Source organism: Adiantum capillus-veneris, chromosome 25 (assembly GCF_014529385.1).
Source record: "Adiantum capillus-veneris isolate H3 chromosome 25, ASM1452938v2, whole genome shotgun sequence".
NCBI classification, from domain to species: domain Eukaryota; kingdom Viridiplantae; phylum Streptophyta; class Polypodiopsida; order Polypodiales; family Pteridaceae; genus Adiantum; species Adiantum capillus-veneris.
This window is the reverse complement of record NC_140955.1, coordinates 88,941,080-89,013,168: the sequence shown is the minus strand read 5'-3', so window position 1 is coordinate 89,013,168 and position 72,089 is coordinate 88,941,080. Positions and strand designations below refer to the sequence as shown.

The 72,089-nt window shown below is 45.4% G+C and overlaps 2 protein-coding genes across 2 annotated transcripts; both read right to left on the bottom strand.

Annotated features, from left to right (window-relative positions):
• Positions 1-34,264: 34,264 nt before the first annotated feature.
• Positions 34,265-39,226, bottom strand: LOC147425247 (uncharacterized). Its single transcript, XM_086499791.1, has one exon. It carries the CDS (start codon positions 35,486-35,488, stop codon positions 35,030-35,032), a length of 459 nt encoding a protein of 152 aa, XP_086355917.1. The 5' UTR covers positions 35,489-39,226; the 3' UTR covers positions 34,265-35,029.
• A 38-nt stretch (positions 39,227-39,264) lies between these two features.
• Positions 39,265-44,878, bottom strand: LOC147425246 (uncharacterized). The gene has a single exon (XM_086499790.1). It carries the CDS (start codon positions 40,917-40,919, stop codon positions 39,267-39,269), a length of 1,653 nt encoding a protein of 550 aa, XP_086355916.1. The 5' UTR covers positions 40,920-44,878; the 3' UTR covers positions 39,265-39,266.
• Between the last annotated feature and the right edge of the window lie 27,211 nt (positions 44,879-72,089).

The following is a 72,089-nucleotide window of genomic DNA, read 5'->3' as shown; positions in this document are numbered from 1 at the left end:
AATATAATCAAAAGACAATTTAATTATTGCAAGAGAAAGGGTGTCTTCTAAACCAAAGTCTACTAGCTCATAAACGTATGAGCATGAGCCAATAACAATAAAACCTATCATTAAAGAGAAAAAGAAAACTGAGATGAATTTAGTAGATCTCACAAGGCTATTAAAGAAAGCCTTAGAGATAATTGTGCTCCACAAAAAAATGTATGCATCCAAGAAGATGGCAACAATGGTGCTCATTTTACTTGGGTCCACATAGCACTAGTGAATGCCCTACCTTTAGAGTAAAGCTTAACATGTATTGCAATATATGTGGTAGGTAAGGTCATTAAGCTAAGGATTTCTTACTGCTTAAAAGCATGATGGAAAATAGACCACCTTTAGCCTAAATAGGCTCGCCTCAAGTTCTTGCATTTATGTTTGTTCCACCTATTGAGAAACCATTGTAGCACATAGTCCCTAGAATCCAAAAGGTTGTCCATACCACACAATTACCAACTCTAGTGCTAGGACCGCAAACTCCACATCCAACAGTTAACCCTATAAACCAAGTGGGTTGTGAGCCATCTAGTGCTCATTTGAACTATAATGATGACATAGACTCTCCTATTACCTATGGAGTTGATATGCTTGATGATTGTCTCCACTAAACCAAGTAGGTTGTGAGCCACCTAGTTCTTATTTGGATTGTAAGGATTACATAGAGTCCAACATTACCTATGGATTGATACGTTTGAGGAGTGTCCCCAATAATACATGGAGGACCATAGGGGATAAGCCAAGCCTATATATCAATCGGCTAATCTTGCAGCAAGAGGCAATCATTGCTATAGAAGATCACCTCTTCAATGCTGCAAATGTGTTGGACCACATCGTGTAGTTGAGTGTCCTATCAGAATGCAAAAAGGACACACCAATGCAAACAAGTTAAGGGAGTATATCTAATTGGCATACATCATTTGTTTTTTCAATGTCCCAATAATCCAAACACACCAAAGATCACAGTGCACAATTGAACTTAATTGAGATGACCAATGTTGGATCACAGGGGACTTGGTGTGTGTTGTGTGTGAGCCATTGAGGCTGCAAACATGAAATCTCTCTCTCTCTCTCTCTCTCTCTCTCTCTCTCTCTCTCTCTCTCTCTCTCTCTCTCTCTCTATACCTCTACCTCTACCTCTCTACTAAATGTGATGCGCACCTATCATCGGTGATCACCCATGAATACACTTGTGGAGCCGACAAGCCCTACCCATAACTCAATATAGATAATAACGACAAGAATGACAAAAGGTAACTTGCTCCCCTTCATGATATAAATTTTTCCCTCGAAATTTAGGAAGGTGTTTTTGAAAAGTAGGAACTTGGTGGGTCCACTCGTATGGGTCTTGCAGTAGTTAAACTCCCCGACAATGGCGCCAAAAATGTCGAATCACGAGGTACTTGATGCACGCTTGTTGTGAGCTATTGAGATGTGAAGTTCAACATTTACGACTCTTAGATTACTACCACCGACAGTCATCATCACTGGCGTGCCTTGGTGGATATGCATATCTTTGCCAATGATACTACAACTGGACTACACCAAGCCGAAGTGATGACACACTTATTTACTCACCTTACTCACTAGCGGTTCATACAGGACCGTTGTACTAGCTCCCCTTTTATGTTTTATTTTCCCTTATGTTTTGTAGACCTCTTATCTTGAGTTTGTGAAGAAGAAGAAGTACAATCTTTTCCCTTCATTTGTGTGTGTGTGTGTGCGCGCGCGCGCTTGCAAGAGCTCAAGTTCTCTCCTTCTCTATCTCTTGACATGCTATCAAAGCCTGGTTGTGTCTGAGGATCTTGGAGAAGCAAGCAGGAGCAGTCTAGGAAGCAATTTTGGTATTCCCGAGAGCCATCGTTCAACGATCTTCGATTGAGGGTTTTTGGAGAGTGTGCATCTCAGGGTTCTATATAGTCCCTTGAACTGGCTGTACGGCCAAATTTCCATTTTGGGTGCATTTTGACCACCATTTTGGAGTTAGAGCGCGTTCACATGCAAAAACACTAAAGTTCGGGATTTTGCAGATTTGCATGTAGGTGGTGCAAAAAGATTTGGTTTGGTTGCAGTGTGTAGAAATACTTTTTAGTACAGTGAGACATGTGTATATATGCAGATTGTGGTTATAGGTGACAATCGACTACTTTTAGCAGGCTGTCCGTCAAAGACTGTGTAAAGGGTTGGAAACATGTCGTCCAACAAAGATGGGCTTAACCAAGTTGTCACTGAGAAGCTGGATAAGAGAAACTTCCATGCTTGGAAGTTCAAAATGACTAATTTCCTTATGGACAAAAGTTATTGGGACAACATTGATGGAGAGCATGAGATAGCACCGCCATTGCTAGTGGAAGGTGCGGGTGCTTTACAAATTAAGACATTTAAGGATTGGAATCAGGGAGATCGGAAGGTCATCTACTGGCTTTTTGTTAGTGTACATGACACTATGATTGGGCATATACGGGATGCTCAATCTCCTAAGGAGGCTTGGGACACTTTTTTGTCATGGGATGTGACCAACACAAAGGCAAGGAAGCTGCAGTTGAAGACTGAGCTGAATACTGTGTAGAAGAAAAGCCTATCCATCAATGACTATTCACTAAAAATAAAGAACATATGTGAGTCACTTGCATAGATTGGTGTTACATTCAATGATGATGGTAAAGTAGAAGTCTGTTTGCGAGGTTTGGGTCCTAAGTACAAACAATTTAAAATTGGCATCCATCTTCGAGAGAACATTCCCTCGTTTACAGATTTGGTGTCCTTATTGTTTGAGGAAGAGAAGGAACTTGAGGAAGATTCCTTTACGCAGGGTGGAAACAATTTTGAACAGGTCCTATTCAACGACAGAGGAGGAGGAAGAGGACGTGGTATAGGTCATGGAAGATGAGGCCGAGGAAGAGGCAACTGCCAAGAACAATAGTAGAACAAAAATTGGGGTCAGAATAGAGGTAGTGGTCGAGGAAACTTTTGAGGCAAGGAGAGTCCAAGAGGTCATGGAAATGCACACCACTATAATGCAGGTCAACATGGAAATGTAGTATCTTGGGGCTCTGGAAGACATGGTCACTTTGAACGTGACTGTCCAGACAGGAGGCAACAAAACAATTAGCAAAAATGCAGATGAGGCCAAGAGGCTATTTGTGGTGCAGCACATGCTGAATACTATGTCTAAAAATGTGGCAAAATCTAGTGATAATGTCTGGTATGTGGATTCTAGTGCATTGAATCACATGACAAACCATGGTGAATGGTTTAAGGAAATTTAGACTTTACAAAGTCCTGGTTATATAGAAACTGGGAATGATACTGCACATCCTATCATGCATACATAAAATGTGACATTGTCTATGACAAATGGTAAAGTAAAGTACCTTTCTGATGTATTACATGTACCCAACATTACAAGGAACCTGGTTTCTGTTGGACAGATGGTTGAGCAGGGTTTACATGGTCTCTTTGTTAAGGAGCATAAGAAGAATGGAAGGTTGGTTGCACAAGGAAAGAAAGTGGGCAAAATGTATGCTTTGGATGTAAATGTGCCCAAATTGAATGCTGCCATGTTTGCACTAGGTTCAGGTGTTGTTCCAGATATAGAGATTTGGCACAAACGTATTGGTCATGAAAATTTGCAGAGGCTGAAAATGATGCAAACTTACGAGATGGTTACAGGTTTACCTACGTTCTTGAAATGCAAAAAGTATGTCAAGCTTGTCAATTTGGAAAGCAGGCAAAAACATCTTTTCCTCATGAGATAATCATGTAAGTAGGAATGCATTGGATTTAGTGCATATAGATGTATGGGGTTCGACAAAGATTGCATCTATGGGTGGATGTAGATACTATGTGAGTTTCATTGACAACCATACAGGGAAGGTATGGGTCTATTTCATGAAGCAAAAAAGTGAGATGTTTATGCATTTTCAAAATTTCAAAGTTATGGTTGAAAAACAGACTTGGAAACACATATATTCCCCGAGGTCAGATGTACTTCTCCAATGAATTCAATGGTTTTCTGAAAAAGTATGGAATTTAGAGGCAGTTTTCATGTAGGTATACTCTGCAACAAAGTGGTGTTGCTGAGCGGAAGAACATGCACATTGCAGAAATGGTTAAAGCATTGATGAATGAGAAGAACATGCCTCACTTTTATGGGTTGAGGCTGTTGCTACACAAGTGTCTACATGATGAACAGGACCCCTACTGTTGCAGTACATGATATGACACCTAAAGAAAAGTACAATGGTGAAAAACCAGATGTATCAAATTTTAAAGTGTTGTATGTATTGCTTATGTGCATGTGCCGGATGACCTCAGAAGTAAGCTTGTTCCAAAAGAGAAAAAATGTGTGTTCATTGGCTATTCCCTTGAGCAGAAAGGGTACAAGTGTTACAATCCTATCACGGGTAAAGTGAGGGTGAGCAAGGATGTCATTTTTGATGAAATGGCAAGTTGGTATGCTGATGTAAAAGATGATTTGGGGACTGATGTAAGAGAGAATGTGGCCCTAGAAAATATAGGTGCGCAGTCAAAAGTTTTGAGTGAAACGCAAGGGTTCTCTAGTGCAGGTCATGGTGAGAATCCATGGAGTGGCAAGTTACGTGAAAGAGTGAGTCCTGCAAACTCTTCAAATATATCACAGAAAGGAAAGGAAAAAAATTGATGATGCCCCTACCAAGTTGCCAAATTTAAGTGTTGGTTATGATGATGGCAATATCAGTGGTTCTGAGTAGAGTTTGGATGAGGAGTTTGGCATACCCTCTGTGAAGACTCTCGGTGCAAGAAGAACCCAAGTAGGGAATAGGGCACCTGGAGGTGATCCTAGACCATGCAAGTAAAAAAGAGCAAGACATCTTGTGCAGAGATTGACTTATGACAGTTTTGTGGCTCGTCATTGTGCATATATGGTGAAGATTATAGAGGAAGTAGAACCACATGTTTTGAGGATGCTGTCAAGGATGAAAAATGATGGAAAGCTATTGATGAAGAGATGGATGCACTTGATGCAAATGGAACATGGGAATTGGTTCCATTACCAAACGAAAAGAAAGCAATTGGATGTAAGTGGGTTTACAAAATAAAGCATAATGTTGATGGCAGTGTGAGTAGGTACAAGGCTAAACTTGTGGCCAAACGTTATGCACAGACTTATGGGATTGATTATGAGGTAGCTAAGATGGCTACTGTTTGTGTGTTTATTGCAGTGGCTACCGCATTAAAATGGGTGTTGAAACAAATGGATGTAAAGAGTGCATTTTTGAATGGAGACTTGGAGGAAGCTGTGTATATGGAACAACCATAAGGTTATGCAAATGTGAGGCTATGAGACCTTGTATGCATGTTAAAGAAAGGATTGTATGGGCTGAAGCAAGCACCTAGAGCTTGGTATGGGAGGACTATGGCATTCCTCATTTCATTGGGCTTTGAGATGTGTGATGCATAACATTCATTGTATGTGTGAAAGAATGAGGCAGGAATTGTGGTTTATATATATCTATGTGGATATTTGATTGTTCAAGGTGATAATGTGGTTGAAGTAGAGGGTGTGCAGGATTTACTTATGCAGAAGTTTGACAAGAAAGACTTGGGAGACTTGCCGTATTTCTTGGGCATTGAAATTATCGCATAAAAGAAGGCGTATGGTGGTCACAAAGGCAATATGCTTTGGATATGTTGAAAAAGTATGGTATGGCTGATTGTAAGCCAATTGCAATTCCCCTAGATCAAAATTTGAAGTTGGGGAATGATGCAGCTTGATAATGCTACCACGTACATGAAGATTGTAGGTAGCTTGATCTACTTGAATATCTCACGTTCAGACTTGAGCTACGCAGTTGGATTGGTGAGTCAGTTTATGCAGTCTCCCAAGAAACCACACCTAGATGTAGTGAGGCAAACTTTGCACTATGTGTGCTACTTTGGATTATGCACTCTTTTATAGGGCTGATGTGGAGTTGCAGCTCTATGGCTACACAGAAGCGGATTGGGTTGGTAGTACATATGATCACAGGTCTATCAGTGGATTCATGTTATCATTTGGAAGTGTTGCTATCACATGGAGTAGCAAGAAGCAACCTACGATTTCTCTTTTGAGTACACAGGTGCTACAGTGGCGGCATGTGAGGTAGCATGGTTGGGGTTGCTACTTCACGACTTTGGAGTATAGACACAAAGGTTGGCTGTCATTTATTGTGAAAACCTCAACAACATATAATTGGCATGAAATCTAGTGTTTCATGCTAGGACAAAGCACATTGAGGTGCACTACCAATTCATTAGAGAGAGGGTCTTAGCAGACAACATCGACCTGGAGTACGTGGCAATGGCTAAGTAGGTTGTAGATATCTTCATAAAGGCCCTTGGAGCGGCGAAGCTACAACAATTTTGAGTGATGCTTGGCATACGAGAGATGGAGTTGAGCTTGAGAGAGAGTGTTGAGATGTCAAGCTCAACGTGTACAACTCTGATGACTACCACCGATAATCATCATCACTGACACGCCTTGGTGGATATGAATATCTTCACAAGTGATACTACAACTAGACTATACCGAGCTGGTCTACCTACTGGAGTGATGGCACGCTTATCTACTCACCTCACTCACTAGCAGTTCATACTAGACCGTTGTACTAGTTCCCCCTTTATGTTGTATTTTCCCTTATGTTTTGTAGACCTCTTATCTTTAGTTTGTGAATAATAAGTACAGTCTTTTGCCTCCATCTTTGTGTGTGTGTGTGAGCTTGCAAGAGTTCAATATCTCTCCTTCTCTATCTCTTGACATGAGCCACTGAGCACTATGTGAGTTCACGGATGCAGACATGTGTGTCACTCACCTCTGTGTAGCTGTCAATGCAAAAAATTCAAGCCTCCGTGAAGATGGAGCTTGCCGTCGTTGCTTAATTACCTTGTCGTTGTTGTATGTCACTTGCTCGTGCTTGCACACACACACACACACCCTCTCTCTCTCTCTCTCTCTCTCTCTCTCTCTCTCTCTCTCTTTCTCTCATGTGCAAACACAACAAGAGATCACGTGCGAGAGAAGGAGAGCAAGCAAAACCATACATTCAAGAATGAGCAAAAGGTAGGGTTATAGAACACTTAATCAAGTCATCCCATCTACATATGGGTGCCCAGACTTGGCGGACAGTCAATATGTTATCTCTCTCTCTCTCTCTCTCTCTCTCTCTCTCTCTCTACTAAATGTGGCATGTACCTATCATCGGCAATCACCTATGAATACATGTGTGGAGCCGACAAGCCCGACTCATAACTCAATACAGATAATAATAACAAGAATGGCCAAATGTAAAATTCCCCCCTTCTCGATGTAAGTTCTTCCCTTGGAATTTAGGAAGGTGTGTTCTAAAAGTAGGAACTTGGTGGGTCCACTCGTATGGGTCTTGTAGTAGTTAAACTTCCCAACAATGGTGCCAAAAATATTGGATCACGGGAGACTTGCTTTGCACCATGTGTGAGCCACTGAGGCTCCAAACACACAATCTATGTGCATGGAATCTCACGGACGTAGACATGTGTGTCACTCACCTTTTGTTTAGTTGTTGATAGAGGAAACTCGTGCCTCCATGAAGAGGGATCTTGCCGCCACTGCTCAACTACCTGGTCACTACTGTATCATTTCTTGCTCATGCTCACTCTCACACACACACACTCACACTCTCATGCTCACACACAACAAGAGATCACACGAGAGAGAAGGAGAGCAAGCAAAACCATACATTTGAGAATGAGCAAAAGTTAGGGTTAAAGACCACTTCTGTGAGCCGTCCCATCCACATAGGGGTGCCACACTTGGCAGACAATCAATATGTTATCTCTCTCTCTCTCTCTCTCTCTCTCTCTCTCTCTCTCTCTCTCTCTCTCTCTCTCTCTCTCTCTCTCTCTCTCTCTCTCTCTCTCTCTCTCTCTCTCTCTACACTAAATGTGGCATGCACCTATCATTGGCGGTCACCGATGAATACACATTGGACCCAACAAGCCTGGCCCATAACTCAATACAGATAATAGTAATAAGAACGACCAAAATTAATATGCCCCCCTTCCTAATATAAATTTTGTCCTCAAAATTTAGGAAGGTGTGTTCAAAAAGTAGGAACTTGGCGGGTCCACTCGTATGGGTCTTGTAGTAGTTAAACATCTTGATGAGAGTAGTGACCCATGGATGTGCCCTCAATCAAGAACATCAAACTACAAGAGGTTGGGCTTGTCCTCTACAAGAGTTCGACTTTTTAGCTTCACTCAAACACTGCAAAATCAACAAAAATAGCACTGTAACTGCATTCTCATAAGAACATGGATAATTAAAAATCATTTGCAATGAATAAGGACACAGAATGATTGCTAACAAAATATTAAATAATTTGTTGAGCAATGAACATTAAAATGCAATATAATTTCACTCATAAGCACTCATAAAGGTCAACAAATCAAAAAGTCTAGGGTAGCTAATCTGACTGTCAATAGGCACTAAATGTCAACTATTAATACCATGGGCAAGCTTCTTAATTCTGTATAGTCAATTAAGATGTTTAATTGCGAGAGTAGAGTGTTTCATGTCCAAAGGCTGACTAGAGGCTATACCTAGAAGACCATCTAGTTAAGATACGATAAAGGAAATCACACATGAAATCATCTCCTGAATTGTTCCCTTTGTTTGACCCCCCAAAGTGTTTATGATATGGACTTGTTGTCACGTAGAGACTTAATTGATCTTTTGGACTGTTTTTGTTCTTTTTTCCCTTATTTTTAAAGTGTCTTTTTCTTTCATTGAATTTCAATTGTGTAAGTTTGGGGAGTCATTTTGACACTGCCATCCTCCCCAGGCTCATCACAATAGTCAAACTCCCTTTATAATACTTAAGCTAAAAGTCAAGAGTGATCAAACCCACTAGAAAGCACTGGCACATTGCACACAATGCTTCATAATATCTGATTAAGAGCCTATAATAACCATTTAAAAATTAGGAAGGCATCTCCTATGGTATTAACAGAAGATCTATAACGCTCTACCTTGGTAAAACTAACTTAGTCAAAATACTAGATTAATAAACCTAGACAAGGGACTATGATATAAAATTACATTGAATCTAATGTCTAATACTAAGCGAATGCATTGAATACTTTGCTACCAATCATGATTAAGCCAGACAAACATGGATGTTATAAAGGACAACAAACAATGATAATGGACAAGAGACACCTGTTTGTATTGACCATCATGCTCAACTCGTATTGACCATCATGCTCAATTCGATGAGTGTACCTGGCAAAGATTTCATGATTTTTTGGAAGCCCAACTATTGCAATACGTTCCTGTACACACTAGAAAACACTGAGGACATACCTCTAGGAGGCGCACCACTGGGAAGAGGCACCAACTCTTATAAAATAGAAAACAACATAAAGAATCCTAACCTATCTATTGCACCGCTTTAGAGGGTCAAGAAAACAAGATATTGTATAGATTGGATGGTAGCCCTAAGGCTAAAACTCTATCCTCATTGTCATAAATTCATCCTCAGTGAGACCATGGGTCCCATCTATGAAATCATATAAATCTTCCTCATCATTAGATGCACATAGGTTGACTAAGAATGTCACTAGACGTGAATATTCATCTTGCTCAAAGAGATAAGCTTGTGCAATCGGAGAGACGTTCTCTACTGAGTAGAGATCACTCATGGTCAAGAGACATTATCAACCATTCTAATTCCTCAAATTTTTTCTCACACGCTAGTTTATCTACCAAATCCCATTCAGAGGTAAGCACAAGGTAGACCATGTGAAACACTTGAGAAAAGTAAAGAGGGTATCTCTCACCCAAGGTAAGAGTGGATGACTCTGGTGAACTAGCCATATCTGTACACACATATATATTTTGGTTAGTTTGCAAATGACGTAAGGGTTGTGTCATTGTGCATGACATGTCATTGTGAGTTCTGGTTTATGGACCAGATCTTGTAGGTTTTAATCTTGTTTTTTGGCGGATCTTGCTCTTTTACCCCCCTTTTTTTTGCTTTTGGCTTGTTTAAGTAGACATATATATACATTCCCTAATATTTGGAAGTCCAGAGGTTAGGGACGAAGGTTAAGAGAGAAGCAAGAAAATGATGGATGTTAGTAAATACTCGCCCCTTCCTTGGGTAGATCATACCTTTTGGAAAGATGTCATCACCTTTTGAAACCACTTGTTCTAAGTTGTGATGGGTGAAGACTTTGACCAATAGTTTTCTGCCACCCTAAGTGCTTCATCTAGTTGCAAGGGTGGTGAGGTACTCTCTCATGATCTAACCTGCAACGCTGCTTTAGGTGATGAATTCACAATGGGAGATGCTAATTCTTTCTTGTTTTCATGGATATTTATAGTGGTAGGTGAAGGTTGTGTAGAAGCTTGTATTTTTGTGGATGAACTACATGAAGAGCTAGAAGCTTCATTTGCCTTCCCTATTCTTGAGCGAAGTGACACAAATTGTTCTCACTTTGGTACCCAAACTAGCTTTGGAATGTGTGTGGATAACTCCATGATTTTGCCTTTCCATGGTCTTCAATTGACTTTGAAGTTACAAGATTTGGCTTATATGTCTCTGTAGGTGACAAGGAGGGAAACAACTTACGTTTAGATACCCAAATCTTATAATTACCATCACAGTAACCTTGGGCTTCCAATAGTCGTTTGGGAATACAATGAAATGTCTTCTTACATTTTTTGGGGTGATTGGAGCATTGATTACGAGGCTTCTGGTTTAAAAAATATTGAGGATTGTAAGTGGTCATTAACAAAGCTTTAGGACATCCATTTGTATGTTCCCCTTGTCAAATCATGTTGAGTCTTCTCTATTTCAAGCATGGAAATTGAAGCTCTGGAGGGTTGTGCTACATGTATAGATGTTTTAACCTCTCGAATCTGCAATGTTTTGTTCTGCATTCCTTAGGAGGCAATAACTCAAGGACTATTGCTTGAGTGGTAGGGTTGAGAGTTGGTTTTTGTGTTATGATACTCCCGATTCCCCAATCAATAGTACACTTGGTTGTAGACATCCACTTACATCTAGGTTTATGTTTCCCTCCATAGCACCCGCAAGCATGACCAAAAAGACTTGAGCCACGACCCCATTGTCATAATTGACATCACCTCTTTCCTCTAGAATACACCTTCAAAAAAGGAGAAGGGGGAAAGGGGAAATTGACACAAAATGCGGCAATTATGGCTTCTCCTTGCTCAAAAACCTATTTACAAAGCTTCTTAGCCAAAACCATGGGCACCTCTCTCTTCACTTAGCTCCATCAAGATCTCACTCTCACTTGTTGCTTTTGCAAAATACCCTTGCATAAGCCCTTGTTGGCTTGCCAAGAAAACTCGCTTGTGGCTCCTCCTTCTTGTTCAAAAAGAGAGGCCCTAAAAATGCAACGTTTTTTCCCTTATAGGAGTTTTAATCCCCTTATGTAGCATGCTCTTTCCCCACCGGACAAGTGCCCATTTTCCCTTTTTAAACCCCATGAGAACCTCCACTATGCACCCGAATTTACTTGCACACCAAGCCATACATGAGCCCCCTCCTTCCTGGAGGGGGATTTTATATTTGCGAGTCTACATTAGATTATGCATTACTTCAATCACCAATCAATCAAATGTAGCATGCATGCATGTCTCTGCTTGTGGAAATGTATGCCCATGCACGTCTCATATTAGCCTAAAATGTAACTTTTAAAAAAACACTATTCTAACTAGTTTTGATTGAACATCATATTTTGAAGAAATGCATTCCTTCAATCACCAAACAATCAAATGTAGAATGCATGCATGTCTCTACTTGTCGGAATGTATGCTCATGCACAACTCTTATTAGCCTAAAATGTAACTTAAAAAAGCACTATTGTAATTAGTTTTGATTGGACATCATATTTTGAAGAATAGAAAACAACATATCTACTATAGTCTCAAAATAACCTAGCAAGTAAACTCAAGACATCTCAAACAAACGAAACTCCAAGTAGCAATATGATATGCATATCATACCACATAACAAACCTCCAACCACATAATCTAGTCACATGGCCACCAGAATGCCATGTCCAAGGGATGTGGCCACCATGTATATAAAACACGCAAATTGAAACATCAAAATGAAATGCCTAGAGAAAGCATATGGACCTATCATAAAATCTAATATCTAACCAACCCAAATTATTTTCTCATATTAAACTGATCATTTAACATGGGAGAATAAATGGTAACAAGGGTTAGAATATAGACATGTGTTTATGGATTTGTCTCAACACGTGGCCAAGGATAAAGGGGTCCAAATGAGAGATGGTTTGTCAAAGAGTAATGCTACCTAATGGAGCTTAAAGACCTTAGGGTTAGCTTCATTAAAGACCTCCAAAGGTTAGTGTTAAAAAGTCCTTTGACCTTAGGCAAGCTAGGAATGTGCTTGAGGTGGGAACCCGCCGGCCCAAGCTTGAGGTGCTTGTTGTGCTTGCTGTCTAAGGTGCTCAAGGTGCTTGTTGACTAAGGTGCTTGAGGTGCTTGTCATGATTGCTAAGTTAGGTGCTTAAGGTTCTGGGACTGAGCTTGATGTGGGAACCTTCGCCAAGCTTGATAGAGTTGAGCTTAAGGTGGAAACCTTCTCCAAGCATGAGGGGCTGAAGGTGTTCCGAAATTCAACAAGGATCCCTACAAGGAGGGGGCGATCCCTACAAGTAGGGGCAAGAGAGAGAACACACACACCCTCACACAAGGCAAGCCTAGTCCAAGGAGGCAACTACGACACTTGTCAAGTTCCTCTTCATGTTGCCCTCATGGTGCACCTAAAGCTTATTGGTTGGCCTCTCAAGGGGTCCAATGATAATTTCGCTAATTTATATAATTGATTACGTATTTATCAAGTCCTCTCTCTCAAATGGGAAAGCGGGACACTTGTCCCAAGGATAGCATGGTTGCTTGATATGCACCCGCATGTGATTGGCTAGGCTTGTAGGGTCCAATCATCTTCTGGCGTGAGCTACAAGGAGAGGGGGTCAACCAAGGAAGCTAGGGGATAGCTTGGGGGGTATACTCTTCCACTCTCTCTCTCTCTCTCTCTCTCTCTCTCTCTCTCTCTCTCTCTCTCTCATTGTGTGAAGTGCAAAGTGCAAAGTGTAAAAGCTCTATCTCCTTCTCCAAGCTTGTTGAGAAGTTGAGAGCCTACACCAACACTCTCGGCTATGGAATGTAAATCCAACCAAGAGCCATGCTTCAATGCTTAAGCTTTCCATCTTGTTCATCTTTATTACTATGCTATTATGTATGCTGAGCAAGAAGAGTGATGATAAGTGAGGAACTATTTATTTCTCCTATGAATGCTTCTTCTTCCTTTTCCCTACCCTCATTCCCCGCTAGCTCTCTCCACCTTTGAAGGTGTTTGAGGCTTGGGACTGAGGCCGGGGATGGTTAGTGCTTTTACAAAGATTATGTTATGCTTGTGATGCATGAATCTCTCCATCTTCATTGCATCATCTAGGTCACAAGGAACACAAAGATTTGTATTGTACCAAGTCTCTCTTGATGGGAGAATCTACAGTACAAAATCCTATTGGAGAGGGGACCGGCGGCTCCACATAAATCCGGTTCTCAACTATTTTTCAACTGTTGTCAAGTTCTCTAACTCTCTCTCTTGCAAAATTATTGTTCATGCCAAGTTAATTAAGTATTATGGTTATGTTGCTACCACTAATTAGGTTCACCCTCTATGTTCTCAAAGTAGTTTCACAAAAATGCTCACTCTAATTCTTTTAATTCCGCTATTCTCAAAGTTTGTAGGCCATTTCCATTACATTGGTATGAGAGCAATTCGTTTCTATTTTCTTGCTTAAGAAGAGAGGTCCTTAAGTTGTTCATGAAAGGTTGGATCTGCTCATTGCAATAGGGTAAGTGGGATAGGGATCTATTATCTTGGTTGAGAAGGACTTAGTTCGAGGTACACCGTTGGGAACTATAGTCTTAATAATGGAGTCTCTTAGGGCTTGACTTTGGCTTAACCATTATTGAGCTACGAGCAAGGTCAACAGAAACCATAATCAATCGAGCAATGTTAGACCCTCTCCACTAGTCTTTGCAATCAACAATGTCTAAACCATGGGTATGGTTGCTTAAGAACTAATTTCCAAAGGTAAAGAAGAGTAGCGACTAAAGTTTTTGAGGGTACCAAAGCGCAAAGTAATCTTATACATAAGTTTAATTAGCATGGCTGACAACAACCAAGAGAGTAGAATGAGCATTGATAACTTTGATTTTGCACATGAAGGTGCTAATGAAGATGCCCCCATGTTTGTTAATTATCTCGTTACTAGGTTGTAGCAAGCTATGGGCAACCTTGCTTTGCAAGCCAAAGTTACTCAACAACTTCATGCTTATGGGATTTTCCTTCTTCTCCAAGAGGAGAGAGAGCTTAGGAGGCCTCTTGATGAGACTCCCAAAAGAAGACTCTCTCCCATAAGAGAGGAGGAATCCAAAGAACGAGAAAGAAGCGAATCCCTAAGTTCCTCTGAAGATGTGGCTCCATGAAGACGGCGGTCTAGACGGTTTCCAACTCCTCCCAAGACGAATCGGTCAACCCATAGTCCTTCTCCTCGTCACTCGAAAAGGGAAGAGAGGAAACAAAGAAAGAAAAAGGCAAGAAAGGGGTCACCCTCTTCTCCTTCTTCTTCACCTTCCTCCTCTTCCAACAAAAGCAATAGCTATTCTCCTAGACAATACAAGAGGAGAGGACATCACAAATCTTACTCTGCATGGCAAAGGTCCCAAAAGCTCAAGGAGTTCAAAGAGGGAGGAAAGAGTATCTCTTTATCACCTATGATGGCACCTTTGGTGCTACCGACAAAGTATTGGGCTTCATCCAGAAATTTGATGCGGCCTTTGGAGACGGGGGCTTCATAGAGTCCTTTAAGCTACATCATGTAGCTATGCACTTCTAAAAATCTGCTTGTCAATAGTGGGCTAGCCTTCGTGGCAACGGTGAAGCCCCAAAGACATGGAAAACTCTACGAGTTTCCATCATAAAGCAATTCCTTGCAAGCGATGCAAATAACAAAGTGCTTACCAAATGGTGGAGCTTGAAGATGCTCTCCAGTGAGTCTATCCATATATATGTGGAAAAGTTTTGGGATGTACATCTCAAGGTTACTGTCTTTCGAAAGATAGACTTTGCCGAGCAAAAGCAACAATTCTATGCGGGATTACCTAAAGAGATGGCCGAGTACGTCAACTCCCAACGGCCTGGTTCTATCACCGAAGTAATCCACCACACTCTCAACAAAGAAAAAAAGTTGTTGCTGACAAGCACATAAGGGCCTTAACACTCAAAGAAAATGATTGGGTCTTACTTAAGTTTCCCAAGGCTCTATTGAGGCAAACGACAGGCAAAAATCCTACGCGCCATCAAAAGTATTATGCTAAACTAGCAAAAATATATATGGTGCTTTTCAAATCTTGAAGCCAATTAATGAGATGGATTATCAACTCAAGTTGCCCAACCATTGGCTCATACACAATGCTTTTCAAGTAAGCCTACTTAAGCCCTACAAAGGAGAGCCACCAAGAGAGCCAATTATTGAAGACCCTCTAGAAATCGTAAGATAAAAACATATGAAAGCGTGCAAAACGACTCCAAGTATAGAGAGACAAAAACGGTGGGACATTGAAGAACCTTAAAGTAGATAGATAGTGGCATGGTTGGGAGAGATGTGGCTAGAGATTTCAATGTGATCTTGAAGCGGTTTCCCATAATCATTTAAGCAAGAGGTCAGGGACGCCTTAGAGCCAATCAATAGCCCAAAGGCATCATCTACATACCGCTTGAAGTAGAGAAGGTTAGGACTACTCAAACGGGAAGAAGAGGCTTCCAAATGGCATAAGAAGAGGCATGCATATACTACGGAAAAATTGGAGCTCATAGCAGTTCCTTTGACTTGTTTCCAAAATTTTCCTTTGAAAGTAATGTAGTGGTGCGACAAGATGAGCGCCGCAAGAGCTCATAAAGTGTGTTTTGAGAGGGTCAAAATGGGTAGAAATGGAGGCTTTGAGAGCTGCAAGGCCATGGTTGATTGGGATACTAGGGTAGAGGGCCTCAACATCAACGGTGAAGTGTAGGGTATTAGGTGGGAGGGGGAGTTTGTTAAGGTCTTGGATGAGGGTGAGAGAGTTTTTAAGATTTTGTTTAAATGTAAGGAGGATAGGAAAAAGCTCGAAGTGAAGCCAAATGGAAGCTTTTTCAAAGATATAGCCTTTATAGGAGCAAATGGGCCGTGAGACAAGCGAGGGTTTGTGCAGTTTAGGGATAAAATAAATGGGGCAAGGTTTAATTTGCTTGTTAAGGGGCGAGAGGATGAAGTTGCGATCTAAAGTAGGTAACATCAAAAATTGGATGGTAAGGGAGGAGAGGAGGGAAGAAATAAAGGGAAAGGGGATGGAGAGGCAAGGCTCGTAAGTGGAGGTATCGTTGAGGTAAGTGAGGACGTTACTTTCGTACCAATCCAAAGGTAATATGGCCAAGTTTAAGTTTTTGTCAGCAGGTTTTATGACAATTAAAGGATCCAATTTCAGGCTAGCTAAGGCTTGAGTGACAAAACGGGGAGGTTTAGAGGGTGGGAAGAAATTAGAGTTCAAAATAAGGTTAAGGTTAATATGGTTAGAGAGGTAAGGTTTGGTTGAGAGTGGGATTTTGCAAGGGTGGCTTCCAAAGGGGATTTGGTATCTTGAAAGGAGAGGATGGTAGAGTTGGAAGATTCTTGAAGAAAAACTTTAGTTTGAAATCTCTTGACATGTTGGTATGAGCGTTAAGAAGAGATGCGGATGAAGGGTTTGAGGGGGGGGGGGGGGGGGGGGATGTATTTTAAACCTAAAGCTAAGCATCGCTTTTCAGGGAGGGAGAGTGTTTTAGGTGAAAGGATATGCGTTTTAAAGTTGGGAACACCGAGCTCCAAAGAAGGCTTTAAGCTTACCAAAAAGGACAAGCTTGTATTGTTGAGGATTTACAAGGGGTAGCCGATACTTTCTTCTCAATCGTCCTTTGCGGGTTGGGAGCTCGAGGTAATCTTTGTCAAGCGATGATGCAACGGCGGTGTTGGAGATCCAAAGATACGGGAGGAGGGGGGGCTTGGAGAAGGAAAGATGCACCCATGTAGTGGGGTGCTTAAGCCCTAATCCCTCCTCCCTCTTCCTTTTCCGGAGTGCTTTGCATTGTAGTGGGAGGTGTTCTTTTGGGGGAAAAAAAATTTGTGGAAAGAGGAATCAAGAGAAGAAATATTGGGGTGGGAAATGGTAGGGTGCAGGGGGGTTAATGGGTTTAAGAGGGTAGAGCGGATTAGAAGGTATATTGCGGTGGTAGGTATAGTGGGTTTTTTTACATAAGGAGGTGATGATTGGTGGGAAAATTCTAAAGTTCGTTTATTGGTTGGTCCTTGAGATGGTTTAGGAGCTATAGATTGAGGCTCCAATGGAGAAGTTTGAGGGTAGGTAGAGGGTCTAGGGAATTGGAAGGGTTTTTTGGAAGGGGAGCTGAAGGTTCTTTGTGGGAAAAGGAAGGTTTTTTTGGGAGGGGGATAGGGTTTACTTGGGAAAGAGGAGGGGGGGAAACGCGGTTTAGTGTGACTTGCATTTAAGTGCCCCTTGGTGTTACTTGAACCCAAGTGCTCCTCCACCACTTGGGAAAGAGGAGGGGGGAAAACTCGGTTTAGTGTGACTTGCATTTAAATGCCCCTTGGTGTTACTTGAACCCAAGTGCTCCTCCACCACTTGCTCCACGAGTTCTTTTATAGTTTGTTCTTTGGGAAGGGAAATGACTTCCTCTTCCAATGCATTGATAGATCTTTTGCGTGCAAACATGGTGTCTTCTTGCTTGGTAGAGTTTAGATGGGCATTCATGATGTAGGTTTGGATTTCAAAGAGTAAGAGGTTGAGAGAAGAGGTTTTCCATTCTTTAAGCTTAAGACTCCAATCATGTTTTGACAATAGTGGAATGGAAATAAAGAGAAGCCTATTGTTAAGATCATTGAGGCGTTCTTCAACGAGTGCGTGGTAGCCATCAAGATAAGATTGGAGGTTTTTTATGAGTAGAGTTTGTGATTGGATGAGAGCTTGTGTGGAATCAAGTTGGAAACGTATAGTGAGTGAAGTGAGCTTGGCATTGAGAAGAGCTTAGGCTTGGGAATCATCAATGGTAAGCTTGGGAGGTTTGATACAAAGGCTATTGGGAGATTTTTGGTTTTATCACTGAAGTAATCCACCACACTCTCAACAAAGGCAAAAAGTTGCTGCTGACAAGCACAGAAGGGCCTTAACACTCAAAGAAAATGATTGGGTCTTCCTTAAGTTTCTTAAGGCTCTATTGAAGCAAAAGACGGGCAAAAATCCTACGGGCCATCAAAAGTATTATGCTAAACTAGCAAAATTATACTACGGTCCTTTTCAAATCTTGAATCCAATTAATGAGATGGCTTATCAACTCAAGTTGCCCAACCACTGGCTCATACACAATGATTTTCATGTAAGCCTACTTAAGCCCTACAAAGGAGAGCCACCAAGAGAGCCAATTATTGAAGACCCTCTAGAAATCAAAGACCAAGAAGATTACAACCCAGAGCTATCCATCGGCAGGAAGACAAGGTACTATGACATGGTAAGATTATTTGATGGTATCTTATTTAAGTTCAAAAATTATCCTTTTTAAGATGCTAGAAGGATGCAAGGAATACATCTTAACGATATTATGAACCTTGTCAATGCTTACAATGCTACATTACAGTAAGCATATGTACATGTTCCTTTTAAATGACCAATGTTTTTGTCTTATAAGACTAATTCTCTTTTTATTGTGCACAAAGTTAAATAGTATGGATGCTTAGAATCATGTTTGTGTGATGATGACATCTCTCAAACACCAAGTAGAATTTGTCACTCTACTTTGGAAGAATGAAATGGACTAAAGAGCAGACATGCTTGTAGAAGCTACGTCTCCCAAGCACCAAATGGATTAATCATTCATCTTGGAATGATGTCGTAGGGTAAAAAAAGGATCCTCTACCCACTAAGAAACATTGTCTAATGACTAAGACTTTATCTCTTCTACCTCATAGTCGATGACGACTATGATTTCAAGAGAGAGGTAATGTCATAAAATCTAATATCTAACCAACCCAAATGATTTTCTCATATTAAACTGATCATTTAATGTGGGAGAATAAATGGGAACAAGGGTTAGAATATAGACACGTGCTTATGGATTGTCTCAACACCGGGCCAAGGTTAAAGGGGTCCAAATGAGAGATGGTCTATCAAAGAGCAATGCTACCTAATGGAGCTTAAAGACCTTAAGCCCTAGCTTCATTAACGACCTCCAAAGGTTAGTGTTAAAAAGTCCTTTGAACTTAGGAAAGATAGGGTTGTGCTTGAGGTGGGAACCCGGCCCAAGCTTGAGGTGCTTGTCGTGCTTGCTGACTAAGGTGCTTCATGTGCTTGTTGTGCATGAGGTGCTAGGATTGAGCTTGATGTCTCCAAGCTTGATAGGGTTGAACTTGAGATGGTGTGAACCTTCTCCAAGCATGAGGGGCTTAAGGTGTTCCAAAAATCAACAAGGATCCCTACAAAGAGGGGGCGAGCCCTACAAGTATGGGCAAGAGAGAGAACACAAACACCCTCACACAAGGCAAGCCCAGTCCAAGGAGGCAACTAGAGCAATTGTCAAGTTCCTCTTCATGTTTCCCTCATGGTGTGCGTAAGCCTATTGGTTGGCCTCTCAAGGGGTCCAATGATAATTTAGCTAATTTATTTAATTGATTATGCATTTATCAAGTCCTCTTTCTCAAAGAGGAAAGGGGGACGCTTGTCCCAAGGCTAGCATGGTTGCTTCATATGCACCTTGCATGTGATTGGCTAGGCTTGTAGGGGTCCAATCATCTTTTGGCATGAGCTACAAGGGGGGGTCAACTTGGGGGGTATACACACACACACACACTCATTGTGTGAAGTGAAAAGTCCAAGAGCTCCATCTCCTTCTCCAAGCTTGTTGAGAAGTTGAGAGCCTACACCAACACTCTTGGCTATGGAATGAAAGTCCAACCAGGAGCCATGCTTCAATGCTTAAGCTTGCCATCTTCATTACTATGCTATTATGTATGCTAAGCAAGAAGAGTGATGATATGTGAGGAACTATTTCTTTCTCCTATGAATGCTTCTTCTTCCTCTTACCTACCCTCATTCCCCGCTAGCTCTCTCCACCTTTGAAGGTGTTTGAGGCCTTGGGATTGAGGCCGGGGATGGTTAATGATTTTACAAATATTATGTTATGCTCATGATGCATGAAGCTTTCCATCTTCATTGCATCACCTAGGTCAAAAGGAACACAAAGATTGTATTGTACCAAGTATCTCTTGATGGGAGAATCTATAATACAAAGGCCTATTGGAGTGGGGACCGGCTCCACATAAATCCGGTCCTCAACTGTTGTCAAGTTCTCTAACTCTCTTTCTTGCAAAAGTATTGTTCATGCCAAGTCAACTAAGTATTATGGTTATGTTCCTACCGCTAATTAAGTTCACCCTCTCTGCTCTCAAAGTAGTCTCACAAAAATGCTCACTCTAATTCTCTTAATTCCGCTATTCTCAAAGTTCATAGGCCATTTCCATTACATGTGCCTATTCATGCTCAACTCTAAGGAGACTATCATCGTACATTTGATGACACTCACCTTAAACTTAATGTGTTGACAGACCATTCATGAAGACTAAGAGACCACGTAGAGGAAGAAAATCAACTTGGCCAATGTGGGCCTCTCCAAAATCATTGAGTTACTAAATGTTGGAACACCCTCCCTCCTCACTTGCTATTTGTCAATGCCCCTTCGTTTAGTTTCTCTCAAGAGTGCATGTGTGTATACACAATAGTAGTTTCTTATACGCAACCCTCTGAATTGCTAACCGTTGGAAGGGGGGGAAAGGAAGACACACTCGACAACACACATACGCCTCTTTATAGCTCAGATGGAATCACAACACCTCGATCCACTTGAAGAAACATACCAAACCACAAAACTTTGCTGCGAACACTCGGGTGTGCATACCCAAGCCCACAATCACACACAAAAGCAAAGCTTACTGTATCTCAACCAACACAATCGATTCTCCATTCTCAACCACACACACAACACCTCTCTCTTTCTCCCTCTTTGCACGCACACCAATTGGTTCGGGGAGCTCACACACAGCCTACACATGCCGACACCTTTACACAAAAGAGAAGAGGAAAGAAGAAGGGATGGGGGAGGCAACACCAGAGACCATGCAATCAAAGCTTCCTTCTTCTCTAACAAGTGATTGGCTAAGGGTGGAGCATACACCAGAAGGCTCCCTAGAGCTGTGTCCCCTTCTCTTTTCTTTTCGCAGCCTGAAAAGCATGCAGTTTACAAAAACTAAAATATCTTTTAAACGATGCAGAATTAGCTTAAGTGCGTGAGACGCAAAAACGTTTGAAATAGCGTTTTCCTTTTGACCAAGCAAGTTAGAAAAAATGCGTTTTGCAAAAATTTAACAGAATAGGACTTTTCGGTTGTCTATATGCAGAAAAGCTCAGCCACACATCCACCTTCTTTTCTTGTCATAAACTGCATGCCCTTCACTCCTCCACTTTATCTTCATGTCCCAAGATGCTTTTCAAATAGAGAACCCTCTTTGAAGCATCGATCTCCACCTTAGTCCATATAGTCACATAAATCATACACATCACGAACTTCTTCATCGACACTGGATCTTCACATTTGCTTTATGATCTCGACACACACCTGTAAGCACCTTTGATATTGCTTTTCACGCTTTCTCACATCGACACCTTTTGGCTGCACCACCGTCCACCACCATGGTTAAATCTATCCATAAGGAAGTGAATCCAAGAGACAACATTATGGACTAGAAGAGGTGACTGCATTCCGAAAGACAACATTCCAAATAAAGAAGCACAAATTGTGCCATGTGAAGTACACCACACTTAATATACACACGAGTGGGACTCCTGCTGCTTTTGGTGGCATGTGGCTATGGCAACAAGAGCACTATACAAAGCCATGAACATATGCTTAAAGAAAATCTTGGAACCATAGTGTATAGTTTCTCTAGCTTTCTCTATGTTTCAAAGACTTGATTTAGATAATGTTCAATGCACCCCTTCTTAGGACCTCGTGCATTTATAAGGTTTAGACATATTTTGAATCACCATTTCTTTGTGAGAATTTTTGTGCAAAGGGTAAATACTTACTAGTGTCTAAAGTGGTTATGGAGGTTTAGGAGAGGTGTACATATTGAGAAGCTCATAACCCTTTCCTACTTGGAAATTTCATTTATTAAATGCACTCCAAGAGACCTCCAAGTGATGATCTGTTGAATAACAAGCCCGTCAAAAACTTTTTATGTATTCACGAAACTCTCTACGCTTAGTGGATACATTGACCAAAGAATTTTCAAGGAAAACATCTTTATTTGGTAGCCCCTTACTTATGATTTGTGATAGGTTTGATTGCCTATATTGGCTCCTTATATAACGCCAAATTCCCTGCAGATGCAAGCATAGGTGATTGCACTTGAAAATAGTCATAGATCTTTGTTGATTATCTCTTTGAGCATATCCTCCTATAAGTTTCCTTAAAGAAGATAACATTTTGTGACAAACTTTGGCTTCACATTGTTTGGAGATAGCCGCCTTGTGCCTCTTGAGTATGTCCTTCAAAGAATGGAGTCCCTAGATGTGACAAGATATCTAATGATGGAGCTAATGATCCATGCCTTTAGTGGGCATTGTGCAATTTGTGTAGTCATTAGTGCATGCAAAGCGATAACAATGAATTGAGCTTAAGGTTTGATTGGACATAAAAGCATGATAGTAAGATTTTCAATAACCGAGAATGCTCAGTCTTTTGAAAAACTATCGCTTGATATTTCCAAAAAAACTCCTATCTTGCATCATCCCAAGGAACTCTTATGTTGCATAAATGTGTGTGTGCATCTGTGTAACATGTGAGGGAGAGTCTTGAGAGAGGCTAGCCAGAGTTATGGAGTCTAGTCTTAGTCTTGTACACTCTTGGGCACTAGTTACATTGTGGTTTTTAGTTGTACTTGCACCACTACACTCTCCATTGCACCTCAGCCTCTACATCCCCATTGTACCTTGCTGGTAGTTGTGGGACTGGGCAGAGTTGGCCGTAGCCAGATTAGTCTTTGTATGGTCTTTTTGGTTATGTATAGGGTGTTGCCTTGGAGGGCTTGTGGCTATTGTTAGTTTTTGTTCATTGTTCGTGTCTTTGCACTATTGTCTGTAGATTTGAGCTAGCTTGTGAGTCTGCATGCATACTGTATCTAGAGCACCCCACCACTAGAGAGCACCATGTGCACCATTTTCGTCTACAACCGCTCTCATTTTTTGCACGCCCAGTGGGACCGCTCTATCAGGTCTTGCAAGCTAGCCCAGTCACCTGGGAATCTAGATTGAGGCAAGCCAATACAGTGTCCGCATTCTAGGGTGCCATAGGATTTGTAGTCAGTGGTCACTCCAACCACCTATCCTAAATTTTAGGAAACTCAATTTTTGCATATGTGGATGCCTGTTACTCGCTCTAAGTCAAGTGGAGAACGTCTAAGAAATCCTGTGAAGATTTAGCATCGTCGCCACTTATACTTGCCTTTCGCCACCTCACCTGTACCATTGCCTTTACCTTCGTCCAAGCCTTGTCCTGAGCCACCGAGGTCACCTTCACCGTCTCCACCATCATCACCCTCTCCAACTTCTTCTCCTAAATCACCTCCCACCCCTCTCATCAAGCCTACCATGGCGGAGGAATTGACAAACCTTCTCTTGAGGGTCAGCATCAAGTTTCCGACTTTTAAGGGACTATCTCCTGAGGATGTTGTCGACCATGTGAGGCGGTTCTTGTCACTTTGCTAAAGCCGTGGGCTAAACCGAGAAGATGCCTACATGGTGCTTTTTCCTTCCATCCTAGAGGGATTGGCTGACAAGTGGTATAGTCAGTTTGTAGAGGGCCACTTCGCCACCTAGAATGCCCTCAAGGCGGCTTTCACTATTGAGTTTCAACTGGGCGACTATAGGGAGAAGGCCTTGGACCAGCTGGAAAGCTTGGAGTTGGGTAATGAGGAGACTTTTGCAGAGGTGATGACCAGAGCTAGATCCTTGGTAGCCATGTTACCCCAACAACCAAGAGATTTCATGATCAAGAACTGGGTGGAGAAGGCCTTGCGTACTTTAACTTAATAGAAGATTTTCAAAACCTTGTGGTTTGAAGCTACCATGGATTATTTTGTTGCGGCTACCACCAAAATAAAAAATGCCAAATCACAATTTGTCACCTCACCAAGTAACTCTTTGCCTACTGTTCTTATGAATGACCCTACTGATGACACCCTGGTGGCTCTCAAAAGATAATTAGAAACCCTTAAGCTACAGTGGGCACTACAGGATGAAAAGATGTCATTAGCAACATTGGCTCGATCGTCTCAGTCCGCCAGATGTGGTGGCACAACTCAAAAGGGAGCTAGAGGAACTGAAAGCACAACAAGAGGCAAGGGCCCAAGTATGGTGCAAAAACTGCAACAATCCCGACCACCCGCCTCAAGAATTTCCCATGATGGTCCACTATCAATTCTGTGGTAAAGGCGGTCATGAAGCTAAAGATTTCTACCATCTAAAGGGTGTCCATCATCTGCACCAAAACTGGGCCTCGGCCATGCACATGAGCGCAGCCCCCATGGGCCCTTCTACGAGCTCACCACTGGCTACTCACATCGGCCCTAGTACTTCCCTACCATTGCTACCATCTCCCATTGTACCCAGTATGACCCCTTATGGTGGCCCTGTAATCCAGGGCTTCATTACTACCCCTAGCCCAGACCAAGTCTCCGCCCCAACGGTACCGCCCCCTCCACGCCCTAGCTACCCTAGGGCGGAAAAACGCCAAGTGATGTGCTATAGGTGTGACAAATATGGTCACTACCAAACTAGATGTTCTCTTCCAGAAGGAGCTCCACCATGTAGACATTGTCCAGATGCCAAAGATCACTATTTGAGAGACTACCCCAAGCAACGTCCATCTTCTTCTCTCAACATGATATTGATAAATTCTCTGCTTACTTCAAGAGCCCACTATGTACACTTTTCCCTCACCATCCACTCATGTCCTCACTCCTCACCCTTCACCTTCACCTGCTACATTGGCTCAAGAAATATCAAGCACTATTGGAGTACTCACAAGAGCTCAAAGGATAGCCTAGAACCTATCCTTGCCCATAGAAAAGCCTTTGCCTACAAGACAACCTAAGGAGTCAACTACGTTGCAGGTGATAGTGGAAGAAGAAGAGGCAGAGCCACATAATATAGTTATGCCATCGGCATTCGAGCAAGCATACGTAGATTCCCTATAGGACATGGAGGCCCAATCTCTTCCACAAGGAAGGCTTCACAGGTTAGCATCATTGCCAGCTGAGGAGATTCTAAAGACCACCTACAAAAGCATCTCATTGTATGAACTTCTCCAAATAGGTGACCTTCTCAAGGAAATCCAAGCTCTTTATCCTTCATGCCCAAATAGTGGCAGGCACTTGCCCAAAATTTCCTTTGAAGAGTCATACATGATTTCCTACCCACCGGCAACCCTCATTGTAGTATAAAATTCCTCACCTCACAGTGTCCATTTATGGCCATCAATTTACATGTGTCATATTGGATGGTGGCTCAGGGATCAACCTCATGCTAAAGTTCACCATGCGACAGCTTGGCTTAGCGCCCACCAAGAGCGCCACTTTCACTATCACCTTAGCCGACCAACGCAAAGTCCACCCGATCGGAGTGGTGGAACAAGTCCGAATGGTTGTAGAAGGGTTCACTTTTTGGCTTGACTTTGTGTTAGTCCAGCTGCCAAAAGTGGATAAGAGTTTTCCTCTACTGATTGGTAGGACTTGGCTTTGACATATGTGTGCACTTCATGAATGGGGCAATGATACAATGTGGATCATTACACCAAGTACATGGCATAGACAAATCCAACCAGAAAGTGGAGCTAACCATCCAATAGAAAGCCTTCCCTCATCATTACACAACATGATGACCAGAAAGCAAAAGCTAAAGCTACCTAGAAGAACACACTAGAGGAAGAAAGCTTACCCAACATCCCTGGTGAAGACAATAAGCTCCTAGAATGGTTAGAAGCAGCACCCAACCCTCACTGTTTTGTAGTCCTCACTGGAATGGAGGAATACACAGGTATTGAATAGGTGGAGTCTCTTGGTGTCGAAGAGCCCGTCACTCACCACAAGCATGGTAAGAAGTCTCCCCTACAAGGGAAACAAGAGGAAGAATTAGAGCAAGAAACTGAGATAGATGATTCTTTCCTGCCCATATGCAAGGCTTCAACCGACCCCACCCCACCCAAGAGTCCGCACACCAGCTCAAAGAAAAGTAGAGATGACTTGTCTCTAGAGGAACTTCCTCCAGGATGGTTACAGAAGTAAGCATAAGACTTTCCTATGGATCAGAGTCCTGCTCATGATGTGAATGCATTGACCAAAGCTAGCCAAGATGTAGCTGAAGATTGGAACCTAGGCAATTATCAATAAGACCTGGTCAAAGAAGTCAACTTAGGTACTGAGGAAGAGCCAAACCCAATATTGCTAGCTAGATGACTTTGGGATCAACCCTAGTTACAAGATTTAATGTTTTCCTTTATCACCAATTGTAAGGATGTCTTTGCTTGGTCATACAAGGACCTCACATGACTTAACCCGACTTTGCTTTCAGCTTGCTCGCCCTGCCTTGTTGCTCGCGTGATCATACTGACGCTCTGCCCCTCGCCCATTTTCTCTCTCTACTCGCCCCATAACCTACCCCTTGCCCTTTTCCTCTCTCCACTCACCCCTCATCCCATTTTCTCTCTCCACTCGCTCTCGCCCCATAACCGGCCCCTATTTTTTTCTCTTTCCACTCGCCCCGCTTTCCCTTCTCTCTTTGCTACCCACCCCTTTCTTTCTCTCTCCCCTAGCCCAATTCAGCGACCTACCCCTGCCTTCTTCTCTCTACTCGCCCAATTCAGCCCGCCCTTTCCGGTGTGCCCTACTTCCCTTCGCCTCACCTTTTCCCTTTTTCTCTCTACTCGCCCAATTCAGCCAACCCGTTACAGTCCGCCCTTCTCCCCTTGCTTCGGCCTTTCTGGTCAGCCCGTTCCAACCCGCCCTTCGCCTTGCCTTTTCCCTTCTTCTCTCTACTTGCCCAATTCAGCCCTCCCTTCTCCCCTTTCTAACCAGCCCGTTCCAATCTGCCCTTCACCTCGCCCTTTTCGGCCCATCGCCTTAGCCCTCTAGCCCCTTCGCCACGCTCTTTCCGGCCAACCCTTTTTGGCTAGCCAATTCAGCCCGCCCTTTCTAGCCTGCCCTTCTCCCCTTGCCTAGCCCTTTTTGGCCAGCCCATTCCAACCCACCCTTTGCCTCGTATTTTCCCTTCTTCTTTCTAGCACGCCCTTCTCCCCTTGCCTCCCCCTTTCCGGCCAGCCAGTTCCAACTCGCCCTTTGCCTCGCCTTTCCCTTCTTCTCTCTACTCGCCCAATTCAGCCCGCCCTTTCCACCCCGTCCCTTCTCTCCTTCCCGCGTCCTTTCTAGCCAGCGCATTCCAACCCACCCTTCTTCCCTTCACCTCGCATATTCCCTTCTTCTCTCTACTCTCCCAATTCAGTCCGGCCTTTCTGGGCTGCCTAGGGTAGAGGAGCCAGTAGGGGGATGGGTAACTTGGGGAGCTTGAATCTCTCTCCTCCGAGCTTGAATCTCTCTCTACCTTAGCTCATTTTAATTGCCTTTTCATAAGCTTTCAGGAGAAGTAATTTGGGATTGGTCGGGTTTGAGAACCGGTAGTCTCGGCGCAATTTTCCGAATCTAGTGTATCAAAAATTGGCATGAATAAGAACACCAACTAGGGCCAAAAGAGGTAAAATGCACCCACGGAGGCTTGAGCCCATGCACTGGCCAATGGAATGGCGTTATTTCAAATCAACTAGCCGTTTGGGCTTCTCTTTTTCGTGCCTTTCTGGTCATCAAACGTAATATAAAAGAGCCTTACTTGTCCTGTTCCTGGGGGCCGTACCACAACTGGCACCTCTACCCTAGGGTAAAACCCCCAACTTAAGGCCACCTAAGAGAGGGAGCCTAGATCTCCGATCTCCGAGACCAATTATAACCAGTCAGTAGCTCATTTGATTCGCTTCATCGAGAGCTTTACGAAAAAATTGATCTCAACTTTTTTGATGATCGGAGCCGAAAGTTATAAATCCATTTATGCATTCTTGTGTAACAAAAATGGGTGTGAAAAAGAAGACACACCAACCCCAAAAGAAAGACATGGGTGCCAACAAGGGTTAAAGTCATCCATTGCCCAATGAAAAGGTTGCATTTCAAATAAAATGAACGTTGAGCATTCTTTTGAATTGCACAAAGTTGGTTCAGCTTTGTATTATTATTGGGGGTGTCATTGTGCTTCTTTGGGGGGTGGTTTTTTATTAGGCCCTTTACCCTAATGCCCTCGCCCTTTCCCGCTCGTCCTTTTCAACCCACAGGATGCCCTCGCCTTTCCAGCTCGCCTTTCGGGCCTGCCCTCACCTCTCTCTCCATCTTCCTTCATCCGTCCCTTTGTCCAACCACCACCAGGCCGCAACCGCGCAAATTTTGTGTTGAATGACACACAATATCTTCACTTTCATGCGCAATACTGTAGTGTAAGGAACTGCTAGCTTCATAGCTCTGTCAATAACAGGCTGCAAGGCTTCATAGTCAAGAGGATGAAGAGAAGGCAACTTTCGTTGAAGATTCATGACGGATGTTTATGGCTTTCCATTGGAAAAGGTTTTGATTATAACTCGGATTGCTCGATACTTCTTCTAGTTGTGCTTTTTCACTTGTAGACCAGTTCTTCCTTGTGAAAGCTAAGCTTTTGGTATCGATGTCTTACTCCAGCACGAATGTTGGCTTTGACAGGTCATACGAGTCGTAAACGCTTTGTTTTCCCCTCTCTCTCACTATCTATATTTCTTGTGTGCTCGGACATATGGTCCTCTCTCTCTCTCTCTCTCTCTCTCTCTCTCTCTCTCTCTCTCTCTCTAGCTTCCTCATTGTGTGCACAGTCCAAAGCAAGTGAAACTCTCTCTCTCCCCCCAGTCTCTTTCTCTACCTCTCTTTTCTAGCATCCATACCCTAGTGGATTCTCTCTCTATCTCTTTGTTTCTTTCTATTGCAATAGTTCTCTTTCTTTATCTCTCTTCCTCAAGGATCTCTATCAAAAGTTGTTCTTTCTTTCCCTCCCACTCTCTCTAATTTTTTGCTCCTATGTCATCTCTTGCTCAGTCATCCCTCTCCTTGTTTTCTCAAACTCAAGTGATATAGTTTACTTTCCGTTCTCTTCATCTTGTGGTGCACCTTTGGTTTCCTTTCTTGTGTGGAAAACTCTTCATCTCTCTTTCTTGAAAAAAAAAAAGTGGGGCACTTGTAGCTGCCAATATTCATCCAAAAGTGGCAAAGTTGTGGTACAAATTGGTGACAGTCATTTCTTGTGGCTTACCCTCCACACCGCTCACCTGCACCATCCTCGACACCCTCCTCCACCACTTGGATACCCTATATAGTTCCCACAATAGCCTCTCCATTCCCCCACCATAACCCTTCCCGCCATACTCCATCCACCTGCCGCCTATCCTATTTTCGGCCTATCCCCCACCTCCAACAACATCTTCCTCCCATTCATTCAAGCAACACCCTTAGGTCTCACCACCATTGGAATCCATTGTACATACCACTTTTTTCTTTTTTATTTGGTTCTCATTTTAATTTTGGGATTGGTTTTACTCACTCTAGTATTGTGGCAGTGGTGTTTTTCAGGAGTTCTTGTTCTTCAATATTGCATTAGCAGTTCTTATATTTGGCTTACCACCACTCCCAGGACTACAAGGCTACACAAAGCTCAACTTGCATGGCCACCTTGGTGGACATGCTCCAGAAGATATCATCTTTGAGTTGGACATTCCCTAGTCCGGGCGCCCAAGCACTTTTGGACCGCCCACCAACGGACGCCCAATGTGGACACACCGACGAGCATCTTTAGCAAGGCTACACAGAGCTCAAATTTCATGGCCACCTTGGTGGATGTGCTCCATAAGATATCATCTTTGAGTTGGACCTTCCTTGTTCCGTGCGCGGCACGGGCACTTTTGGATCGCCCACCAACGGACGCCCAATGTGGACACACCGGCCAGTCCGGGTGGGGCTCATACCACATTGGCCAGAGAGGTAACATTGATCATCCAGAGTGTGGAAAGTCCATGGCCACCCCTTTCAGAGCATTTGGGAGCTACCAAACAACACTTCTTTAGTAGTCAGGGCGTGGACTACGGGCTAGGTCATCGGCCTCAAGTTTCAAAAATTCCCAAAATACCCCCAATATATTGTCATAAATTTTCAAAATTCCCTTCCAAAATTCCTAAAATACACTTGGTTGTGCGATTCAATTTCCCCAAAGATAAAAAAATTTCTAGCTTTTCATACGAAGGCCGATTGCCGATCAATTGATAACAACCCGATTTGCTTGGAGCTTAGTAAAGAAGGATTAGAGTCAACTTACTAAATGAGGAATAGCTGATCTAACTTTAGCCTTTAGCTTTTCCCTTGCATTTATTAAAAACCATAAACTTACCCTTTTATTGATTAGCTCGAGTGCAAGACCTTTGCACAAATCTTGGAGACTTATGAAGCTAACCCGGGCTACAGCCTACCTACTAATTTAGGACTTGTTGAATTAGGATGGGCTTTGGTAAAAGGTGACACTCGCCCTTGAGCTTTGAAAATTCACCTCTTGTGTGAAACCTTAGCACAATGCTTTGGAGGTGCCGTCAAGTTGCTTCCAAAACCTGCTAAATTTAAATCCACTAAATTTAGATAATTTGTGGCAAGTTGGAATTTTACTCTAAGGTTTTCTAGCCTTCATACTCGGAGTCTAAAGAGATATTCAAATGATATGAACTTAGCACTACTACTTTCTATTTTTTGACGACTCGAATTGCTTTAGGTCATTTCCTTTGCCATGTAACTTTGATCAAGGCTTCTCAGGATATATCCATCGTTCCTTGACATGTGCCTATGAGACATTGAAGAATTCCGTCCTTCTTGAGGCATGTTTTCCTAGGCAGTTTGCCCTACAGGCTACCTGCAAGCTTTAAGCAAGACAAAGCATTGGTCATATTACGAGGGGTACATATTCGTCCATTATGCAAACACCCATATAATTACCATCATTTAATTGGAACTTCAAGTCACTTGGCCTTCTATCCCTGGAAGCTTATCACACCCATCAAGCACATTACCTTAACCACATTGTGTTCGCCAAGAGTAGCACCCCCTCCATACGTGCATTCGTGGAAACACGCGACGATACTTGTAACAAACTCCACGATTATGAGTGACGGCCTTTGTAGTAGTGTACTATGTTTGAAGAGAACGCTACTAGACATCGTGTGGATTGTTGATGCCCTGCTTAGCTTGCATGTGATGTTGCACAATGCAGGTGTCTTGATCACAAAGGCCAAGTCAGTGGGTTGTTATAATAGGAAGAGGATGAGGTTATGAACACAATAGTGACTATAGGGCACCATTAACCGGCTGCATGAACGAGAAGATTTAGAAATTTTCTCATGTAGGAAAACGGAGGCTTTTCCAGTGTTTTTCATACAATGAATAACATCATGAGCTTCTCTTTGAGAGGCACCGCATACCTAGCCAAGTACGATTGGGGGCAAGGGACCGCCACCCCCCGCACCGTGCCGGCAATCCCCTGCCCCCAATCATACCTAGCTAGGTATGCAGTGCCTCCCTCACAAAAGCTCATGATGTTGATGTGGGAATTATTGTGAGAATTTGTCCAAAACTTCTTGTGATCGCTCACTTCGGCAATGTAGAGAGAATGAAGGCCATTAGTCAATGCACCTGATAGGAGAAGAGATGGAGAAGGTAAAGAGAGTAGCAATCTAGACCACATCATCAAACATTGAAGGGTGTCGTAGCATGTTTGAGGCTAGCTCAAGGGCTAGCTGAGCATGAAGCAAGAGTGTGGGATGCCTGCATGAGCAAGCATTCGTCACGGGGCAAGCGGACAAGCAATGGTTTTGAAAGCCTATCTACAAGTAGGTAACAAGGACAAAGAGAAATGTAGCATGCAAAGTTACAAAGCAATCGTGCAATCACTTAAGAGATGGAGCGTGTAGTATTGGCAGGGGTTTGTTGCAGCAAGCTTGTGAAGAGAAATTTCCACATGCATAAGATTGCAATGGCTACTATGAGGCCACCTTCAAAGGTGGTCATCGGAGGAGTACATATATATATGTACTCAAGTATGGCACTTATTTAGAGAGAGAGAGAGAGAGAGAGAGAGAGAGAGAGAGAGAGAGAGAGGTTGGGGAGACAAAGTGCTAGCTCCCCACCATACTTTGATATTGCACTCACTTCGGCCATGCACTAAGTGTATGTTTTGACATATTTTTAGAAAGGGAAAATTACCAAGACACCCCCCAAATTTGAAAAAATCCCAAAATAGCCCCAATAGCTTGCCATAAATTCCCAAAATCCCCTTCAAATTTTCCAAAATTCTCGATATACCCCTTGGTTGTGAGATTAAATTTGTCCAACAATAAAAAAAAATTTGTACTTTTTCATAAGGCAACCCATTGGCTATCAATATAAGATGCTAAAACTAGAATTTGGGTTGGTTGCATACGCTTGTGACTTCATTACTTTTAGACATAATTGCCTTTTTGTGAGATAATTTGTGACAAATTACATGCTAAGCACTCAAAAACGGGTGTCAATTGTCAAAAAGGAACGAAGATTAGAAAATATTGAACAATCCAACCAAAACAAATACAAGGGTATTTTGGGAATTTTTAAAATTTGAAAGCTATTTTCGGAATTTCCAAAAATTAGAGGAGCATTTTGGTAATTTTCCCTTTTAGAGATCTCATAGTATAGAAAGCTTAACTTGTGCTTCTCTTTTGTTTGTATCTCCTTAAAGGCGAGATTTGCAAGTGGCGAACTTGTTCAATTAAGCACTTTGTTAATTGCCATTGGGCTCATAACATTCTTAAAAGTATATTTGTGGTGAAAAAGTGTTCATTGCATCATCTATACTAGATATAATTTCTTCCGCCTTCCCACCCCAATGCATGCCATGTCTAGAATGTACATGAATTGCTATGACAAGGCCATCCAAGCTTTATATGGATGATCACTTGGGTATATTCTCCAACAGCAAGAGGAACTCCAATCATTTGTTGGGGGATGGGAAAAGCCCAAATTTTAAATTAGAAAACAAAAACCTGTTACCTACAAAAGCCTAACTCAAGAGCTTCAAATTCATCCTAGCATTGCAACACACAAGGTGGAGATTTGGAAGCGTGTTCGACACGACAAGAAGCAGTCTTGGAGAAGACACGAGGCGCAATCCAATAGTTGCGAGGCTCTCTAGAATGATGGAGCATATATGGCTTTGGAGACCATAAAAGATGGACTCACTGAAGGATGAATTACAGAGACTAAAGACTGAGGTGACTGAGAAAGACAAGCTTATTGAGAATTGAGAATCCTCCAATGATGGAGCTAGAACCCTTGCAACACATAGAATTAGCAAACACCCACACCCAAGGGAAAGTTGCACAGGTAAAGCGAGAAGGGGTGCCTTGGAAAGAGCATATACTTGAAACTCATACAGAAGAGAAGCACTTGATTAAAGAGGCAAAAGAAATGCTGAGAGAGGAGATCGGCAAAGTATGGAAGTCGATCATGGATGAAAGTCTAGGTTTCTACACGCAATGAGTGGAACCCTCCTTACACCTAATCAAATCCATGAGCGGTACCATAGGCTCTCCCCTATCCGTTAACTAAGTTTAGGCCCCTAACACTCGAGGAGACCAATGGAAAAGAGATCCACAAAGCAATTTATGTTACAAAGGAGGGAATGAGGCTTCGAAGAAGAGAATAGTGGATTAACAGCCAAAATGGAGAAAGACACGGCTGCTCAAGTATATGAGGAACTACCTGTTATCATCTGATCAAGGCACCAAAGAAGAGAGAAGGATGAATGTTAGGTAGACCGCACACAGATTGCTCAAAAAGTAGAACCCTAGTCTACCAGCACTGGCAAGAGATACTCCTCTCGACAAGAAGTATATGCTGAAGACCCTAGCGGGCCCCATAACACTTCTCAAAGGAATATACCAGATCCATCTTGTATCATGCTTGTGAAACATTGCATGACGGTGTTGCCGCGCATTAAAACTTTCCTCATGGCAAAATGCAATGGCATACCTTGGATGTCTTTTTAGAAGAAACCTGCCAACTAGTGAATGAACAGCTCACGAAGGATGGTTTTATGTTATTCCTATCCAAGTTTCTTTTTCTTACAAATACAATATGCTTGGACCTGTCATAAAAGCTGATTGTGAAAGTAAAGAAGTTAACAAACGGATTATATCAAGAAGAAACGCACCTGCTACATTAAAGACAACATGCCAGAACCAATGACTTGGTCTCACGTCAGAAACAGATTTCTTGTACCTGTCCACCTCCAGCTGGAGAACAAGGCTGCAGCCCATGCCCCCAAGTAAGCTGAACAGTTTCCCCTGACTGCAGCCAGGCAAAGGGAGCCGAAAAAGGCCCAGTCTTGGCTACTAAAGGCTCTGAAGTTCCAAATTCGCTCGTCACAGGAGAGCGGTTGAGACATTACAAACCGGTACTCTTCTTTCTGCTCATCTTCTGTGTCTAGCCAACGTAGGCCCTCTGAGCATCAAATTCCACGTTTTGCAAACACATTGTAGTTGGAAAATCTGGCGAAGAGGCAACAGAGAGAATACAAGTCAGAACGGTAAGAAGTTGATCACATTGCTCGTTGGCTCTTCGACCGCCGCCTTCTCTGCCTTCCTCCTAACCCACCACCACAACGTTGACTTTGTTCTCCGCCCACACGCACACCACTCAAAACATCTGCCTTGGCTCTCTTTATCCAATCCCTGGTGGACAGCACCTGCGCAGCTTTACGCCTGCTCTGCTCTCGCCCCTCCACAAAAGCATCCAGTCTAAGTGCCCAGTATCGCTCTTTTCGTTCTTCTGCTTCCACTGCCACTGCTGCCACATCGGCTGCGGCTGCGGCAACAGCCGCCTGCCAATTACTTACCCTCTTGGGTGGATACGCCGTGGTATCCGCGTCCTCCCGAACCCTTCCACTTCTGGGTCTCGTCGTCCTCCAATTTGCTTCCGGCTCCGCTGCCTGGCTATGATCTACTCTCCTCCTGGAAAAGAGGCCTGGCTCCCTAAAGATCAGCCCATCGGCATCCATGAACCTTCTTCTTCCGCTTTCATCTCCTGGCTGGCCCGACAGAGAAAAATGTTTTTTTTAATCAATCGCTACGCGCACGTAGAATACACAGCCCTGCCCATTTCTTTGCCTCCACCTCTTCTGAACCCAGCCATAGAGGGTGGAACAAAAAGTGACTATTTTCTTTCGTCACCTACTATGAAAATTGGACAGTGGCGGAACAAAGAGTGAAAGGAAGCAAAAGTTTACTAATTGCATCAATAAACCACAGTACAAACCATAACCCAAATATTTTGTTAAAATTAATGCATTGGCTACAAAGATCTAAGTTGATGATGATGATGAATCCATTTCCTCTAAAGCCGCATTTCCAAAAATAGCTTGGACATTCATCCGTGCTTGCTCTCTGTACATTGCCTTTGCAATACTCGGGTAATTGGGGGATACACTAGAATAGGAGGCAGGCTATGCTCGCAAGGTGGGTATTGAGCCCTTTCCATAGAAGACAGTACCTTGCACGAGCAGTGCAAAGCAAGTCACCACCACCCTGCTGTCCTGGTCCCCCTTTCCATAGATAAAGCCCACATATGCTATCAGAGCCATGACCATCTTGGAGCAACGTAAGTTGTACCTGTCCCCATAGAAAGTTGCGACTGCTAATCTCCCTATGTAAGGAGCAGATGCATGCTTAACCTCGGCCTAAGCACAGAGATGCAGGCAAAGCTAGTTGACCTCCTCTCCCAGGGTAAGGAGCAGATGCATGCTTAACCTCGGCCTAAGCACCAAGATGCAGGAAAAGCTAGTTGACCTCCTCTCCCAAGGTAAGGAGCAGATGCATGCTTAACCTCGGCCTATGCAGCCAAAGCTAGTTACCCCCTCTTACACGGCAAGAAATACCACCAGTCTTGGGCGATGTCATACACAAGCAGCGGCCTGAATTGTCCCCGCAACTTCCTATCTTCAAACGTTATGCAGAAGAGGCTTCCCTCTGTAAACATGTTGACCGCCCAATCGCCAAAATCAAGCCCCTCCCACTGATGCTTAGGGTGCTTGCCACCTCAACTGTAAAAAACTTGGACACCCCAAGTCAAGATTCTACCGTGACACAGCAGAGATTCACTTCAAGTTCACAATTCACACTTGAGTCGACACGGCCCGACGTAGTTCCGTGCCTAGAGATATAGGCCCCAGAGACTGGCGCCTCTTTCGGTATTTCTTTTTGTATTAATTTGTGTTCAAAGTACAAGAGAGTGGGTAGGCGCTCACTCTCAGACTCTGCGTTCAGATGCTCTGAGAAGTGAGGCCCTGCCCACTTATTTATTGTTACAAGGGATTCCCAAAAGCAGAGCCCCAAAATCAAAAGCTTCTTACTCAAAAGCATTGGGCCCAAAAGCTCTTAGAAATTAAAGCATTCAAGCCCCAAAAGCATCTCAGTGCAAATCCAGGAAATCCGTAAAGCTGTGTCAATGTAAAATGCGGAAATCCGTACAGCTATCCGTACGCCTATTACGTCAACATGTCAGTGGATTTTGTGCCGAAAAATCTGGGCTGCCACGTGTCTGCCGTACAGTGAGTGTCCGGGTCTGCTACCACGTCACCCATTTGTGGCATACACCCCTCTTGAATTTAGCAATCGCATCTAGATCTAGTCAGGACCTCAGATGCCCAATTAACTAATCCACATTGCAATCATGTCTATAGAGATTTATGAGACCGAAATGCTGCAATCATTTCGTCTTTCAGTTCATGCACTCAAACAAGTCATGTACAACTCAATCAGTATCATTTTCATTATCGGGATTGCCAGTTCATAAAGTCATACACCAGAATATTGTCAGCTCAGTAGTATCCCTGAAACCCAAAGGGACATCAGTGACTCTATATCAAAAATCGGGGCAATTTGTTAACAAAGGAGCTGAGTGACTCCCGTTGCACAGGATTCACCCATGCTGAAATCGGGGTTCTATCGGAGTAGCTATGCTAAACTGAATGCTTCAAGGTAAAGTTCCACAATCTGAGGAGTATCCCTCCATCCACTTCGTATCCAATGCAAGATAGTTCTTGAATTTAACCAAGAACTGCCTAATCTCTTTACCTTTAATCTTTCTATCTTTATGTACCAGTATCTATTCTAGAACGAGTATCTCCTCGCTTTCCTCCACTTCGGGTTGCTCATTTGGCTCCCCCTCATTGAGCACATCGCCTTTAAAAGGCTTCAAGAGACTCACATGAAAAGCATTGTGAATTCTCCAAGTATCGGGCAAGCTTTGAAAAAAGCCGCTCCTTTCCCTTTTTCTTTCTTAGGCGTGCCTTCTCAAACCGTAAGAGCACCCAATCGTCTTCCTTTAATTTCAAATCGCAACGGTGTCGATCTGCTGCCTTGTTGTGTCTTTCCTGAGATTTCTCCAAAGTCTCCCGGACCTTGGCAAAAGCAGTGTCCAAGTCCCTCGTGTATCGGTCGGCTTCAAAGTACTTTCGTTAGGAAGGGTGGAACCTTCGGAGCACCTTCGATAATCTCAAATGGCGCCTTCCCCGTCGAAGAGTGAATCGTGTTATTGTAGGCAAATTCAACCAAAGGCAAAAACTTTTTCCATTGAGTCTTTTGATCCGAAATGTAAGACTTCAATAAATCCAGTACGACTGAATTTGCAATCTCAGATTGTCCATCTGTTTGCAGGTGGAAAGATGACGAGAACTACAACCGTGTGCCAATATTCTCCCAAATAGCCTTCCAAAACAAACTCGTAAATCGGGGATCTCTGTCAGAGACTATTGTCTCAGGCATGCCACGTAATCTGAATATCTGGGCAATGAAAAGTCTCGCTAAATGATCCGGCTTGACTGTTTTCTTCACTGGAATGAAATGAGCTTACTTGCTAAATCTGTCAATAACAATCCAGATACCATCGTGCTCAATCCGTGTCTTCGGGAGATCAAAAATGAAATCCATAGCAATACTTTCCTAGGGGCGGGTGGGAATGGGTAAACGCTGTAACAATCCCTGTGATTTATGCCTGTTAAAGTTGACCTTCTGGCATACCAAGCAACTGCGTACAAAATCGTACACATCCTTCTTAAGTCTCGGCCAATAGAAGTATCGCTCGACACCTTTCAAGGTGTTATCAATGTCGTGGTGAGCCGTAAATGGTGGACAATGGCATTCGGTTAGAACCTTTTTCCCTCAACAGCTGTGTAACGCACAACATCGTTTTCTTCATCAAGTAGCCATCCCCAATGGAATATCCCGCTCATAGTTTTTCCATACGTCAATCACACGTCGGACGCACACGGGTATGGAAGTACGGAATAAGTACGGATTAGACCACCCAAAATTCCACACGTCAGTCTTAGGATGCTACATAGTAATTGTAGAAATACTTACTGCACCACCATGTTTAAAACTTTATAAGTTTATAGACAGACAAAAGTTAAAACTTAAAACCATAGAAACTTAAGAAATTAAAAGTGGACTGAGGACTCTGGAGAGTTGAGACTGGAGAGAATCAAGATGGTGCCTCAGACCTCTAAGTAATGATTGATAAAGTAACCTCCAAACAGAAAGGAGTCAAGAGTCAGGACAATAGAAGCAAGCCAAAAACATTCAGGAATCAGGAGTGTAGTCTCCTGAAGGCTGAATCCAAAACATAAGTAGGGAGGCGAGACTAGAGGCTAGAATCTAAACTGTAGACTCTAGAGTCAACAGTGAACAAAACACCATACGGGTAACGGCATGCCGCATAAGTAAATGTCAAAAACCATGGTCCAGACTCCATAAGCAGGCGGCCAGGCACAGTGAGCTCTAACTCTCACCATAGCTCACATCCTCATCGTCATAAGCAGCATCATCCTCCTCCTCGTCCTTGTCCTCGTCCTCATCCTCATCCTCATCACCACCAACTGAGCATGATGCTCCAATATGACTGGTCCCAGCAATGGGAATAGTCTCTATCACATCTGTAGTACTCTCTGCAATGGCCTCCTGAATCTCTTGCAAGGCAAGCAAGCGGTCCTCATCTTTTTCCTTATTGAGCATTTCCAATGTGACCTCCATTCTCTCATAGCCGCGCTCTTTGATTTTGGATATGAGCCTCAAGTTCGTGTGTATGTACACAAGCTTCTCTGTATGAGATGGGAGTAGCCTATTTCTTCTCTTGGTATGAATGAGAGAGAAGGTGCTCCAATTTCTCTCACATGGAGAGGCACATGTCCCTTGCGAAAGCACTCTCAAAGCAAGAGCTTGCAAAGCAGGTGTGCAAGCCCCAAAAGTTTCCCACCGTTTCACTCCCTCTTGTATCCTCAATGCATCTTTTGCAATTGGATGAGCAAATGACTTGCTTTCAGCTTTATAAATGTCAAACTCATCAATTAGGGTGCCTTGCAAGGTCAAATCACCCTTGGTGTACCTGTCCAAGAATGTCATCCATCCTTCATGCACCTCACCATCACTTTCTTGCCCTCTTCCTCGCCATATGGGATGCAACATGTATCCAACAGCATGTAACGGTGTGTGCAACACATTCCATCTTTGAATGCATAGATCCCTAATCTCTCTCATCCTTGCAGCATCAATGCCTTGCATGTTTTCAATTTGATCTACCATGCGATCCGTAAGCTCGTACATGAGCCCCATGGTGGCTCCTTCCCTATCAACCAAACGGAGAATTTTCAAAATCGGAGCACACATTTTCAAAATCAGCCTTGCCTCTTGCCAAAAGGATGCATTAAACACAATGTTCGAGACCTCAGTAGCCTTTTGAGTCTTGGATCTCTTCATCTTAACAAATTTGTCATCAATCATAAGCTTGCGCATACCTTGCATGCATCTCTCATCCATAAGATTGGCCAACATAATAAAGTAGTACGCAAATCGAGTGGCTGACGGCTTGACCAAGTCCTTCTTGCTAAGTTGCCGAAACAATGCCAACACAGTAGATTTTCTTGTCACAAATGTGACAATCTTTGTTGCATCCTCAAGCACTTTTCCAACCCAACCAATCTGTCCAATGTCCTCAAACAAAAGGTCCAAGCAATGGCAAGCACATCTGGTAAAAAAATTGTGTTTCCACTCCCTTTCAATCATCTCCCCAGCACCAACACAATTGGTTGCATTGTCCATGCATACCTGCACAACATTTGCTGGGCCAATCTCTCTGATAACCTGTTTGAGATGCTTAAAAATAAATTCCGATGTCTTTGTTTCCCCAGATGTGTCTACAGCTTTCAAAAACACTGACCCATGAACAGAGCATGCAAGAAAGTTAATGATAGGCCTGCGCCTAGTGTCAGACCATCCATCACACACTATAGAGCATCCATATCTTTTCCATTTCTCGCGTACACCCATGATCTCAGTCTTTACGCATTTAACCTCCTCATTCAATTCTCTGGTGAGCAAAGCATGATAAGAGGGGGGAACATACGAAGGACCTGCTTGCCCAATAGCTTTCACCATTTGCAAAAACTAAGGGCTCCTTACTTTCCATGTAGGAACATCCTCAGCATAAAAAAACCTGCGCAAGGCTTGGTCTGCTTGCTTCCGTGTTTGCAAGCCAAATGCACTCGCCAAACCCCCTTGAGAAACCTTCCTCTTTTTGCTTGAGGACCCCACATTGGACTTGGAAGAGCCACTTACATTAGTTGTTCCCTTAGCATGCGTACTCATTGAAGCACTTCCTTGAGCTTGAGAGGCATCTCCTTCCAAATCATTGACTAGTGCATCTACAAAAGCAGCTCTGTCTTCTCCCTCTGGCCTTGCATCTGCATGCAATCTTGTGACAATCTCTACAACATCTGCTGGGGCCTCATCACATGGGCCTCCCACACCATGGCCAGCAATGCCCAAAATATGTGCACGGATACGCAAAGGACCACCGTCCCATGAATGCCCACAAAAATTACATTTACAAGTCCATTTTCCTTTTGGAAGACTCTTCACTTGCTGCACATATTGCCACTCGGGACGCTTGGTTCGGCCCATTTGCAAACTTGCAAAGAATTCGGCTTGGAAGTTGGAACTTGGAAGATGGTGCAACGAGCTTGAGCCTTGCCACTTGGAGTACTGAGTTGGCTGCTGCGCTATGTGTTGGGGGAGAGGTTGGAGGCAAGAGAGAGTGCGACCCGAGGGCGGAGACTCGAGAGAATGGGCGGGCCGCGGGCTGATGTCCAAGCCTCACAAGTTCATACACGCTCTGTGACAGTGTGAGTGTCTCTGCAATCTCTGTATATTCTATGCAGAGACATTCGCCTGCAGACTATACGAGCGCGCGGCCAAAATAATGCAGCCGAAACTTTTTTGCCCAAATTTTTTGCCACGCTGGCTGCACGTACGAAATTCTCTTCCGTACTTCATCCGTACCCGCACCCATACGGCAGTACGGCAAGCCTTCTGTACGCGAACGAAAAAAACTATGATCCCGCTACTACCTCCCCATTATGTATTCGACCGAATACATCTAAAAAAATCTGGATCTGTGGCGTACTAATCAACCATGTCCTCAAAGCTTCTACGATTTTTTTTTTTACTTTAGCGAGCCGGGGGAGCGGGCACCTACTCTCGCAAGGTGAATCTTTTGTCACTGATTTCAATCTCAATTAGAGACCTTAGACACCGCCTTGGGGATGGCTCGCCCGTTCATTCTTTTAGAACTTGCACCCTTGTTAGTCTATCCAATGGATCCCTGGCGGACCCCGTTAGGGACGTGACAACACCCAAGAGCCCCGTAGGGATCCAGATACTGCGAGACTTGGTTTCCCTCACTCGCCAAAACCTTGATCACCCCGGCGGGTTTTCGAGAGAAATTGCCATACCCAACTTGGGCGTCGACTCGTAGGTGGAGTCCCGATCCGGCGACAATTATAGTCTCCAACACTCCTCTTGCCCATTTGAAGAGGCAACCCATGCACCAGTATCACCAATATCTATGATGAATCGCAAAAATAGCCAAGACTAACGGCTTCCGGGACAAAGCATCTACCACCAAGTTCTTCTGTCCCTGCACATGGACAATTTGGAAGTGAAACTGTGACAAGATGTTAGCCCACCACATCTGCTTTTCCAATAGCTGCTTTTGTGACAAGTAGTAGCGTAAACTCTGATGATCAGTGAAGACCGTAAAATCGGCTCCGAGTAGGTAATGTCGCCACTGAGTAAGAGCATGGATAACCCGCCAAAAGCTTTTTGTCATATATCTCTGCTGTCAATTCTGGCCTTGAAAACAATCGGCTCTCATAGGCAATGACATGGCCTTCTTGCATTAAGACCGCACCCAGACTACAACAACAACCATCACAATATACTTCGAATGACTTTTGCAAATTTAGCAAAGTCAAAACGGGTCATGTAGTCAATTTCTCTTTCAAAGTCTGAAAGAAAGTCACCTCTTTGGGTCCCCACAAGAAAGGGACTCCTTTCTATGTCAAGATATACAAAGGGAAAGCAACCTCTGCAAACTTTTTTTTTTTTCCCCCGAGAAAAAGATCCTTCTATTAGTTAATGAAAACTGCCCATAGGGCTACGTCCACCTCTGCAAGAGAGGGCTACAACAAGCATGATGGGGAGACTCTCCCAATGAAAAAACAACATATATACAATGAGGCTAAATCAAGAGATGGGAGGAGGGAAGAGCCACACAGGTGGACAGTAGTGCCATCTGAGCACCCCCTGGACTATGGTGTAGAAAGGCCCAAGGCGCCAGAGTCGAAGGAAAGCCTCGCGGCGCTCCCGCATGCGGTCGGAGCTGCCCTGTAGTCCCTCAAGCTGTCTTTTGAGAATATGGATCAGCTCTAGCCAAAAGTCACGAACAGTCTCTGCTGTTGACACAGGGCGAGCCTCAAAGATGCAAAAACAACGGGCCCGCCAGATGAACCAGAGAGCTAAGCCACTGATGAGCTCCCAACACTCCTCTCTCTCACTGCACCACTCCTGTGGAGTAAGCTCTGTAGCAGGCTGGAGTGTAGGTCGCCCCCCCTGCATCACTATCATCCTGCTGGTGGAAGATAGCTCAAATTGAAGTGCCGGGCCCGTGAGGGTGGACCAAGCCGCTACCCCCCAAGTGTATTGTCAAGCCGTGGAGAGGGCAGGCATCAGCCGAAGAACTCGTAGCCACACCTGCTGGGCCGAGGGACAGTCCCAAAGACAGTGACGCTGACTCTCCACCAATTGGTCAGGGGCTGCACATGCGGCCGAGAGACCACTATGTACAAGCCAGATCCCTACTGCTGTGGCTCTGTGTGCAACCAGCCACTGGAACAAAGTGACGCGCCTGGGCTGTCTGGAGCATAGTTACCCGGAACGCGGAACGGGAACGGTGACGGGATCCCCGCGGAACAGGGGAACGGCTAGGGGTCCAAAACGGGAACGGTGCGGAACGGGAGGTTAAAAAACACCCGAAAAGTGCATTTTTTAGCTCCTTGTGTTTAAATACAAGGAGTATTAGAGTGCTTTGACTCTAATACTCACAAAAAACTCGTTTTGAAGACCATTCAACCTTGCTATGACTAGATGAAGATGAGAGAGAGAGAGAGAGCTTGAGAGAGTGAGAGGGAGAGACTCGAGAGAGTGAGAGGGAGAGGGAGAGATTTGAGAGAGTGGGAGGGAGAGGAAGAGAGCTTGAAGGCTTGAAGCCTTGAGCCTTGAGAGAGTGAGTCTTGAGAGGGAGAGATCTTGAGAGTGTGAGAGGGAGAGAGCTTGACCCTTGAGGATTAGCTTGTGGAGAGAAAGGGGGAGGGGGGTGCATTTTATGAGTCCTTGAGGCCTTGCACACTTCAAAAAGAAGCCCAAACATTTACTTCAATTTTTCCAATTTTTGCCAAATTTGTTTGTAGCCGTTGGCCGTTCCAGGGGCATTCCGGAACATTCCGAGGGCGTTCCGGAACAGACGTTCCGGTTTGCACTGGCCACCTGGAACGTCAGACGTTCCGAAACGTTTTGGAACGTTCGGGAAGGGAACTACCCCCCGGAACGCCGGAACGCCGGAACGAGGGGGCGTTCCCCGGTAACTCTGGTCTGGAGTCCCACAGCCTTTGCCAAAAGGCTGCCAAGAACTCGACTGTGAGGCCCTCCTCTTGCGAATGACGTGCTGTAGCGGGGCGGGCCTCTCTCTGTGCTGCAAGTATATGACGTCCAAGCCGAACAGTGTACTGAAAGAAGGGGACTCCCAGGCGGTCTGCAGAAGAGAAGGTGAAACCGGCCCGTAGGGCGGTAGGCGTTGGCTTTCACCCGAAATTCTTTACTTTATACACACACACAGAGAACTTTGCAAAGAGAACCTGCGACGGGAGTTAACACTTGAATACACACACGGCTCGGAAGCTAGAATGCTCCGAGCAGACGCCGACAACCTGTAGGCCCCAAAATTGGCGCCCCTTTCGGTATTTCTTTATTCTTTAGGAGGGTAAATTACAAGGTAAGGTCCTGGGAATCCTTCACGTGTATCCACCTAGATACCATTTGATTTGGCCAAATTTCGGCAGCATAACAGCCCCAAAACTTGCGCGAAACCAATTCCCCTGCTGGAACTCGCTTGCACTGTCGTATACCCTCTGATTCCTGTCCAAAAACAGTAAATTCAGCACGCTGTATTTACTGGTTTTTGCCCTGTTTTCAGCCCCAAACTGTCCCCTAACTGTCCTTTGCCAGTGGGGCACGATTCCCAATGATCCTGGCGTCCGTATGGCTGAAAAACAGTGAAATTACAGCGCATACACAGCGCTGATTTTGCACCTGTACGGTGAGGTTATGACCCTCACCAGTGCCTGCTTTGGAGCAGCAACTAGCTACCCCTGTTCCTGCTCAAGGAGGCTCTTGCCTCAGCACAAAAGCATGAACCCACACAACTGTACATCAGTCAAATGAGTAGCCCTCTTGTGGGGCATCACATAACTGCACGTAGGGGAGAGAGAGAGCAGTGTGTAGTGTGCAGGGCATGACTCCTAGCACCACACTGTACATGAGAGGGAAAGAAAGCACTCCATAGCTCTTTAACCTGTGACAGGTTGCAAATGAGGCTTCTCCCAGCTTAAAAATCAGCGTCCATTTTTCTGCAAGAGGAAAGTTCACAAAAAGTTGACACTTGGCGCATTTTCAAGCATTTTCCCGTTTCGGGTTTGCCGCTTAAAAATATCCTGACCGGTTGCCCAGTTGACTTCGCGGCAGAGTTATAAAATGTTCCCCTAGTCATACCGGAGGTAATGACGCGAACACATTTCACGGCCCAAAATAGCAGTTCCCTAAATTTTAGGAGATGCTTCCGTTGGGCTCCCACTGGTCTTCTGACCATCTATCCTCATTGGGACCGCATCCAAAAATGCAATGTGGCCCAACTGTCGGATACTTTTTGTTGGTAGTCCAACCTTGACTTTACGCCTTAATTGAGTTCACTTCCTAGTATCCACCAACTTGCTAAGTGCGACGGGGAGACCTATATGATCTTGCTCTGAGCCTAGACATCCTCTTACCATACGAATTCCAGTGCCGACCACTTCCCGTCTGCGGGTGAATCTACCGTTCACATTGGCCATACAATGTCCGACCGTTTGCTACTTCAAAAAGAGGGTCTCAAAACAAATAAAATAAACCCCATTGGAAAGAAACCAACAACCAAGGTTAGCAGTTGCCACATCTCTGTGACATGGTTAATAACTGCCACGTCCTCGTGACATACCCCCCTCTTGAAATCGCAAACGTCCTCGATTGCATACCATAAATACACGCCACTGATGATCTTGTGCTATTAACACTCTTTTATCATCGCATGTATCCGCAAGAAAGGTCGTAACATACATAGATACAAATGACTTAATGAGGCCTTCATACTTTTGCCATTTCCATCTATGGCACTGAATTTATATGTACATTTGATGTACTAGCTCTATCATTACCCCTCCTTTGCACACGTTGGGTTGGGGCATAAGTAGGCTGTAACCCAAAGGCTTCAAGGTAAAGCTGCAATACATTTGGTGACTCTGACAGTTCATGCTCTTCCATCCACTTTGCATCCATAGGCGGATAGTTCTTGAACTTCACCAAATAGCGTCTTGCAACTTGTCCCTTAACTTTTCTGTCCTTATGTGCCAAAACTTGCTCAGGTACCAGGATCTCATCAAGTTCCTCAACTTCTGGCTGATCCTCAACTGGCATATCTTCTGGCACATCACCCACGAAGGGTCTTAGAAGACTCACGTGAAACGCATTATGAATCTTCCACGTATCAGGGATTTTCAGCCTGTAAGCCACATCGCTGATCTTGTCAAGCACTTGAAAAGGCCCATAGTAACGCATGCTGAGCTTAGGAAACAGCCGTTCCTTGCCCTTCATCTTCTTTAACCTTGCCTTTTCGAACCTTAAGAGAACCCAATCACCAGGTGATAGTAACAATTCACGACGGTGACGATCAGCAGCCTTTTTCTGTTTTGCCTGAGTCTTCTCTAAGGCAACTTTAATCTTCTTATACATCTCATCCATGTTCTCAACATATCGATCTGCCTCAAAGATCTTGTCCTTTGTGTGCAAAATGGGAGGAACCTTTTTGCCGCCTTCAACAATTTCAAAAGGTGCTTTGCCAGTAGACAAATGCACCGTATTATTGTACGCATACTCAAGCATAGGCAAATACTGTTCCCACTTGCCCTTATTATTTGACACATAGCATTTCAGTAGATCTAAGACAGTAGAATTGACCTCTTCTGACTGTCCATCAGTTTGTGGATGAAACGAAGACGAGAACTTGAGCGTAGTACCCATGTTCTCAAACAATCCTCTCCAGAACAAACTGGTCATGCGAGGATCACGATCACTGATAATCGATTGTGGCATACCATGGTACTTAAACACATTGTACATGAACAAGCGTGCCATCTGATCAGATTTTATCTTCTTCTTGACAGGGATAAAATGGGCTTGCTTGCTGAACCTGCAGATAATGGTCCATATACCATCATTCCCTGTTGGCGTTCTTGGAAGATCAAAGATAAAGTCCATAGCAATGCTTTCCCATGGCTTATTCGGAATCGGCAGTGGTTGTAACAACCCTGGTGCCTTTTGCCTGTCAAACTTGGCCTTTTGGCAAACTATGCATGCTCGCACAAAGGCATCCACATCTCTCCTCAAGGTAGGCCAATAGAAGAACGTCTCTACCGCTTTAACTGTTGCATCAATGCCACGATGCCCTGCATACGGTGGGACATGACTCTCTTCCATGACCTTATGTCGCAGTGGCCTAGTGACACAAAGTCTGCCATGCATCATCACAAAACCATCTCTGAGGAGGTAGTGCTCGTGATGTTGCCCCTCTTGTAACTGTTCAAAGATCCTTGCAAAATCTTCATCAACAGTATACTGTTCCTTCATGTCATCTAACTCATGATGATAAGGAATTGACACAGCTGAAATTTGTGGCTTTCTTGATAAGGCATCAGCCACAACATTCTTCTTGCCTTCCACATGCATAATCTGGAAGTGGAACATGGAAAGAATGTTTGCCCATCGCATATGCTTTTCGGATAACTTTGACTGTGTCAAGAAGTATCGCAAGGTCTGATGATCTGTTTGGACAACAAAATCAGCACCTAAGAGGTAGTGCTTCCAGCTAGAAAGCGCATGAATCACGGCCAAGAGCTCTTTCTCATAGACTTGCATAGTCCTCTCTAGCCCTTGCAAAATTCGGCTTTCATAGGCTACTACCCGTCCATCTTGCATTAGCACTGCTCCGATGCTACTGCCACACGCGTCACACTGGACCACAAATGACTTCCTGAGATCTGGCAAAACAATAACTGAATCTGAAGTCAACTTTTCCTTTAAGAGACTAAAAGCTGAAATCTCTTTTTGGGTCCATCTGAAAGTGACCTCTTTCTTTTGCAATGCGTGAAGAGGCGATGCTATCTCTGCAAAATTTCTGATAAACCTTCTATAGTAGGAACACAATCCCAAGAAGCTTCTGACATCGTGCACAGTCTTCAAGTCTGGCCATGTCTTGATAGCTTCGACCTTTGCGGGATCCATTCTAACACCATCCTTTGAGACTATGTGACCCAGAAAGTGGATCTCTTCGAGGAAGAATTCACTTTTCTTAGGATTGACAAGTAACCTGTGACTGCGCAGCTCTTCGAACACAATGGTCAAGTGACGCCTATGCTCCTCTTCATTCTTCGAATACACAATCATGTCATCGAAGAATGTTCCAACAAACTGTTGATGCGAGCGGAAAATCTGGTCCATCATTCTGTTGAACGTGGCAGGAGCATTTGTTAGCCCAAACGGCATCACTAGAAACTCATAAAGACCAAATGTCGTTCTAAACGCAGTCTTGTGCACATCCTCTGGGCTTATACGAATCTGATGGTACCCACTCTTCAGGTCTATCCTGCTGAAAATTGCAGCACCCTCTAAACGATCGAGAATATCATCAATGCGAGGAATAGGAAACCTATTCTTGATGGTATTCTTATTCAACGCACGGTAATCAATACACATGCGCCATAAGCCATCCTCCTTCTGCACTAGGAGCACTGGGGAGCAAAAGGGTGAAGAACTAGGCTGAATCAGCCCCTTCTCTAATAACTCCTCAACCTGGCCCATAATCTCTTTCTGCTGCGCCGCACTAACCCTGTAGGGAGGTCTATTTGGTGGGCTACACCATGGCACCAAATCTATCCAATGGTCCTCAGGTCTCTCTGGCGGCAATTGCGACGGTAATGAATCAGAAAAACAGTCACTAAACTTTTGCAAAAATGCTGACCTTTCTTTATCTAACACAGATAAATTTGACTGATCCCTATCTGAGACATCACGTGCAAAAATCAAGTACACAGAAAGATGATTCTTTATTACAGAAGTGATAGCAGAAGCAGATACAATAGGGACTGACTCTCCTTTAAGCTTTACATCCAAGATGTGAGTTTTGCCCCTATGCTGTACAGTGATCTTTTTGTTGTAGGCATCCAAGACTCCATGCACTCGGAACATCCACGGGATCCCCAACAAGGCGTCACAACCTTCCAGCGGCATGATGTAAAACTCTTCAGTGTCCACATACGACTGAATATGCAGACGCAGTTTTCCAATGATGGGAGTAACACACTCTGAGTGGCCAGGACATGCCAACCCTGCCTCTGCTGTGTACCCCATCTCTTCAGCTTTGATGCCGAGCTTCATAGCTAACTCTGGTGAGATAAAGTTGGCTTTGGCACCTGGATCAAAGAAGATGAGTGCCGTCTGATCTCTAACTTTACCCCATGCCCTGCATAACTCACTGGCATCTGTGCTGGGCCTGTCACCCACCATGTCTGGCACTAAACCTGCCGTGGGTTTAGGCTTCTTGCCTTTCTGGTCTTCTTTATCCTCTGAGTCAGCTGGCCTTTTCCTTTGTGGACAATTGATAGAAATATGACCAGGCTGCTCGCATATAAAGCATTTGTTCTCAGCCATTAGGACCTTCTTTTCCTCGAGCGACTTGCGCACAAAAGGCTTCCTTTTCTGTTTCTTTGCCTGCGCTCCAGAAGTCCCAGCTGAATCCTTATCTTTGGTGGCCTGTTCTAACCCCTGTGACGCATCAGGAGCCGTTTTCACAAAGGGCTTCTTCGCTGAATTTTTCTTTTGCTGCCCTCCTTTGTCACTGCTCGGAAATCCACTGTCCTCTCCTTTCAACAGGGCAAGACCAGTGTTCGCAACTTCCATAAGCTGAGTAAGGGTAGCCACTCTGTTCTTTGTACAGTAATCACGAAGCCCTTTAGGCAGCCCACAACAATACTTCTCTATCTGCTATGTCAGTGGCACAAATCTGTAGGAGGTCACTAAGAGTAACGCTTTGCAAAACCTCCTATTGTACTCCAGCAAGCTCTTGCACGAAGCTGAAGTAAGCTGGTGCCAATCTGTCAGGACATCGGCTTCAAATTCATTTGATAGCCAAGCAGATGCAAACATTTGCTTGAAGTAAACCCAAGTGGCGGGTGCCTGTCCTTGCATTAACAATGTCGTCCACCATATAAGCGCATTGTCCTTTAAGAAAGTGGCAGCTTTCCTGACCTTCGAGGCCTCTGTAAAATTCCCTCCCGCAGAAGCTGTATCAAACTGCTGGAGGAAAGTGAGTGCCTTTGTCTTATCCTCGAAACCACTGAAGGTATTGAACTTTACCGCTGCACCACCTTCTTTGTAAGCCTTCGGCTTCTCTAGTGCCCCCAAGTTGTCATACGGGATGGTCTGCAACATGGGCACTGTACTAGGCATGATCGGCACGTGTTGGCCATTCACATTTTGCGTCAGAGGTGCGATATCTGGCTGCTGTCCAGAAAAACCAGCCATGCCAAAATGACCCTGTGGCACCCCAAACTGGCCCTGGTTGCCGTGGAAACCTTGCTGCATGCCGATAGTACCATACATGGGGTTTGGCATGATGCCTTGCATACCCCCGAACATTGTTCCTGGCATGTACGGCTGACTTCCAGACGCATAACCAGCCATACTTTGGAACACTGATCCACCCCCGAAATACCCAGTATGTACCGTGGGGGGTGGAAAAACTGAGTGCATAGCCTGGTATCCAGCTCCCTGTCCATTCAAGACAACATGCTGGCTCTGAAAGGTGGCGGGCTGAACTGGCATAACCTGTGGAATAGGCGTTCTAGCCACCTGTTCAAGCACGGGAGGAACCTGCTTTGGAGCCCCCGACTCCGCAACATGCGAGTGTTCCCTTTCCTCCTGCGCCTCATGAAGTACCTGGGCTTGAGCTTCAACAAGCTCCGTACGCGGCGTAGGTTGCCTATTTTGCTGTTGCACTGGTGGCGCTTGCAAGAATTCCATAAACCTCGGATTCTGCACCAGCTGCGAAAAGACATTCACCGCGGCAACTACCTGAGTCTTAAACGCATCATCCTCAAGTTGCCCTGTCATAAAGCCCTGTACTACTGGAGGGACATTCACGTTGACAGGAGGTACAGACTGACGTGGCCGTGAGCTCTCGCCAATCTCAAAAACCATAGGAATCTTCTGCCTCTCCTTTGGAGAGGAATCCTCTTCCATAATTCCCTTCCCCTTGTCGGCCATAGTGTAATCCCCGTGTTCTTGCACTGTGTGTCTTTACCCTGAACAATCCAGGCTCACTCTTTGAGGAAAAAGTGATTGATATCCCGGCAATGGAACCATGAAACCGGCCCGTAGGGCGGTAGGCGTTGGCTTTCACCCGAAATTCTTTACTTTATACACAGACACAGAGAACTTTGCAAAGAGAACCTGCGACGGGAGTTAACACTTGAATACACACACGGCTCGGAAGCTAGAATGCTCCGAGCAGACGCCGACAACCTGTAGGCCCCAAAATTGGCGCCCCTTTCGGTATTTCTTTATTCTTTACGAGGGTAAATTACAAGGTAAGGTCCTGGGAATCCTTCACGTGTATCCACCTAGATACCATTTGATTTGGCCAAATTTCGGCAGCATAACAACCCCAAAACTTGCGCGAAACCAATTCCCCTGCTGGAACTCGCTTGCACTGTCGATGTCACGAGGACGTGGCAGTTATTAACCATGTCAAAGAGATGTGGCAACTGCTAACCTTGGTTGTTGGTTTCTTTCCAATGGGGTTTATTTTATTTGTTTTGAGACCCTCTTTTTGAAGTAGCAAACGGTCGGACATTGTATGGCCAATGTGAACGATAGATTCACCCGCAGACGGGAAGTGGTCGGCACTGGAATTCGTATGGTAAGAGGATGTCTAGGCTCAGAGCAAGATCATATAGGTCCCCCCGTCGCACTTAGCAAGTTGGTGGATACTAGGAAGTAAACTCAATTAAGGCGTAAAGTCAAGGTTGGACTACCAACAAAAAGTATCCGACAGTTGGGCCACATTGCATTTTTGGATGCGGTCCCAATGAGGATAGATGGTCAGAAGACCAGTGGAAGCCCAACGGAAGCATCTCCTAAAATTTAGGGAACTGCTATTTTGGGCCGTGAAATGTGTTCGCGTCATTACCTCCGGTATGACTAGGGGAACATTTTATAACTCTGCCGCGAAGTCAACTGGGCAACCGGTCAGGATATTTTTAAGCGGCAAACCCAAAACGGGAAAATGCTTGAAAATGCGCCAAGTGTCAACTTTTTGTGAACTTTCCTCTTGCAAAAAAATGGGCGCTGATTTTTAAGCTGGGAGAAGCCTCATTTGCAACCTGTCACAGGTTAAGAGCTATGGAGTGCTTTCTTTCCCTCTCATGTACAGTGTGGTGCTAGGAGTCATGCCTTGCACACTACACACTGCTCTCTCTCTCCCCTACGTGCAATTATGTGATGCCCCACAAGAGGGCTACTCATTTGACTGATGTACAGTTGTGTGGGTTCATGCTTTTGTGCTGAGGCAAGAGCCTCCTTGAGCAGGAACAGGGGTAGCTAGTTGCTGCTCCAAAGCAGGCATTGGTGAGGGTCATAACCTCACCGTACAGGTGCAAAATCAGCGCTGTGTATGCGCTGTAATTTCACTGTTTTTCAGCCATACGGACGTCAGGATCATTGGGAATCGTGCCCCACTGGCAAAGGACAGTTAGGGGACAGTTTGGGGCTGAAAACAGGGCAAAAACCAGTAAATACAGCGTGCTGAATTTACTGTTTTTGGACAGGAATCAGAGGGTATACGACAGTGCAAGCGAGTTCCAACAAGGGAATTGGTTTCGCGCAAGTTTTGGGGCTGTTATGCTGCCGAAATTTGGCCAAATCAAATGGTATCTAGGTGGATACACGTGAAGGATTCCCAGGACCTTACCTTGTAATTTACCCTCCTAAAGAATAAAGAAATACCGAAAGGGGCGCCAATTTTGGGGCCTACAGGTTGTCGGCGTCTGCTCGGAGCATTCTAGCTTCCGAGCTGTGTGTGTGATTAAGTGTTAATTCCCATTACAGGTTCTCTTTGCAAAGTGCTCTGTGTGTGTGTATAAAGTAAAGAATTTCGGGTGAAAGCCAACGCCTACCGCCCTACGGGCCGGTTTCAGAAGGGGTCCCTCCATAGCCACTCACCAGAATCCCACTCTACTCGTGCCAGTGGACAACACTCCCGAGCCCATAGCCTCCAGTGTCCAGTCTCAAGAGCTGTTGGGTCAAGGTCTATGACGCAAGTCCTCCCACAGATGCCCACAACTCGAATCCTCTGGAAACAGCACTCTGCTACCTGCGGGGCCTCTACTGCAACTCGCTGTAATCGTCCCCCACCCTGAAGCTCGAAGAGCAGGGCTGGGACAGTCTCTGAGCAGGCCCTGACTGAAATGAGAACCTCCAGTCGTGTGAAGGCTCCCATCCACCGGGGTGCTACTGGCTCGAGAGGCGTGAGCCACTCAGCTGGAACTGACTCTGAGATGTCCTTACACATGCTCTGCACCCCTCTCATGCCCTGTAGCTGGGCACCCTGCACCTCCTCTGATAGACCTGTGAACTCTAGCCAGTCACCTAGAGAGCGCGCTGGACCTGCTGCCATGGGACCCCAAGAAACATGAGGCCGACTCCCAACCAAGTGGCCTCTCTGAGTGCTAACCATTGGGTTCCATACGAGGGGCTGCCACAGGCGCTCCTCCGTGCACGTCGGCTGTCTCTGCTCTAGGCCACGCCGTAAGAGCTCCCAAGATCGAAGCAAACTCACAGCGAATCGGTCCTCCAGTCTCCTGCTCAAACCAACTCGGCGCAACTCTGTAAAGATCCATCTGGTCGAAGGTTGCCAAGGGCCTCCTGACTGAGGCACCCTGGCACGAAGCCTCTGCAGCAAGAACTCCTTCAAGGGCTCCTCGCCTGGAAGAGGTCCTCTGACGGCGAACTTCCCAAGAAGGGCTCTGCTGTGCTGTGCTGGATGAATGATCCCAAGCCCTCCCTGAGAACAAGGAAGTGTGATGACCGACCAAGCCACCTTGGCTCGGGCAATCTGAGTGTCACGACCCAACCAAAGGAAGTTCCTGATCAGTCTCTCTACCTCGCTGATACAAGAACTCCAGAAGATCCAGTAAGAAGTGATGTACCACATAGTCGCCAACAACACCTGGTTGGCAACTACTACTCTACCGGACAGCGAAAGTCGTGCTGAGCTCCAATGTAACAGCTTTCTCCTGATGGACAGGAGAAGAGGAGCAATCTGCTGCTCAGGGGACAAGTCCAAACCAACCTGACAACCCAAGTACCGAACTGCAGTCCCCGGAGGAATCCACCTGAAACCCTCTCTTGGCATCCAATCTGGCACAGGAGCACTGCCAACCGAGAAAGCCACTGTCTTTCTCCAGTTGATCAGTGCGTCCGATGCACAGCAAAAGGTCTCCAAAGCCTGCTCACATCTATGTAGATTGGCCTCCTGGCCCTCTAAGTACAAGGCTGAGTCGTCGGCAAACTCAGCGTCCAGAAGCTCATCTCCCCATATAGGGAGTGCTAAGCCTCTCAGACCAACCTGCTGTGACACCAAAAATCTGCTCCTCGCCTCCGCATAGAACAGAAAGAGAAAGGGGGCAAGAGGACAACCCTGTCAGACCGATCGTGTGAGCATGAAGCGCTCACCTCTACCTCCTGCCAAAAGCACCTGACTGTGAGCCTGTCTGTACAAAGCTGACACCCCTCTGATCCAAGCATCTGAGAAGCCCATACTGCGTAGAGTGCCCTCTAGAAAGTCCAAGTCAACTCTGTCATATGCCTTCTCAAAATCGAGAAGAAGAATCACAAGGTCCTCCCCACGGAGCCGTGCAAGGACAGAAACCTCCCAGAAAGTGAAGATGTTGTCAAGGATACTGCGTTCCTTGACAAAACCTGTCTGAGTCCCATGTATAAGGCTCTCCAAAAGTAGCTGAATCCTCAAACTCAAAGCCTTGGCAAGAATTTTGTAGGTTGAGTTGAGGATGGTGATGGGGTGCCACTGTCGAATCTCATCCAAGAAGCCACCCTACTTTGGAATGAGGTAAATCAGGCCCTCACTCATGCTATCCGGCATCACTCCTGTGTGCAGAATGTACTGAAAGGCACTACAAAGATCTGGGCCAAGCAGGTCCCAGTACTCCAAGAAGAAGCTGAGAGTCAGCCCATCCTCACTTGGACAGCTACCACGAGGGAGGCCCTAAGAGCCGTGTGCAGCTCCTCAAGCTGAAGAGACATCTCTAGCCTCTGGCGCATCTCCTCAGTCACAAGACAAGGCATCTGTGCTCAAACTTACTCCCTGCATGCATCCTGCCGCTCTGACTGGGCCCAGCCGACAGTAACTCACGGTAAAAGTCAGTAGCAACTGCACACATATCCTCGGGCTCACAAACAACTGACCCATTGGGTCTCCTCAACTGATTGACCTTGGCATGCGAGTGCCGAGGTCCCACTGTCTCAAAAAAAGCACCTGTCACTCTGTCTCCCTCTTGAGTGCACTGAGATGCCTGTCGGTGAAAGGAAAACTCATGACGCCTCTCCTCTGTGCAAGCAAGCTCCTGTCGAGCCTGATGTAACTGCTCCTCCAACCATGAACTGTCTGGATGCTGCTCCTGCATCCTCTGTAGTGAAGCAATGCCTCGTCTGAGACGCTGCTCCTCCTCTCTCGCTACAGCCCGTCGAGCCAGAGACTCCTGGAGAAAAAAGTGACTAAGTTGAGCTAGGCCTGAGGCCACTCTGTCTGCAGGTAGAGCCTGGTTGTCCATGCCCTCTGTCCAAAGAGCCTCTACCCTCTCTCTGAGTGCTGAATCCAACAAGACCCGCTCTGGGATGCGAAGCATCGTGCTTCCACTCCTCTGCCTGTCTGCCACTGTGAGGATCACTGGTGCATGGTCCGAGAAGGATGTCCCTGCTAGGATGCCCATTGATCCCCCGACGTCACTGAAGTGGTCACTAGTGTAGAAGCGATCTATCCGCGATAGATTCGCTCCTCCCACTCTGCGGTCCGACCTAGAGAAGGCAAGACACTCTGGAGGCCTCACAAAGCCAGAGTGCTGCCATGTATCCGAGACCCTCAAAGTCATACACAACCTCTCCCAAGCTGCTAACTCGACTCCATGCACAGTAGCATGGCTGCCTCCAATCCTGTCAGAAGGGTCCTCCAACATGTTGAAGTCCCCTCCTACACACCAATGGTGTGGGGGAGCAGGAGAGAGAGCCCACTTGCTGTCCTATGCAATGAGAGTGAAGGAGAAGAGAAGAGAGGCGCTGAAGAAGCTCACGCAGAGAAAACGTGAGAGAGAGAGAGAGAGAGCTCGTTGAATTTTTGGGAAAAAGCCACGCTATTTTATTTGGGCTTCACCTTTGAGTATATGAGTAAGTGACTAGGGGGCCATTCACACTTGGGCCCCCTCACTTATAAGTCTTTTTAACTTATAAGTTATAAGTACAAGGCACTTAGGCCTTTATTCCCTAACAACCTCCCACCTAAAGGCAATGTACCTTGGGAGATCAAAGAATCAGCTAACTATGATACAACAGCTGATCATGCACTTACTCATCCAACACCCATCATCTGACGGCAATATGCAAACCGCTCTGCTGGAAGACTCTTGGTCAAAAGATCTGCAGGGTTGTCATCTGTGTGCACCTTGACAAGTGTAATGCTCTTGTCATCAAGCACACTTCTGATAAAATGATACTTCACCTCTATGTGCTTTGTCTTGGCATGAAAAACAGGATTCCTTGCAAGCATAATAGCACTCTGACTATCACAGTGTAGCACAGGAACCGGTGACTTAATGCCAAGCTCTTCTACCAAACGCATGAGCCACAAAGCTTCTTTGCATGCCTCAATGGCAGCCACATACTCAGCCTCAGTGGTAGACAAAGCAACACATTTTTGCAGTCTGGAAATCCAAGAAACTGCACCTCCTGTGAAAGTAAACACATATCCAGAGGTAGACTTCCTGCAATCTGGATGTCCAGCAAAATCTGCATCTGTAAAGCCATGCACAGATGTCTCACTCTTCCCAAAACAAATGCACAAGTCTTTAGTGCCTTTCAAGTATCTCAAGATACACTTCACTGCTTCCAAATGCTTTTTGCCAGGATTGCTCATGTATCTGCTTACTACTCCCACCGCAAATGCAATGTCCGGACGTGTAGCAACCATAGCATACATCAAACTGCCAACGGCTGATGCATAAGGAATCTTGGCCATTTCAGCCCGCATATCATCTGTGTTTGGGCAGTCATGTGCAGTCAGTTTTACATATGGAGGCAGCGGAGTACCAAGTGCCTTTCCCCTATCCATATGAAAACGATGTAGCACCTTATTAACATAATCTCGTTGAGATAGATACAGACGCCTGTTAGGTCTATCTCGAGAGATACGCATGCCCAAAATATGATTAGCATCACCAAGATCCTTCATGTCAAAGCGATTCTTTAAGCTTTGTTGTAATGCATCCAACTCCGTGACATTGTTACCCGCAATAAGCATGTCATCAACATACAAAATCAGCAATAGAAGAGATCCATCACTTGCCGTTTTTATATACAAACAGTGATCAGAATTACTTCTTTTGTATCCTTGAGACCTCATGAATGTATCAAACTTGTGATACCATGCACGGGGAGACTGTTTCAAACCATACAAGCTCTTCAAGAGTCTACATACTTTCTTCTCCTGCCCCTTTGACACAAAACCTTCTGGCTGCATCATATAGATCATCTCAAGCAAATCGCCATGCAAAAACGCTGTTTTGACATCCATTTGCTTTAACTCCATATCTTCAGAAGCAACCAGGCAAGCATCAGATGTGACCTTGGTCTTGTAAACCCATTTACATGGCAGAGCCTTATGCCCTTTAGGCAAATCAACCTAAAGGGCATATCAACCAAGTCCCATGTATGGTTTTTCTCCAAAGACTGCATTTCCGAAACCATTGCTTTGAACCATTTCTTACTGTCTTCCCGTTGCATAGCCTCTTTATAGCAAGACGGCTCACCACAATCAGTAAGCATGACATAGTCCAAAGACGGTTCATATCTATCGGGGGGCCTTGTCACCCGAGTAGACCTACGCACCCAATGATCCATAACAGGTGGATTTTCAGCCTGTAAACCATCAAAAACAGCAGGCTGTTCAGCCGGTTGCATTGCAACAACGGGCGGTCTAGGAGCATCAACCTGTTCCTCTACCTGTGGTGCATCAATGGCAACTTGTTGGGGCTGATTTTCAGCAGCTAATGGCTGATTTTCAGCACCATTTTCAGCACGTAAAGGCTGCTGAACATTGGGCCTTCTTGGCTGTCCATATGTAACATCTTCACGAAAAACAACCCGGCGCACTTCCTCGACCTTTGTGGGCTGTTTGTGCATGCAATTCTCATTGAAGATGACATCATTGCTGTGTATGATTTTCCGTAATGCGGGATCCCATAATCTATACCCCATTTCACCATCCTCACCATATCCTAGGAAAATGCATTTATGAGACTTTGGTTCTAGTTTGGTACGCAGTTCACTCCGGATGTGAACATAGGCCTCACAACCAAACACTCTTAAATGTGCATATGAGGGTGGCTTGCCAGACCACACCTCCTCAGGCACCTTTCCACCCAAAGCCTTGCTAGGTGAGCGATTAATCAAGTGAATAGCTATTTGCACAGCTTCTGCCCAAAAACCATGAGGTAATGCAGCATGTGACAGCATACTCCGAACTTTCTCTTGGATAGTCCGGTTCAATCTCTCTGCAACTCCATTCTGAGAGGGATTAAAAGGAGCCGTGAGCTCTCTTTTAATACCTTTAGTAGCACAAAAGTCAATAAATGCTTTTGATACATACTCCCCCCCATTGTCTGAGCGCAAAGACCTAAGCTTCTTGTCAGTTTGATTCTCAACAAACGCAAGAAACTTCTTGAAAGTATCCAAAACATCGCTTTTAGCACGTATTGGATACACCCACACCTTACGTGTAGCATCATCGATAAACGAGACAAAATATTTCTTTCCCCCTAAAGACAACTGTGGCATTTCACATACATCGGAATGCACTAAGTCTAACCTGTCAGACTTCAAAGAAAGTGACCTTTTGTGCGGTGTTTGACTGTGCTTTCCGTAAATACAGTGCTCACAATGAGAAAAATCAGCATACCTCAAACACGGCAAATAACCACAACGAGACAGAGTTTCCATTCCTCTTTTACTCATGTGTTCCAACCGGCCATGCCACAAAGAAACACTTGGCTGCTCGGTTACGGCGACAACATGGTAAGCGACAACATGGTCACGCACACTAGATACATGCAAAGGATATTAAGTGTCCGATTTACAACCCTTGGCTACAATCCGGGCCCCTTTACAAATTTTCCACTTACTATCACCAAAAGTGGTGTGATAGCCTGCATCATCTAGCTGCCCTGTACTAATCAAACTCTTCTTGAGTTGTGGCACATGACGCACTTTGTGCAAAACAAAAGTCATACCATCAGCAAAAGAAAACTGGACACTGCCAATACCTGCAATGTCACATGCATAGTTATCTCCCAAATAAACAGTGCCCTGCACCTCACCTGAGTACTGTGTAAACCAATCCCTATGAGGTGTTACATGAAAGGAGGCACCTGAATCAAGAATCCAAGTATGCATGTCCACATCAGAACCCATAGCAAGGGTATGTGCATCCACAGAAGAGGCATTGAGTACGTCAGTGCTGCTGTCACTGTCACAACTACTAGCAACATTGATTTCCTCAATCAACACAGTGCTCTTCTTGGCATTTCCCTTGTCCTTTGCATCAGTTTCAGCACCCTTGTTCTTCTCTTTCTTCCACTCATAGCATTCCCGTTTATAATGCCCTTTCTTTCCACAATGATGACACAAAACATCTTTCCTACGAGATTTGCTGCGTGCCCTGTCCTTACTGTCAGATTTCTCCCTCTGTTGAGACCTGCCTCTCAAGTGCAATGCATTAGAAGACCCGCCTGTGGTGTTCTTCCTGTTCATCTCTTCCATCAAGAGAGAACTCTCTACATCTGCATACTTAAGTGACGCACTTGAGTTACTAAGAGCTGTCCGGAATACATCCCAACTCTCGGGCAATGTGCATAGCAGAAAAGTAGCTTTGAACTCCTCATCAATCGTGAATTTCAACTCTATCAGTTGGCTGAAAATAGAATTGAATTCATTGAGGTGCACTGACATGTGCGTACCCTCCTTCATGCGGAGATCCATAAGCTTCTTAAGCCAATACACTTTACTGGCAGCACTCTGCTGTGCATACAACTCGTCTAAACGCTTCCACATGCCCCATGCTGTCTGCTCATTCTCTACATTGAAGAGTAAATTGTCAGACACCGAAAGCATGATCGTAGAGCGAGCCAACTCGTCCACTTCTTCCCATTCTTCAACCTCCATATCAACCGGTTTCACACCCTGTAACTTAATAGGTTTCGCCTGTTTCTTCTGCAACATCACATTATAACATTGCTTCTTCCATATAGCAAAGTTATGGGCACCTTCAAGCTTGCGAATGTGCAACAAATTGCCACTTTCACTGTTAGAAGCCATTCTGAGTGATTGCAAACACTGAAACCCTGTTTTGCCGACCTAAACACGCCCAAATGTGCGCAATCGGGCAAAAAACAGCTTGCTGTTACAGAAAAACAGCGAGCAAATTTCACGCGAAATCACCCCAAAACGGCGTACATTCACTGCCAAACCCTTACCAAAGGTTTCCACAAGGTGTATACATCATTTGCTTGCTGAAATTCCCTGTTTTAGGGCAAAAATCAGACCTGTAAACACCTGTTTTGCTGAATTTTCAGAACCTCGTTGGTGGAAACACCTGTAAGATTGACCTGTGAGCCTTGCCCTAATGAAATTGCATCAAATTGACCCCGAAATTGGTCAATTTCAGCAGAAATAGGCTGCTGTTCGCCAATTTTTGAAACCCTAATTTTGGGGAAACTGTCACCGGAGGTCGATTCTACACGGTGAGAGGATCCCTTCGCGACAGAGTTGATCGAAAACGGTTGAATATCCTTCCCGCAGCGAGCAAAAACAGAATTCTGATCTGTGTTGCGAAGATGGCTCTCTTGGAAACCCTAAAGCTCTGATACCATGTGTGGGGGAGCAGGAGAGAGAGCCCACTTGCTGTCCTATGCAATGAGAGTGAAGGAGAAGAGAAGAGAGGCGCTGAAGAAGCTCACGCAGAGAAAACGTGAGAGAGAGAGAGAGAGAGCTCGTTGAATTTTTGGGAAAAAGCCACGCTATTTTATTTGGGCTTCACCTTTGAGTATATGAGTAAGTGACTAGGGGGCCATTCACACTTGGGCCCCCTCACTTATAAGTCTTTTTAACTTATAAGTTATAAGTACAAGGCACTTAGGCCTTTATTCCCTAACAAATGGTCAGCCTGTGGCAAAGACTCAACAATCTGTGACCAAAACTCTGCACGAGCACTCGCCACATTGGACGCATAGATGTTCAAGAAGCCCACAAGGCCACCCTGAACCTGCATAGTAATCCACTGAGCCCTGCCTGGCACAATAATCCCTCTGCCCACAATGGCCTGCTGCAATGAGTCCGCAATAGTCATACATACCCCACCCTGGATGCCTCCAGGTCCAAAAGCAGATGACCAAAAGGTATCATATCGTCCACGCAAAATCTGACCACATCGCCGAATGCGGCTCTTAGACAGATGGTGCTCCTGTAGCATAAGGAGATCAATCTCTCCTCCCACAAGGCAACGCTGAAGCTCCTGACGCAATCAACCCCGCTGTCGCTGAAACTGGGGCCCACCTAGTCCCTGCACGTTCCACGAGACGATCCTTATGGGGAGCGAGAGAGAACAGATGATGCCGCAGCAGCAAGACGGGCTATCTTCGAGGCTGGCTTGGATGGGGAGTAATCCGCATCCGAGCGTCCTCTAGATAGGCGAGACTGTAGTGAGTCCCTAGCCCAAGCCCAAGCAGAGCGAGCCGTGCGTAAAGCAACCTCCTCTGTTCAGGAGTCCTCATGAATGTATACATAGCAAGGCAAACACTGCGTATCAACAAAAAAGTACAGCACAATGTGTCTACATCCTGCTGAGTCTGGGGCAAAGTTACCCGGAACGCGGAACGGGAACGACGACGGGCCTCCCTGCGGAACGGGGGAACGGGAATGGGTCCGAAACGGGAACGCCACGGAACGGCAGGCTAAAAAAACACCCAAATTTTTTTTTTTTTAGCGTTATGTGTTTGAATACAAGTAGTATTAGAGTCCTTTGACTCTAATACCCACAAAAAACACGATTCGAAGACCATTTAACCTTATTATGACTTGATTGGGATGTGAGGCGCCCAGAGTACATAGCCAGATGAACAACAATGAGCAAACACAATGCCCATAGTACATACACAATGCTCTCAAATAATTGCAAGAGTAGTAGTCAGAGATAACACTTTGGAATTAATTATGGCTAACATAGTAACAAGCCTCAAGGGCTGCCAGCGGCCAAGGTGCTACAAAAAAACCAAAGGGGGGCAAAGTTCAAACCACACTTCAGTGACCACAATACCAAAAGACTCAAGGTGACAAATACCATAAAGATGCTAGTAGCTACAAATGGCAAAGAGGGCAAGGCTCAAGCAGCCATACAAAAAGGTAAGGATAAATGGCAAAGACTCAAGACTCAAGAGCCACTAGCCTGAGAGGCCTCCCAATCCGTAGTAGCCGGCTATAAATCATGCACATCCTCCCATTCCTCATCATCGAGGTCTAGGTCCGGCTCGATCTCAGCCACAGATGAAGTACCTGGTGTTGGTGGATGTGCATCTCCACCCGCCTGAGAAGCCTATTGCTCCATCTCCCACTGTGTAAAAGGATCTGTCTGTTTGTCTGTACTCTTGCAAAGCATTTTCAAATTTGCGCTGACGAAGACAAGATCATTAGCCTTCTCCACTCCAAGCCGATTCCTCTTCTTGGAAGCAATGTGGCTAAAGGTACTCCACAATTGCTCCAAGCATGAGGTACTAACTGACTGGCTAAGAATACGGATCGCCAATCTCTGAAGCTCAGGGCCATCATAGCCATAGTCCTCCCACCAAGGCACTGAACCTATTTTCCTGCAATCAATCTGAGCATCTGGACTGCCAAATGACCCCCGCATCTCTCTGTACTGTCTCAGCTGATCTCTGACAATGCGTCGCCCATCTCTGTCTAGAACCATCTTGTTTAAGGTCTCTGTAAATTGGTTCATGACTTCCCTATCTGTCTCTTGCCCTGCACCTTGGAACTCTGGATCCACCATGTACGCTGCCCCGTGTAAAGGAGAGGCATATGAAGTCCACCTCGAGCTGCAAAGCGCATGGATCTCCTCATATCGCTCTGCGTTCAGCTCAAGCTGCGCAAGCTGCTCAATCATGCGGTCCATTGCCTCATAAATCTTGCCAATGCAAGGATCCATGCCATCCAGAACTCGAAGCAAATGAACCACCGGTTTTACCTGTGCATCTAGACTCTTGAGCTCCTTCCAGAACTTAAGATCCTCTGCCTTATCCTTGCACAAAATCTCTGCAACTGTCTTTGCATAGGGGGAGGTGGTGAACTCATCACTGATGAAGACCTGTCGGACCGCATTTTGACATTCAGACAGCCTGCGCACAAGAAGAAAGTTGAATGCGAAGCGGGTATCTGAATACTTTAGAAGCACTTTGCCGCCCGACCTCTTGAGGTACTCACTCCGAACCAAGTTGTGATTGTTGATGAAAGTAACCATCTTCACTGCATCAGCAATGACTGGAGCAATCCAGTCTAGCTTGCAGATGTCTTTTAGAAGGTTGTTCAAGCAGTGTGCTATGCAAAAGCACACTGTCACATGCGGATAGTGGCCCTCTATGATAGCTGCTGCTGCCCTGTTTGATGCCTCCCCATCTGTGACAAAGACCACCATGTGTTGCTCACCGATGGTTTCTATGGCCGATGTCCACTCTGCAGAGAGGACATCGGTGGACTTTCCACTCTCAGTGGCATCATGAGAGTACACAAAGTACATCTCTCCACTGGAGTATGCGACGAGACCATGGATAGATCTCTTCCTTGTATCGCTCCACCCATCGGCAATGAGGGAAACGCCATGTTTTGCCCAAAGACGTTGAATGTTGAGGGTTGCTTGCTCCACGATAGCCTTCTCTCGATCGAGCAAGGTGGTTCGGAGAGCCTCTGAAGATGGCGGCACATAGCCGGTGCCATACTCTCCTATCCGTTGCACCATGACTTTCCAATACTCCGACCTATTTCGATCAAACATAGAAGAGGTTAGTATCAAAAAAGTGGAACCGACGATAACAGAAGAAATGAGAGAGAAGATTGATAAATCATAAAACAATGAACATACCTCGCTGCGACAAATGGGATATGGTCGTGATAGAAGAATCGGGCCACGGCCGCATCCACCTCTTCCTTCTTCTTTCGGTCCCAAGAGGTGGCAAGGGTCTTTTGGCGACGAATTGGACCTTGTGAAGATGCACCAACACCTACACCGGGTAGAGAGGAAGAAGGGAAAATGAGGGTCTTTGGATCAATACCTTTGCGTGCCGGCTTGGCTTTATGGTTGAATTGCCGATCCTTTTCCTCGAGCTCCTTCCTCTTCTCGATGGTTACGTTGGCACAAAATTTCACCTCGTGTCCCAGCACTCGAAGAAATTGTGCCCTCACTTTGTCATGCCCCCCTTTCCGTGTGTAAGAGCATAGCTTGCATCCCCATGCACGAGAACCTCCCGCCGCCGACAAGGTGCCCTCCGAGGTCACTTCATCCCACCACGACCATTCCTTCGCCTTTTGAGTGTTGCCCGCATGAACGGAGGGGGTTGAACGAGAAGAAGAGGCCATGGATTATCCGTGAAAGAGAGAGAGCTTGATCTTTGAGGATTTGACAGAGAGAGAGATAGCTTGAGAGAGAGAGAGGCTTGATTCCGTTCTTGCTTGAGGCTCGAGCAATGAGAAGTTGAGATAGAGAGCTTGAGAGAGAGGCTTCACCTCTTGGAAGTTGAGACCGAGAGAGAGAGTTTGACCCTTGAGCCTTGAGGGTTAGCCCAAGAGAAAGAGAGGTTGAAACTTGAGAGCTAGAGGCTAGGCCCCTATGGCTTGAGACTCGAGAGTTGAGAGCAAGGGAGAGATGGCCCCCTTCAAACTTCCTTGATGCTTTGCTAAAGAATGGGGGAAGGGGGGATTTATATAGGGCTGTAAATGGCCATTGGCTGCCCAAATTTCCCAAACAGCTATATTTTTAAAAGTTGGAAAACTGCCCGTTTCTGGCCGTTCCGGCCGTTCCGCCCCGTTCCAGCCGGTCCGTTCCGGTAATGGCCTGTCTGTCGGAACGGCAGTCCGTTCCGATGCGTTCCAGGGATTTTTGACCGACCGAAACGCCGTTCCGGCGTTCCAAGCCCCCATATAGGCGTTCCCCGGTAACTCTGGTCTGGGGGTGTCACCGCAAACTTGGCCAGTGGCCACGAAGTCTACAGCAAATCTGTAACTCCAAGTTCTGCCATGTGGTGAGAGAACTCGAGAACCTTTGTATGCAACCATCCCACCACTGAGTCGAGGGACCACTCTGTCTCGGTCCTACCACAGAGGGGGAAGGAGAAACCAACTGCTCAGTCCAAGGCCTCTGTCCCCCTAGCGGCGAGGAACAAAGCATGGACACTGAAGCAGGCTGCCTCGTGGTCTCCTGCGGAATCGCCGAGAAAGCGAGTGAACTCGTAGTCGAAGAAATCCCAACGGCGTCGGAGGTCAATGCTCGTCAGACCACGAGGGATAGCTGCAAGGGAAGATGTTTGAATCTGCAGAGGGGGCCACAAGAAGGGCTGACCCTCTCTCGCTAGGCGACTCGTGGCAAAGGCGCTGCCAAGAGATCTCCTAGCCGCCGGCGAGGGACCAGTCTCCTAAGTCGACTGTGGAACTGGAGCAAGAGGGGGGAGAAGGAGTTGGGGGGGGCGGGGGGTAGGAAAAGCGGGGTGGAGCGAAAGAGGTAGAGGGGCAAGGCGGGGAGTGGACGGGAGCAGAGGGCGGGGGGGAGGATGAGGAGGAGGAGGGGAACTCTGAAGAGGGGGCGGCTGGCGAGGGTGACGCGGAGGTGGAGGCTGGCGTAGGGGGCTCCTTCTGCTCAAGAGGACCAAAGCGGTTCCCAGTGGGAACCCACTGCTGCTAAGTAGGCACCTGAGGGCCACTCTGAGTGCCAGGCTGTCGCTGTGGCCCGTGGCCGTTGCTGCCACCCCTCCTCCGTTGGAGCCCCAGGCTCGGAGGGTGACTCTGAATCTGTGCGCTGTGCCGCTGGCTGTGGCTGCGGCCCAGCCTTGGCAGGCTGGGGCTAAGCGTGAGGTGCAGGTCGTGGCCTCCTCCGTGGACAGGCCTTCGCTAGGTGGCCCATCTGTCTGCAAATGAAGCACTGGTTCGGGAGACCCGAGTACTCCACACTCTGTCTAAACCACCCCCCACTCACCCAAGGCAGAAGGATGACCTTCGGGAGCGTGTGGGTATCTCTGACCAACACTCGAACTGAGGGGATGCCAGCCGCCTTAGCAGCTACTGATGCTGCCGTACGAGGTATCTCCAAGACACTCTCAATGGCGGAGCCAATCCTGGAGAGAAGTGGTAGGTACTCCCTCCGTAAACCCGGAAAGCAGACTAAGATGGGGATGTCTCCCTCCTCTACTAGTACATCCGAAGTCGGGTCAAAACCATGTCGCCACTGTCGAAAGTGGGCACGTGATGCTCGGATCAGAGTTACCGGGGAACGCCCCCTGGCCCCCATTCCGGCGTTTCGGGGGGCAGTTCCCTTCCCGAACGTTCCGAAACGTCCCGGAACGTCTGACGTTCTAGGTGGCCATTGCAAACCGGAACGTCCGTTCCGGAACGTTCCGGAACGCCCCCGAAATGTTCCGGAATGCCCCTGGAACGGCCAACGGCTACAAACAAATTTGGCAAAAATTGGAAAAATTGAAGTAAATGTTTGGGCTTCTTTTTGAAGTGTGCAAGGCCTCAAGGACTCATAAAATGCACCCCCCTCCCCCTTTCTCTCCACAAGCTAATCCTCAAGGGTCAAGCTCTCTCCCTCTCACACTCTCAAGATCTCTCCCTCTCAAGACTCACTCTCTCAAGGCTCGAGGCTTCAAGCCTTCAAGCTCTCTTCCTCTCCCTCCCACTCTCTCAAATCTCTCCCTCTCCCTCTCACTCTCTCAAGCTCTCTCTCTCTCTCATCTTCATCTAGTCATAGCAAGGTTGAATGGTCTTCAAAACGAGTTTTTTGTGAGTATTAGAGTCAAAGCAGTCTAATACTCCTTGTATTTAAACACAAGGAGCTAAAAAATGCACTATTTGGGTGTTTTTTAACCTCCCGTTCACGTTCCGGACCCCTAGCCGTTCCCCCGTTCCGCGAGGATCCCGTCGCCGTTCCCGTTCCGCGTTCCGGGTAACTATGGCTCGGATGGCCAGTGGACTCATAGCTATGACCTTGGAAGCCATCTCGGAGGTCTCGAACTCGATTTGGTAGTACCCCCGTCCGAGAATCTGGACATCCAAGATCTTGCCCACCTCTACGAGAAGGCGGGCTTGGAGAAGGTCACGCAGCTCTCCTCTGCTAGGTCGGATGCCGAGAATCTTGCAAATGACCGAGGTCGCCTGCAAACACTCTACCTCTGCGGCTAGGCTCGCTCGCTCTGTCGGTGAAAGAGCAAGTCGAATTGAGGGCTCAGCGGAGTTGGGCGAGGGGGCTTCGGAGGAGTCCCTCTGGGGTGGAGCATGAGCCTCCATTAGTGTCTGCTGCTCTGAATGAGAAAGGCGGACGAGAAGGCTAACGCTTGATAGCTCGGCAAGAAGAATCCAGCGGAGAATCCACTGCCAGGCAATTCAAGCGAGGCCTTCGGAGGGGGAGGGGGGGGGGGGTCGTGAGGATAAGGGGCCGGAGAGACGAAGGCAACGTGCAGCGAGCAAGAGGGGGGCAGCGAGCAAGAGGGGGGCAACGGGCGGGGCTGCGCGTAGGCTGGGTGCAAGCTCAGCAGCGCTCGCGGACAGACAGCGCGCAGGCAGGGGGCAGCGCGAGGGCGAAGGGGGGCGATGGCGAGGGGGAGCAGGAGCAAGCGGGGGGGGGGGAGAGGGGAGCGGGAGCGCGCAAGAGCAGCAACGAGCCGACGTTGTTGTTGGGATTGTGTCCCTCTGCAAACTTTCTAAACGTCGATAGTAAGAACATAAGCCCAAGAAGCTTCTAACTTCATAGACATTCTTCAAATCGGACCAATCATATATAGTCCCAATCTTGGCCGAGTCTATCTGCACTCCTGGTGCTGAGACGATGTATCCCAAAAAGTGTATCTCTAATAAGAAAAATTCACTCTTCTTGGCATTGATCACCAACTTGTGATATCACAATGCCTGAAAGACTTGTAGCAGATGATGTCTATGTTTTGTTTCATCCTTGAAGAAGACTACAATGTCGTCAAAGAAAGTGCCAACAAAAGATCTGTACTCTCTGAAAATCGTGTCCATCATTTGGTTAAAAGTTGCTCGAGCATTGGTAAGGCCAAAGGGCATCACCAAAAATATATATAAACCAAAGCTCGTCCGAAAAGCTGTCTTCTTTTCACTGTAACTGCTTTTCAGGCCAAGGGCCTTTAAATATGAGGTTAAGGCTCATTTTCTGGCATGCTTCTTGGAGAAGGTGAAGAGTCTGGAGTACCGGCTTGTACTGTGTTGATGCAATATAAAGAAATACCGAAAGGGGCGCCAAGGTTTGGGGCCAATACTCTCTGGGGTGGAATTCCGCCACTCCGTGTCGCATGTCGTCTCTCTCTCTCTTTTAGTTCAGTTGTTATTGAAGTGCTAAAGTCTGTTCAATGTGGTATCAGAGCATCAGGCGTGTGCTTTTCTGAAAGCATACCGGTCCTACAAAAGAGGAGACAGAGCTATTGGAATTTTATTTGAGGTATCTTCGCACTTCGAACCCGGACCTATCAACCACTCCCACCCTTACTTCATCGCGCATCGGGCACGCTCCCGTCTTCACCGCTCATGTCTTACAGGGCATAAGCCATTAAGATCACTTGCAAGAGAAGGATCCAAGATTTGTTTTGAGCTACTGTTTTTCTCAGAGACAGTACCATGCAGATGTCTATAGCTACCAAGCCGCACACTTCCAAGGACTTGGCAAGCTTTCAAGAAAAAAATTTGCCCAAAGTTATATGGTTTCTAACATCCTCCTTCGGAGTGCAACTTCTGGCAGAGTGGGGTATCCTAAAATGCTTGCCATGGAAACCCTAGCAGATTATAACTTGAAGTTTCTCGACATCTCCCAGTAGATGTCTCTTCACGCGCAGATGACCTTGGAGGTTTAGCAATCGAGTAGATGTCTCTTCACGAGCAGATGACCTTGGAGGTTTAGTACGATTGCTATCTTGGGACTACCATCGCCGCCAAAGAAACATTGTTTGTCCAAGAGCTGATGGACCATGCTATGCTCGACTACGACCTTATGGAATGAACCTAACCCTAATTTTTAGTGCAAGTTCCAGGATGGAAAGTCGGTCGACTTTTCAAGCTCGACTGATGTCAAGATTGCTTTTTAAGTTTGAAATCTGTTTGAGAACTTGTTTGGTGATCCTGTTTGGAATTTGTTTGAAATGGATGGCATCTGTTTTGAACCTGTTTTGGTGCTGATTTGAAATGTTTTAACTCTAGTTCTAATACTGGTTTCAATGATTGGTGATTTTACTCCAGGGTGGAGTAGTGAGAAATTATGTTTGAGAATGCTTGTTCATACTCATGGCCCGAACCATTGTGGTTATTTGCAGGGGAAGTATTGAATGACTGAAAAGTACTGGTTTTTTTTTTTTTTTTTACTCATGGCGCGGACCCTTGTGGTTATTTACGGGGGGAGTATTGTTGTTGTGACTCCCGGCCCGGACCTGGATGGTTATGAGGGAGGAGTATTAAGAAGTCTGAGCAGTGGTTACTCTCAGCACCTCCAAACGACGCAAGTTGTGGTCTAGGGGACGTTTGGTTGTAAAAGGCCACTATATCTCCTGGCCCAGACCTTTTTAGGTTATGCGGGAGGAGTGATGAGGGAGTCGTTGAATATCTCCCGGCCCGGACCTTATTAGGTTATGCGGGAGGAGTGTTCATCGGCAACTTTATGTTTCTATGACTTGCAACATGCATATGTGAGCATTTGTGTTGCATTGTGATGTGCCAACCACTAAATATTCCTAATTGGATGAGATTGCCTGGGTATGTAATTTTAGTGCATCAAGACACCCATGGAAGATCAGTGCGGTCTGGGTATGATGGCTACTTTTACTACGCCGACATATCAAGAGTTCTGATCCAGACGAAAGGAAAAGCTAACTCCTTGATCAAAAGAGCCGAAAGGAGAAGCTAACTCCTTAATAAAAAGAGCAAATTGATTGTCCCTCGGAATGTCCCTCGGAATGACCCTCGGAAATGTTTGAGCTAACTTGAGTTGTTTTGCAGATATGTTGTAATCGCGGACGATTACTCTCTTTCAAGAAGGGGAGATATAACAAACTGCTGACGTGTCGACCTATTGAAGAACGGAGCTACCGGCCAAGGGGCCTAAACCCTAGAAGAAGCAGAAGCAGCAACAGATTTCAAAAAATTGCGTAATTGCTGATGACGTGGCAGATTTCCAAAAATTGCGTTGGCATGATGACGTGGTAGGCTGTACTGATTTCCACGTTTTGCGTTGGTTGATGACGTGGTAGGCTGTACAGATTTTCGTAAATTACGCTGGCAGCTTTTGGCATTGCTTTCTGGACCAGAAGCTTTTGAGTTTTGAAGGCTTTTCACTGTAACTTCTTTTCAGGCCAAGGGCCTTTAAATATGAGGTTAAGGCTCATTCTCTAGGATGCTTCTTGGAGAAGGTGCAGAGTCTGGAGTACCGGCTTGTACTGTGTTGATGCAATATAAAGAAATACCAGAAGGGGCGCCAAGGTTTGGGCCAATACTCTCATGGGTGGAATTCCGCCACTCCGTGTCGCGTGTCGTCTCTCTCTCTTTCAGTTCAGTTGTTATTGAAGTGTTAAAAGTCCGTTCACTCTGTTCTTTTCATCAGGGACGTGGCGCCCGTCTTGTGACAATATGTACTGGGCAGCCACATCACTGAGTTGTGACAGACGGTATTCTGTTGTATGACTTTATGAAATGGAATTCCCGAAATTGAAGATAAATGATTTGTACTCTCTCATGTGACTCGTTTGAGTGTAAGAACTGAAAGACAATGACTACAACATTTCGGTCTTGAAAATCTTTATAGACATGATCGTAATAAGGATTAGTTAATCCGACATCAGTGAGGTCCGGGATAGATCTAGATGCGATTACTAAGTACGTTGCTGACAGTCATGGTTTGAAATTTGGAATGAATTTTCTGTGATTGATCCGTCACGTGATGTCATCTGAAGTGATGTGACTGTCGTCTTTCTACAAGTACTAGATGTGTCGTGTCTAGTGCTTCATTACTTAGAGTCGATGTCTGCTGAACTGGTTTGTAGCCTGTGTCTGTTTTGCAAGCGTAATCGAGGGCGATTATGATTCTTTCAAGAGAGGGGAATGTCACAAATTGATGACATGGTGGATAGTCAGGCTGTTGAAACATAGAAAAAACAAATGAAGTTTCTTGCTCTTCCTGTAGTTCATATACAGAAATAGAAGCTTCGACACATCCTCCACCTACCATTGTATATATCCATGCAAACAAGTAAG

Excerpts from the sequence above, each read along its gene's own strand:
- LOC147425247 (XM_086499791.1), bottom strand. The coding sequence starts at position 35,488 with ATGGATGCCGATGGGCTGATCTTTAGGGAGCCAGGCCTCTTTTCCAGG.
- LOC147425246 (XM_086499790.1), bottom strand. The coding sequence starts at position 40,919 with ATGGTGAAAGCTATTGGGCAAGCAGGTCCTTCGTATGTTCCCCCCTCT.